The following is a 72,089-nucleotide window of genomic DNA, read 5'->3' on the forward strand; positions in this document are numbered from 1 at the left end:
TTAACGTAGAGAAAGGCGGCGAATTGGCACTGTTGTTAATTTTTTGTTAGATAGATAGATAGATAGATAGATAGATAGATAGATAGATAGATAGATAGATAGATAGATAGATAGATAGATAGATAGATAGATAGATAGATAGATAGATTCAAAACGCCTGAAGAAGGCGAAGAATGCTAATCGCAATAAAAAGCAGCGGCGTAGAGGGCCCACATACTCAAAGCCTTTAAATGACCCTACCCTTGCTGCTCAGCCACATAGCGTCGTGTGGTTCAAAAAGCGAGCGAACTTTACCTGTCGCGTATCACTTTGCTGGGGGAAAGAAAGTTGGGCATTGGGTGTGACTAGTCCGGTACTTCCTTTGTGGGAAAATGTTTGCCGTTTAAAAAAAATTGAAAGCGAGCGCACAATAAACGCCTTTTATTCGTTTTTTTTTAAATCAAAGGATACTGTGTGCCATTGGTATGAAGCGATATTGAGTCGTCGACACCAGAAAGCCTCAGCTACTCCGTGTAGCGAAGCTCTACGCGTTTTGACTACTTTCTTTTGCTTTTTCGATGTTTATAATCATAAGGACTCAAATTGTTTCATCGCAAGAGCAGGCATTAGTTTGGAGGTTACATGGACAGCGCCAATCACGGGAATTGCCGTAGTCAACGACATACTTCGGTATGGTGACTCACAGGTTGCACTTTCCTGCATCAGCAACCGTAGTGGTGAATTGAAACCATTGAAAAAAAATTACACTGGATAAGCTTTAATGACCCAGCGACAAATACACCTTAATAACTGTTGCAATCCAACCGCCTTATAAGAATATTCTATCGCAAAAGCTATTACGTCCCTATGTCCAATAATTGTTATATGTGAGTTACGCGAAAAAGAAAAGCAAGATGAAGTGTACACATTTTAAACCGAATGAAAATAACTTTCACTGTTTGACCGAAAAGCGCTATTTCGTAAGCGTTGTTACTTCAAGCTGAGACGAGAGTGTTGGATGTAAGAGACTCTCTTAGCTATAATCGTTGCAGTCGGCTTGTTTAAAGATTAAATTATGGGGTTTTACGTGCCAAAACCACCATGTGATTATGAGGCACGCCGTAGTGGAGGACTCCGGATTTATTTTGACCACCTGGGGTTTCTTAACGTGCACCCTAATCCAATTACACGGGCGTTTTCTGCATTTCGCCCCCATCGAAATGCGGCCGCCGTGGCCGGCATTCGATCCCAGCGACCTCGTGTTTAGCAGCTCAACACCATAACCACTAAGCAACCACGGCGGGTTCGACCCTTTCCCGCGGGCCGGAATTGAGACGAGAGTAAAGTGAAGCGCGCCTCGCCTGACATGCTGTCGGAACAGGAATCGCGCTTTCGCCGGCATACCGCGCCACATTTTACTCTTCAAACTGAGCCACAGCAGCGATGTCCAACAATTATAACCAATAATGCGACCTGGAAACATTCTAGTAAGCGGGTTGTTTACGATACAACAGTTGCTAAAACGGTGCCGGCGCTTGTAATTGTTATGGCCGATATATATTCTAATAACCGGTATTTTTATAAACCGGTGGAACAGTACCCACTGCTGTGGTTCAGTGACTGCGGCGTTTTTTGTGTTGAGCGCGACGTCACAGGTTGAATTCCCGGCATCCGTGCAGAATGAGAAAGCGCATGCCTGCAAAGTTTTCGGTGAATGTAACTAGGCACTGTCTGGTAGTAACCATTCCACAGAGTAGACCTCGTAGACCTTCGTCTCTCGGCAAAGACGTCAACCATACGCGGTCTCTCGTAGCCGCTGTGCTCCTAGGACGCTGAGAATCACCAAATACTAAATAACTTCTACAATCTGACAATCAACATATCGTTGGCTCGCGAACCTACCAGAGTAATCGTAATTTTTTTTCCTTTCTTTCTTTATTCCTTTATTGTTCTTTGTTGCACTACAATTGGTTAAAGTATCTGCCCGTCAAGTGCAGTCATTAATTGGAACACAAAATGGATTCATTTAGGACCATATTCATGACAACGAAGTATAATTCGAAAAAGGACATTTTTTATGCGCTTTGGTGCGGATGATTCAGCCCAAAGCGGTATCCGTGTCGTTGAATGACCGCGCCAGGCCCTGCTTCGTGCGATCGGGAGCAAGGCGGGCGCCGGTAATGATCGCGTAGGCGAACACGATTGCGATGGCGACAACCAGCACGATCAAGATGAGGACCAAAGGCCGGGGCGCCTTGCTCACGAAGGAGCGCCATCTGTCGCTGGCCTTCAGCTCGCCGGACTTGCTCTGCATGGCCACGCTGTCGCCTGCCGAATAAAAAATTGCGACAGCGCCACTGATTTGATCGAAGGCGCTAACAGACCGTACAATAAAGGGTCCCATAATACATACGCAAGTAGAAATACCGCTCAAGTGGGTGACAAATCAAGTTTTCTTCAATATTCGACCAAGCCAAACATAGCAAGATTGAGAAAATGGCCACTTAATAATGTCAACAAGATATTTTTAACGTACCTACATTATTCACTTGAAAACCTTAAAATTCTACATGTCATAGCCTTCTCTTGTACAAGATATTTAAGAATGCAGCAATGTTTATCAGAAAGAGAATTTACCTTAATTAGGTTGTTCAGGTGAAAGTTTTACAATTCTTTATTAACATGTGGTAACGGAACTATCGTCTTCAAAGTGCACTAAAATATCTCATGACCACAAGCATTGAATTTTTCATGACACTTTTTTTACCTTTTCTTCGGATTCATTTAGGCTCACCTCCAGCACTGGTGATATCTCGTACACAGCATAAACGCAAACTTGAAATACTGCCGGATATTCAGCGAACAAAATAGGCAGACTCGCCGTTCATAGCACGCCAAAGATGACTCCGCCCCATCTGACAAAATTCGTTCGGGTTTCGAAACGACCCACCTGGTCTTAGAGAGGTAAATACGTTATAACCTATCTGCCTCTCTAACACAGGCGACGGAATTCATTAAAGAACTTTAATTATTACTGCAGATGTATGCCTCAGAAGCATGCTAATCCACATAGAAATGACGAGAAATGATACGCACAGCGACCGTCACACACAGACAAAATACACAAAAAGCAGTCCAGGATGAAACATACAAACTGCTTAAAGTACCTCAGTCCGATGCCACAGGAACGTCAAACGCGCCTTCGTTGCGAGGATCTCACTGGAGGAGTCAATCTATGAACCAAGTGTGCGTTTAGTAGCTCAATACATAGTGGCACTTGAGTATATTTAGTGCGGACATTAGGACAGTTCCTACAACACTGAATAGGCTACAAGTTCAGATTAAATATGTCATATGTCTCTCGCACACGGAACATCGGGCCGGGAGGCAGTCTTAGTCTTAAGTATATTCACATTTAGCTTAACGTAGTGCAGGTACAAACATGCACGATTGCGCGTTGAAAGTATACGTGCAATTGGGCTGGATATATATATAGTCGGATATATATAGATATGTTTCGCATGCCATGTTTTTTTCAAGGCTGGGGGGCCTGCGAAACTAGCACATCGGATCGTAATTGGGAATAGGCAGGTACTTCTCCTCTGAGCTGCTCACGACCGAACATTGTAATAACCACGCAAAACAAAACACCACTGCTGGTTCGTCAATCCTAGAGAAAGGCGTGTTTCTTCATCTAATGGCCTCTACATGCATGCTGACTTAATATTATCATTTGGAACGAGTACTGAGCACTCCAAACGGTGTCTGAACCCTAAGCACGTTTGTCGGCCACGCAGATCTACTCACCTTGTTTCGCGGCCAGTCGCTGATTGTCACCAGGAGTCGCAGTGTGCCAGAGGCTTCGCCGTAAAGGTATGCTGCCTTCCGATTGCGTCGGCAGCAGCGTGGTGGTGTCCGGCGACCACTCAGCGCCAGTGTACATGGTCACCTGCTGTTGTTCGTCCTTGAGCGACGACTGGTCCAGCAGGTCGTGATAGCAAACGTTCATCATATCCAGGATATGGTCTCTCATCACCGCACCGCTTTCTAGTTCCGAGAGCTCCTCGTCCATGATTGCTGGCTTCGTCTGAGAAGCGGAGCGATCTGTCTTCCTCTTCTTCTTTGCCTCGCTTCCGTGGCACCACGGCTAAATTTGGCGTGGCGGTGGCTCCCAAATGACATTTGTATATACTGTTAGACCACTTCTCATGGCGTAACGGGGCGGGTAAAGAGACGAGTTATACAGGACCATTTCCAGACTTTCTTGAAATGTATCAAGCATTTTTTATTGCAGTCAACGAACACGTGTGGATCAAGGCTCTTACCGTGAACTGTAGTTCGAGGCAAAATTATGTACACAAATACATAAAATATTCATCTACTTTAAGAAACAGCGTGCTGCTGGCTCGTGCAGAAGCTCGACGTGGAAGTTGTAAATAGTCCGAGATCGAAGTTCCTCAATATAAAGGAAATGGAACCAATTCAAGCTCACCGTATTCGGGTAGCCAGTGGCTGAAGATCAGCTCTTTGAAGATATCCCAAACATTAATTGGGCGAAATAAAAATTGTCTTCATACTAAAAAAATTACAAATATTCACTTTTATAACTAGCTCTATTACGATCAGTTTTTTTTCCAAACTATATGAATATATTCAAACAAAATTCGCCAGAACCCATCTCACAATGACTGTCAATGGTGTTGCATTTATTAGTACTCCGATACAACGCATTCCACCGTCGAAAAAAGTTGTTTATGAGGCCTGTACGTACTGCAGAGGGACTCCTCTTTCGCACTTCCATAAGAACACTCAGCGCCATCCAGCGCCGCCACCACGACGCCTGCGCGTGGCCTCCAAAATGCATGGCGCACTGGTGTGTGTGAACGCATACAAACGCGTCATGGGCATCCGGGCTCCTCTCTACCGCTTCCCGCCCTCGTGTGCGCCGAGCAGCGATTGCCGGCTCATCGTCGCATGCTTTCACTCGCACATACAGCGTACGGCGACGATTTTATCGCCCGTGTACTTTATACGGAACCTCACGGCGACGACGACGGCGATGGCAGGAATTCAGACTAGAATGTCCATATAATTGCTATCGCAACTAGAAGGACACGCTGGATCCTCGTGCGGTGATTGCAGTTGGTCAGCAGAACTTTATTGTGCATGATGTCGGTGCAAACGTGGCAGTGTAGGGAGTAAATGCAGGCGTTACGACGCATCTCGCACAGTCCGAGCCGTTGAAAACATTCTCTTTATGGAAACGCAGATCCAAAATAAAAACTTTTGAATCTAAACTGTTTGAGTTAGCGAAGTAGCAGCAGTAACTTCCATTCTTTTACGGCGAAGTTGTATACGGCTAGGTTCTGGCGGATCGCGTCCACGGTCAAAATTACGCGTAGAACAACAATTAGAAAAAAGTGGGCCGATCCTGGTGATGTGCAGAAAGGGTCCAAGCACAATGGCACATACCCCTGTGAACTAGCGAAGCTGAGCCTGGCTAAGTCTATCTAAGCATGGTTGGGACTTCCTTAAGCTTATTCAGTCATCGATAGCCAATTGATAGTCAATCAATACCTAATCGATAATCTATCAATAATCAATAAATTCCGTAAAATGCTGGGGATAACTTTGTAGTGCTTAGCCTTGCCCAAATGCGTGGCCAATATCTTGCGATAGCCAATCAATAACTAATCGATAATCGACAAATAATCAATAAATTCGGGGTAATGCTGGGCATGACTTGGTAGTGCTTAGCCTATCCGAAATACGTGGCCAATACCTTGCGATAGGCAATCAATAGCCAAACAATAGCTAAGCAATAATCGATCAATAATTAATCAATTCCGGAAATATGCTGGGGATGACTTGGTAGTGCTTAGCCTAGCCCAAAAGCCAGGACTAGCTAGGTGCCCATCAGCTGCCCTGTCTCTTTAGCATTGTGCCTCCAGTGCAAGCTACGCTAATATTTTTGGATTCCGCAGTCATCTCTCCACTCAAGACGTAATGTTACAGCTCTCCGAAGAGGTACTGCACCCCAGGAACGCTAAGCGCCCCAGGGCCATCTTAGCTCTAGATCTTACCAAGGCTTTCGACAACGTTCACCATTCGGCCATTATGAACGCTCTGTCGAGTCTTAAAGTAGAGGAACGCACGCACTTCTACGTAGCGGCCTTTTTCCGCAACCGAACGGCAGAACTGACATTCGGTTCACGCACCTCGCCAACCTTCCAACTAGGCAGCAGAGGTACACATCCGGGCTCAGTTCTCCCTTCATTGCTTTTCAACATTACACTCATAGCCATGGTGCAAGCCCTCACAATTATTCCCACCTCTCCCATTCATTTTATGCAGATGACATTACACTTTGGACATTCACAGGAGTTAAGTTTCTTCTCCTTCAAGTCTTCCAGGCAGACGATTCTTCAAAGAGTCCTCGTAGCCGTCCGGTGACACTTTTCACTCAGGGAGGCCAACTTAGGAATACATCGGTTTATTGTAGGACAAAGTAGCATACATCGACCTAGCGGCGGCCGATTATCGGCTCGCTCGCCTCTCCTCTCATCTTTACACACTCTTTTAAATACCCTTGCGAATTGGGGTGGTACCCTTATTTTAGGTCTCATCGCTCACATTCTACCAATCAGTTCTTTTAGATGTAGGCGGGATCATCAACAATACACACTGTGCCCGCCCCCGTTTTCCAGGCCAGTTTTTGGAACACACAGACCAACATTATTTAAACGAACGCCACATGGCCCTCTTGCTCGAGGTTCACATGTCTCGGTGCAGTTGGCCCGGTGCAATGGCATGCACCGCGAAAACGTAAATCGCCCCGCGAGCCACTAACACTGGACATGCCGCAGAATCGGACTTGAGCGCGATGTCGCCGCCAGGTCTCCCGTTACATACGTATGCTCGACGGCGTATACTGTGTTTCTCCCACACAGCAACGAGAATGCGGCCACCCCCGGCAGTGCCTGTGTTTTTGCTAGCCCCCGAGAACGCGCCTATATGCCGCTGAGTGGCATGCGCGCGGTGAGGCGGCTGCTTGGCCTCTCGTTACGTACGCTTCTCCGTTAGATGTCCGTTTATCTTGAGCACCGCAGTGGAAGTGCGCTATCCCCAGTGGTCTCTGTCTCGAAAAGCAACGCTGTTCTAAAAACCCTAACGACGTTGGCTGTGAAAGAATAAACAACCTGTGCGAATGTCATGCATGTGGCCCCCGAGTTCCAACGTGGGTGGCGTTTAATGCATGCAAGGCTGATTGTATCAGCCAATTTAAGTACTGGTAATGTCGGCGAAATGGAGGAAACCCTCCAGGCGGTGGCGGACATCATCGTGGCGCACTCCGCGGCGTTGGGCCTCGCCTGCTCACCGACTGAATCAGATCTAGTGCTCTTACACCCTCCAAGGTGTCGCAAAGGCACGGGTCCTCCTCCCAATATTCGAATCAACATCGACGATTAACAATTGCCCGAGGTTGATAAAATGCGTATACTGGGCATCATTATTCAGAACAACGGCAAGAATACTGCCACCATTACTAAGCTCACCAACACAGTCCACCAGACCATTAGAATGATCCGACAAATCGAGAACCGCCACCGATGGATGCGGGAACATGACCTCCGACGCCTTACACAAGCCTTCGTAATCAGTATATAGAGTGGTATACACTCCCTACCATATATGTTTATTTCCAAGGCGGAGGAAGAAAAAGTAAATGCACTAATCAGGCAAGCCTACAAAACGGCCATCAATCTCCCTAGGTACACGTCGAATGCCCGTCTCCTACTCGTGGGGGTTCACAACACCCTAGTTGAGCTCATCGAACCCCATCGTACAGCACAACTTGAACGCCTATCATCCACCACTACGGGACGGCACATTCTCCCCGCCCTAGGCCTCAACCGTACAAACTCCCTCAGACTCGTGCACTCCACACCGGAAGCAATTCAATCCCATTTAACAATCCATCCACTTCCCAAGAACGTCCATCCAGTCCACCACTCAGCTCGGCGAGAAGCCAGAGCCACGGCGCTACACAAACACTGTCAGGAAAATAGCAGTGCAGGCTATGTGGACACCGCAGAATATGCCAATCATCAAGCCTATGCCCTGAGCATGGTTTCCAACACACTCCACCCTATAGGTTCTGGTTGGATCAAAGCTCCATCCTCCCTAGAATCGCCTTGGCAATCTCCTCAACTACTGACACACAAATTTTTAGTGATTCAAAAACAGCAATCCGGAATTTTGCACAAGGCAGGGTTCACACACCTGCTTTGAAAATTCTCCATTCTATTCAACCCCCAACCAGATCAATTCAACTCCTATGGGCACCTGTTCATGCGGGCAACCCTGGGACTAAAGCAGCCCACAACACAGCACGAGCGCACGTCAACCGAGCAGGGCCAGATACGTACACACCCAGGCAGTGCACGCGAACGCTGGGTTACCTATAACGAAATTTCTCTACACTATAGGGAGCACCGGCTCCAGTATCCACTCCACCCCCCCTCCCCCAAATCCCTCTCTAAACTCGAGCAGGTGGCCTGGCGCCAGCTCCAATCCCGTACCTGCCTATCCCGCAGCAGGCATTTGCGTGTGCAGACGACGATATGCGATTCAGACGAGGTGCGCAATCAACGCGCTCCCGAGCCTCAGCCAGTATGGTGGCGCCATCTAATTAAGGTGCCTGCAAATGCGGCGCGCCCGACATGCAAGTTGCAGTTGTAAGGCTTGATCGGGCTCAGCAGACTGCTGTGCAGAGAGCATTACAAGCCGCAGCTTGCCATCGACGCCGGGCGGACAGTTCAGATCATTCTCGTCAAAACGAGGTGAACAGACTTCCGCCAAGACCCTGTTGTGCGTGGTGCCTAAATTGGAGCTACTCTCTTAAGCTGGTGGAGCCGCTCCAACAGCTTACGCTGTGATTGTGCTGCATGTGCCGCACAGGCCTGCGACTTTTTTAAGAATTCAAAGACACCTCCACTCTGTTCATCGCTTTCTTCTTGCCCCCCGAGGCACTTTTCTCCTAATCATGTTCTTCGTTGACTTTATAGAGAAGAGGAGGAGCGGTGTCATGGAATGCTTCACCAGCCTCGACGCACTAACGTATTATGATAGTCAAACAAGCGAGTAGTTTATACATGCCCGCCAAAATGAAATAGACACTAGCAGTACTTCCGAAGTAAACTGCTGACGTCTATTGCGGAGTTTCATGATGGTGGCCCAAATTATCGTTGACATGCTGTCGTAGTTGGCATGACAACGTAATGACGACGACAACAACAATGGCGTGACGATAACGATGTGACGACGGAGATAATGATGGATGTTACAATGACGGCCGCATTTCTAGGACACTATGATGGCAATTGAATCACGACAGCGTGACGACGATGGCATGACAACGATTCCGTAGCTGCTCTGTCTTCTCCGCTTGTTTATCTAACCTAGGCCGCATACACCGCTGACCATTTGCATTAAGATCATGCAGGCTCCAGCCACTGTGGGAGTCAGTTTAAGCGCAGCTGTGCTTCGCCAGCAGTACGGAACAGCGCGTCTCGAAGAGATACTCGCAACGGACTTTGGCAACAAACAGGCCCCGAAACCGCAAATAAATTTGGCAAAGAAACATGACAATGGTTTGAACGTAGCATAGCGCCATATATATATATATATATATATATATATATATATATATATATATATGATCGACCACCACATCTAAACCTTCAGGTACCATAAAGCAGTCCCGCGACAGCACACACGACAGCATATGCCACCAGCAGTTCTTTTAAAACTCAGTCAATTCAAAACAGCAGACGCAACTGTCTACGACATGGCTCAGGTTATAGCGACAAGATGTCGGCACAGCCATTGGTCTGCATATGACGGCAGAGCATCACTCTGTGCGACGTTATGACGCTGTGAAGCAAGAAAACTATTATGTCGGAACACTAAAAGAACACGACCTCAAACACTTTGGAAACACACTTTAGTTTTTGTCTTCTGCTATTTACTAGCATAAGAAACGGATTAATTATACAAACCTGTGTCTTCTCCCGGGCATGTAAACCAGGTAAGGAATAAAAATCAGGCAGTTTATTAATGACCAAATCGAAAGCTTCCGCAGTATATTAATCGGCATTGGTGCCACTTTATAAGTCAGTTGCTTTTGTGTACCGACGGTACAGCTCGCATGGGTCTTTGGCCATAGCAGAACCGTATGGACAGAAGAAGCTGACGGTGAACGGTGCATATTGGGAGAGGGCTCCATTCACCCTGCATTGGATCAGAAGCGAGAAAACTGTTATTCACTGGTTCAGAGACCAGCGTAACTTCCGGTAACATCTTGTAATACGCCAGGTGATGCCATCGTCATAAAGCATTCATTTAAACCATGGCAGCCTGGCAGCAGTAAAATTATATTCTCGTACTTACAACTTCATAGGCCGCAATTACACATTCAACAGCAGCACGTCGCATTATTATTCTTACTGGTTTTCATGTCAACAACTGTACTATGTAGAGGCAGAAATGAGCATCACATCACATAATCATTCTTAGCATTATAGCACGTATGTAAACGAGCATGGTGTACTAGAGGTAGACGCATAACCTTAATGCCAAAAGCGAAGATGACTTGAGCTAGTTAAGTCGCTCTTAGCGAATTCAGACAAACGGCACATGTATCGCGTCAAGGAGGCGAAAACAATGGGATGCCCAGTCCTTTATCTCATCCACTTACACGTGATATGCATTCTCTAAAAACACACGCACGCAAACTCCTTTCGGGCGCTGTCAAGAGAAGGTTGATGCGCTAGGTGTAAGCCCATCGAATTGAAGTGATGAACTAAAAAAGTGTGATGCACTAGCAGTCACACAGCTACGCATTTGTAAAATTTCATTTGTTCTTTCGCCTGTTTCCATGTTTGTCGTTTGTGGCCAGACATTCCTTGCTGATAGACAGGCACCTATGCCAAGGGCTTGTGCTGGTGCGCGAGAGAGGAAGATGCCAGTCGCCTCTCACGCTGGCGTTTCTGCCGCTGGAGGCAAGACGTATATGACGAACCGACTTATATATATATAGCCACCTCTATTACTGCTGTAGACGTGCTGGTTAACGAGCCTGTTCTTTGTGGAAATACGCAATGAAGCAACAAACACAGCCTTAATATCATCACCGCAACACATATACGCTGTCAAGCACATCATTCACTTAATATAACGAACAGCTTTCTAGAAGCACTCGGTTATATTACCTAACATCCGCCATGAATCATCGATAGTTTCCACGCATTTTTTTATATGCCTATTTGGTCGGGATATGTGTGACTGTGTTTGTCTAGTCCTGTCCATACCCTGTGCTTTAGTACATTATCAGCATTTTATTAGAGCTATTTAAGACACATATGTGAATCATTGTGGTTGTGTATTGGAGTTTTAAAATGTTTCAGAGAATTATGCTACTCTGTTTGCTGATCAGTGTGCACCATGGTCTAATAAAATGAATAGGTACAGAAAGAACTGACCTGGTTTGTGAAGGAAGGGCTGAGCTTCTTGGCTTTCCGGCAGTGGTTGGTGTATGGCTCGCAGGATGACTGCAAGGCAGACGAAGCATTCAGCGAAAGCAAATACATATGAAGGGAGGCATAGAGTGCAATATTTTATTCTGATTATATCATCATTTATATATCGCTGTCAATGTGGCGAGAAAATGTCATTGTTCTTTTAAAGAAATCGTGTAGATATTGAGTTTCAGAGCAAATACAAACGCAGCATATTTCCATGAAAAATGAGCATATCAGTGATGGTCAGTTTGCCCTGCCAAGGTATCAGCTATGAATTAAGACGCGTTACTTACGCACATCTACCCCAGCAATTGTTTGGAACATGTCAACCGCAGAAACATTCAGGTTGACTTCGAGTACGTTCAATCATCACCGATACATTCAAGACTGCCCTCGAATTTTGTATCGTTACCTCATACAAGCTGCAAAAGTGCGAACGCAGGCCTGCGTAATTACGATAAGGGTCAATTACAATTGCTGTCACCGGCACGACACTCAATAATGCTGTTAGAGCCTCCCAACCTTTTTTTTTTTATTTTGTGTAGCGTCTTTCAACAAGCCCTGGGACTCTGAAGTGCAACTCGGAAAATAAATATATAGGACTCTATGTGGCCTTTTTTCCTACAATTTGTCCTCAGCCTTGCCCACTCCTTGTCAACATACTAGGTTTATTTTGCATGCTAGCATGTTTGACTCTGCACCTTAAATTGCACACTTGAAATCGCTACCTTGCCAGCACATCAATGCATTATGCTGCGCTGCCTGATATGTTGATCCCTTTATATTCCAAAGTTAGTTGTAAAACACAAATCATGCCCTCTATTTACGCATTTCCTGCGAGTTGCGGAATTACACACCAGTAGTGTCCGTATTTTAACTGTCATATACTACCCAATAATAAGTTGTCTTTACTTAACACTGCAGACAAATGCGAGCGTAGCAGCGCTATTGGCATCACTCAATTGCGACGCTGAAGTCAACTAGAGCCCAGAAAACTACAATTGAAACAGCTTCGTTAGGTCTATCGGCCCTCACAAAAGCACTGGCAGAAAAATAAACACATGAATCTCTCATGTTCCTGTTCCGCGAGGACAATGTCGCGACGCAAGGACATTTCCAACTCTTTGTGCTTGCATGAAGCGTCAGAAGATGGCACTACCTATGCTACTGCTGCTGTGAATGTAGGGCTACCTCTGTTTCGGTATTCTGTAAACTTTCATACGTTTGCGAACAGACCACACCTATCTGGTAATTGCTGCAGAGCTTTCTAAAAGCGTCGACTGCTATAACGCGTAGCACGTAGCTGAGTTTTGATACTAAAGCTGTTGCCTTGTATCCGGACCCTGAAGAAGTCATTATAGGATTTCATACTTAAAGCAATCATCTTCGCAAAGGTACCTAGTCCAATTCACATTTCTTTACGCCCCTTTTCCTCTCACAATTCCATGTTGGTTTTCGGACTAATGCCAGCGTGCCATAACGTCTTTATCAAAGCTATTGGGTGTTTCGCGCTCGCTCATGTATATTGTAAACGGCGCGTACTTATTGCGATCTGCGTATGAAGCGGAACACCAAAGTGACCGCACCTCAGCGTAGAAGAAGAATGCCACGTGCTCGGCAACGTAAGGGGCGAATCCACGCATGACAAGGTGGGGATCGGCGGCTGCGCTTTGGCTCAGGTTAAGGAAAAGCTGTTGGAAAAAGGAAAGAGGTAGAGAGTTAAATCTGGGTTCTACAATCCTCATGCAGTTGCAGTAAGTTACTATCAATAACTTTTAGAAACTGCGAATCACAACAGTGAAATATTTGATCAAACAATGCTGTAGGCACTATTATAGTTCATGAAATATTCACAACCTAGTCCTCTGACAGAATGCCTGCTTTCGTGCTATTTGCTTCATGAAGCCACCGGTGTCTGTCGACCCTAAATTACTGGTCGTTAGAAGCAGCTGGTGTCAGAGGACCGACACACATTTATTTATTTATATGTTTGCTCTGTTAATATGCTCTCAATATTTTCCAGCTGATACTGATACAAACACTACATTCGTTATGGTGACATGACTGTTCAAAAGAATACATAATCCGGATAGGTGCGATCCAGGCAGTGTGGCTAACCTATTTGGTAAAACAGCTGGAGATAGTTGCAGGAAACATTTAAAAGAATGCATTTTTGTTAACACTGATAATAAAAGTAAGAGTACCCTGGTATCATTGCATCCCAATGTGATATCATAAGGGCAGTCTGGCTTGCCGCTAGTCCAGCCAACATGTACTGCTAACCTTTGTAAGACGCAAATGATGGTGCATTTTGCCGTTTTCATGAGTGTGAGCCCAGCAAGGTGATCGGAATGTCATTAAACAAATGATCCAGTCAAAGGTCATAGGTCATCCCACCTGATTTAAAGCTTAGTGGAAGTCGAAAATTAGAAGTTGTCATAGTAACCTGTCAAGCTAGAAAACACCGTTTGTTTCTCACGCCTGACACTTCAGTGTCTTAGGTTAAATTACCAGTCAGTTTCACCAAAAAAAAAACATGCTGTCAAGGAAAACCTAAACCATTTTAACGTAGTCACCACCTTGCAAGAGTAGACCGCATATTATGCTGAAAAATGGTTATGCACGAACGATCATGACGATGGTTTATGTTAGAAGTCACTCATGACACGCAAAACCCACTAGACAGCTAAGCTCGAGGCCGAATTGCATATCTCCAAAAGTGTAACTAGGTTCCTTCGTACCTGCATGTAAGGGGCCAGTGCCAGATGGTCGGCCATAATGTCTTCGTACATCCAGTGATTGATTCCTTCCATTCTCTGCAAAACACACCAAGCCCTTACTATTGCCTGCATCAATGCAGCTCTCAACCTTCAATGTACAGAAAATATCATGCAACGACTATGGCTATGGTGACAAACGCAATCTTGCTAATAAACACAAAAAACAAGTATTTACTGCTCAATAATAACTTCTGTGCTTTCGTTCTCTGAAAAAAAAACTTCAGCTGGAAATTCCTACCGTAAAACAAGCACCAGAGAGCACAGCCTAGAAGGTGATGGAAGCACATTGAGAGGAAGGACGGCGATGCACACATTCTCTGTGACAGCTGCGGTCGCTTACCGTAAAGCAAGAGTGCCCGAAATCTAAATGTATTGAAGTGTGCTCGCTCTGCGTGTGACTCAGCAAGGTTGCACTCAAGATTAGAAGTGTAAACATTCCTGACAGGGTGTTCAGATGGGATGGGCCTATCTGTGTCCTGTGCCGTAAGGTTAAAAAGCGGCTGTTGAACATTCGTAAGCTTCAGCTGGGTGCATAACTCAGATTGCCAATACAGCATGGGTGCCTCTCTACTAGTACATGTGTCGTTTCTTCGTAGCCTTAATTGCTGGCAGCGGCAATGGTGGGATGATAATGATGATAATTATTATTTAATTCTCATTTCAAACGATATGGGGGCATGTGCCGTTATACTCCAGCTTACCAATATTTTCTTATGCTACTTTATTGGCACTATACATTTCAATTTGCACTCCTATTGCCTAAAATATACGTATGGCTGCACTATCCTGTGGGTCATGCACTAATTTTATTCGACGTCAATCTACATGTTCCTGCAAGCTTATTCGCTACCAATTTTCAAATGACTCTTTCTTAGGGCCACCACGTTCAAAACCATGTATTATCACTAGGGTTTTGTCTCAATAGTATTTGCGAAAATGAAAGTACCGCAGCGCCATCTCGCCTGCGCAAGTCTGCTTGCAGTGAGTATAGACATGTACAATATTTGTCCTTCTAACAAGATATAACCATATAAAAACAACACGGCATGCACTGCGAGCAAAAACAGTTACTTGCAGTAAAGTCCCCATGAACACGACGTGTTCTGCATTTGTCAGATGGGAATGTAAGATCTTTAAACATTCATCATGTGATCATATGACTTATTTTTATGAAAGACGGTGGTTAACATCTCAGCTGAAAGTCCAAGAGAAAAGACCGATTTTGCAATGGGAACAAGTAATCGCATCGAAACACTACCTCGAGAAGAATAGGGATTGGATGCGCTATGTATGCACCCAAGGCGCAGTGTCGTCTTGCATTGAACATAGCCGTCTTATTAGGATCTGCAACAAGCATGAAAGAAAAGAGCGGTGTTTTTTTCCAACCGGTCATCACAACACTTTTGAAGCAAACATATGAAAAAGTTTAACAAACGCAAAAGCCGATAATCTGTGGTTATCAAACCAGTCACAGACAATGCTTTCCCGCCACTGTGGCTTAGCAGCTATGGTGTTCTTGCGCTGCTAAGCAAGAGGTCGCGAGATCAAATCCCGGCCGCGGTGGCCGCATTTCGATGGGAGCGAAATGCAAAATTACTGAGTAATATCTCCTGTGATCACAATAAACTGTAGAATTGAGAAGAAACAGAAACTATAATTCAAGGTGATTAACGGTATATTTTAAACTATAACTGAATAAATAGAACTACATTTGAAATGTAGTAACTTGAGATGAATAATCAGCGAAGAGACACTTAAGTAGTCATGCCTTAAAAACTTGTTGGTGACGGAGCTTCTCGCAGTAAACATCACGACTATAAATGCTAAGGTGTCAGCGGAAGCAAGTCGCAATGGTGGATAATTGTTACGACGATGTAAGGACTCACCCTGCGCATTAGCCAGAATCCTCGTGGTGGTCCGAACAAGGTCGGGTAATATCTTCACCACATAAAACTTTCTGAAATAAAATAACACCAACAATATAAACTGCTGATGTAGCCTTCCCTCAAGCAATACCTCTGTATTGCAGGGAAACAGGTTTAACTCAGCACGTCCTGAGCGCGTCATCTCTTACTAAACTGGCACAGATATTGGCCCTCTTTGCAGTGATCCCGTGGGCACTGCCATGTTTGATCACGTGGTGACACGTACATTGCTTGCCTCAGTTGCCTCCGTGTTTACAATGGATGTACGTGACGCCAGGTGCGGCTCCGGAAACTTCTGTTTCTGGAGACATCGTAGACGCTGACTGGGTGGACGACACACAGCTTGGGCCACAGTTTCAGAGGACATGTAAAAGCACTTTCGGAATTCATTAGGCTTTGTCCAAATGGCACGAGCAGTGTATATGGTACTCGTTCTAAAATCGAAACCTTCTACTTATGAACTGAATCAGGATCAGTGTATGTTGCTCTTCGTTCTTTATTCGGCAAATACTTTGAAGCATCGTCTTGTCACGTTTCTGACTCAGTGAAGTTCACCGGTGCGGTCACTATTAAATTATTTTCTGCCTAATCGCTCGTGCATCTGCTCAGTTGCAATATATTTATTTGTTCTTGCTGCACACAACGCTTGGAAGGTAGCTGTTCTGTACTTTGTAATAGCTTGTAGCAAAGATGTGTTACCGCTAGGAACTCGCTTACTCCTGTGGACCGTCACGAAACATTCAGCTTCAACCATTCGTGTGCTGTCGGTGTAGTCTTTACCCATGCTTTGGCACATTTATTCAAGTGTGAACCCATTCATATATTCCTAATACGTTAGCCATAGAGTGCGTAAGTTTGCGTGCAACACAGGCTGTCCGTGTGTAGCAACGGTCCGTGAACTTCCTAACACAAATTCATTCCATTCCTTAATATGCCAGTCACTATTTTTGCAGCCAACTACTGCTACACGTCTTCAATCCACTACTCCACATTTTGCAGCATGACCGTGCGTGAACGAAAACCCAGTTGCATTTCCGACAGCTGATCGCATAGAAACAGGGCAGCAGCGGTAATCGTTTTGTATTCGTGCACTTTCGCCGAGGCAGCGTGCGACGTGCCACCGAAAGCGCCATCTCGTTTTTTGAGAACAAACTGCCCCGCGAAAAGGGTCAATATACTTCTTGGGTCAGGGACAATGTAAACACACTTTCAAATATCGCCCATGCATGCACCACTATCTTCTATAAATCTTCTGAAGTACAGTTTCACTACTGCATACCATTCATTCTTAAACGGCAATAACCAAATAAATCTTGACATGGAACAGTGGATAAGCAGATGGTTTGAATTTGCAAAACGAAAGTTACCTTAACAGTGGAGTGGCTTGAAAGGCGAGTCCGAAGTAACTGAGCGGAATGACTGTAAAAAAGAGGTGCCATACACTTTAAAACAACGACGCTTCGTAGAAATGGGTGCCGCCTCGCAACATAGTAAAACCAATGTAACACCAATACCAGGAAATGAAACGAGAAGTTTAACACTCCATGATTCCGCAACACACAGCGCACTTCTGTAATGTGTAGCTGACACGATGTTTTAAATGGACAAGATGAAACTGTGTGTTACCTATTACATGTATTTTTTACGACCATACGTATATTTTGGAAAGGTTAGATTATCAAAATGACGGTGTGGTTTACCGCTAAGTGTAATACACTATGTTGCCTTCTAAATGAGATGACGTGCATCTCAAGACTATGAGATGCAGCTCCCAAAACTTTCAGAAACTTTTCTTTGCTTTTCAAGTTATAGCACGTCCACGTTCATTTTACAACATCTTCTAGTGGTCGTTATTTGTTAATTAAAGTTCTGAGCGCTTAAGCAACACATGGTAACTAGAATTGAGCTTTCTTTTTATTTTTACAGAATTATGCCAGCTATAGGCGAGACCGCCACTTACAGATAACGTTTGAATATTCGTCGTAGACAATGCTGTATTCAAAGCTGCTGGCAGGAGGATACCTGTTGAGCAGAAAGGGGCAGCAATGTTACATCTCACCTACCAATATGACACTGCTAAGGCATTTAGAGGCCAAGATTGAGCTGGAATCTGTAGCTCTCCGTCGGGACCATTTACAAGAAGAATACAGAGCAATGATGATAAACAAAAGTGACAATAGACGATTGCATTTGAAAGCCCTAGACCTTTCTTGGCGTCGTTTTGGTTTTGAGGAAACAAATTTTATTCTCTGCAACTGAACAAAAAGGAATGGTAAAATAAGAATAATCCGAATAGTACTTTTCAATAATTTGCCAGTCTTCTGGCACAAATTCCGTATTCTGCAGAAAGCTTATGCAGCTTCAAACTCCTAAATTGCAGTCCCAACTGTGTAAATGGTCAAAGCGGTGAACTGGGCTAGCTGGTACATCGTATGAATTGTGTGCAGGGTGAATGGCACGAGTAAAAAAAAAGGTCGATTTGATGCCATTTCTAAAACAATGAAATGCTTCATGTCGCAGGCTCAGTGATTTGCAGCACTAAGTGTACATAAAATACGTAACAAAAGTTGCTGCGCCAACCCCCCCCCCCCCCCTAGTTTTACAGGGTCGTTTAGGCTGGTTTTGTTTATTCCTTTTTTGGAATACACATAATATTTGAAACGTGTTGTGATTCGTACAGGAATAATCGAACCAGAATGAGTTAGGGTTAGGGTTATATGGCTGGAACACCGCACCACACGGCAGATGCCATCATGAGAGGCTTAAGGTCCGTTTTTACTTCTCGTTTTCGCTTACGATGCATTGCAAACTAAATACACCTGTGTTTTTACCCCGACCACACCAGGACGAGTCCGCCACAGCTAGGAGTGAAGGCTGCCATTGAGTGCTTACTTAAAATATCAGGCGCAATGGGACCGCGGTACAAAGTATGATGTAATCTCAGATGCGAACCGTGCGGTAACGGCAAAATCGGATCCCTTGTGTTGACACAAAAGCGGCATCGTCATAATCATCAAATGCTACTACTACTACAACTAAACCTTATTAAGTCCACTGGCAGAACAAAGGCCTCTGCTGCAATCTCACTTATAACTTATAAGCTATACCCTGTCTTGCATCTACAGAATCCAACCTATATGCCTTCATGTTTCGTGATCTCATCTCACAACGCCACCAACTGTCACTCACTTCTACTGGGTTTCGCATTCATTGGCACCCACTCTGTTACAAGTCTAAGAGGCCAGTTCTGCAAGTTACATGACCTGCTCAGCTAAAATTGTTCGTTGTATTCTCGACTGCAATTTGAGTATTGTGATACAAACTTATTAAATTTGCCCTCGAGCATTGAGCGAGGCGAACTCCACGCGTTTCACTCACTTTCGAAAGAAAGGGGTCGAGTTGCCGCTGAGATAGTACTTGTCCAGTCGCGCTTTGTAGGCCTCCGAGTACTGCCGCATAGGGTGGTGCCTGTAGAGATTCCTGTCATACTGGGGCGAAAGAAAACAGTGACATTGAAAAACAAGCTACCTGCAGTTCATATTTTCAATTACTGTTGACTTATTTATTTACAATTCATTTATTTATTTGTTATTGATTAAGTGAGTGAGTGAGTGAAAGTGATTTGTCAGATTTAACGAGCCAGAGCAACACTGCATATTATAAGGAACTCTGTACTAGAGGACTCCGGATTCAATTTTGACACTTGTTCTACCAAAGAACAGTAAAGAAAATGGTAGTAGTATATTAAGCTTCTGCAACAGCAAAATAACCACTCCTACCGCAAGACTCTGTAAAGCGGGAAAATTGTGAAAATGAATGACATGGAAATGCAACCCTAAAACCAGTTTACTGTGACGTCAAAGTAGTTGACTTTTTATCAGTGAAGACAGATTACACTGCCATCTACAGGAACCAATGACTAGACCTAGAGAATTCCGAGAACTTTCCATGCACCATGATGGCGTAAATGCGAGAAAACGCTATGAAATCCGTGATATCACACACATATTGGCTCCAAGGTGATGGCGCAAAATTCAACAAGAAGAGATCTGACCTTAATTGTTTCTACTAGTAATCAACCCTTTACACTCTCTCAATCATTAAATGAATGAAAATATCTCAAATACTCCACTAATATAAACATACTCAGTGTTCCTCTACACTGCGACTTAAATGTTCACCTAAATGTTGGTCACGTGCATTTTTTTTTCATTCGACCATATGGAAATGCAGGCGAAGAAGCCGCGAATCAAACACGTGATTTCCGACTCAGCAGCAGAACGCGATATCCACTCCTCTCGTATCGGGCCTTAAATAACTGTAAATACTTGTGCTAATCAAATATAAAACCCCGCCAGCATACTATACACAGCAGCCTAATGGCTGTTATTACTCCAGAATGTGATAAACCTGTCATTTCAGTAATAAACCAGTGGGGGACGCAGATTTCGATTGCCAGCAGATAGCAGAGGGGTAACCATGCACCAAGTTTCTTTAAGGGCACCGTTTCACTGCATACGACGGAATGGTTCAGTTTAAAGTTGTACTGAATGTTTTCCCCTTAAACATGTTACACAATAATTAAGCCTAGAAGGTGTGGTAGTAGCGGTACTCACTCCACATTCCACTTGGGTCAGGTCCTCATCGATTCCAAGAATTGCGTCGGAGAACATTATCTCAACTTTCAGGCCGTTAATCTGCAAAAATGGCGCATGTTTAAGAAAACCGTCACATGTAAATTTTACTTTTGCTCCTTCATAACCACCACAGTACTGCAACACTACACTTTCTGAGCTGCCGAGCTTACTTTATTGTATTGCTCCTAAATCAACCAGAAATTACATTTTTAGAACCACAGCAGTTTTCTCCTATGGGCTTTGCTCTGTGATGACAAAAATTAAGGCAATATTACACACAACGTTCTGACGTCACAGGCCACCCGATTTTTCAGGTTTACGCCAGTATCCCTTCAATGAAGATTTGCAGCCAGTATAAAGCACAATTTCCCGAAACGCTAAAGCAGACAAACGAAAGCAGGCTTTGAAGCATGCTACGCAATTTGTACACCTAAGATGAGCACATGTGGCGGGACGCGCACTGCTCTACATGCTTATTCTAAAATTCCTTCGCAGGTGTATGCAAACTGATAACATCAAAGACAATGATCATGAATGAGTGACTCTTCGGAAGTACCAAGCTTATGTTTGTTTGCTGTTCTTAGTGATGGTTCATCACCAACGTCCTGCTTCAGGGCTCCTGCACAAGTGGCGTTAATGAACAAGACCGTCAGCACCCAGCGCCGCAGCCGTGCAGACTTATAGCTGGCCTTCAACGTGGAGACGGTAAAATGCAACTTTAGAAGCAACTATTACCGATTACAATGTAAAATAATTTACAACCTTAAAAGTGAAGGGTGTAAATAAGGGTGAAAACATGCATCTAACATGTTGTTTGTTTGAGCGAGATGTACACAAGGTGAATTTTATATTAAATTCAATTATTACTGCATTTGAAAGCAAATTCTTGGCTCTGACACATGTTGCGTCGCATTTACATCGACCACGCCGTCGCACACCAGCCTTCACGACCACACGAGAGCCGTTGCGGATCACTTCTAAAAGCGATGCTGCAACACTTTTGGCTCATGACTTAGATGCACGTGTATCCTCATTGGGGCACCACCTGATCGCTGCCGAGTTCATCTCGACTCCGGTATCACAATATTGCAGAGTGCATTGAAACTGGGCACAATTTTCGAGAGCGCCTCACGTAAGTGTGGCTTACTCAGTAAAGTATAATTGCTACGTACAGAACCTGAACCTTAGGTATACGAGTAAGACAAAGTGTTGACATTTAACAGATTAATGAGATAATTCGGTATTTGCTCAATGTAAATTACAGACTACATTACAGAGTAAAATATTGGGGCCTTCCTAACCAAAAGCTACACCTAAACAGCTGCCAGGAGCAGAATTTTTTTCATGTGTAATAAAATCTACACAGGTCATTTTACCTCCCGCCTTCATTGAAATGCAGCAGCCATGGCTAGGCAGGCCAACCCGTAAATATAGCAACGGCAATGGGCATCATATAGCAGTTGAGACACGGTGGCACGGTGATTTGCAGTTTTGACGTCGGTAACTTAACCATAAATGTCTTCAACTCACGACGCTCTCCAGTTCCGAGGCCGCCTTGGACCCCAGCCAGGAGAGCCGCTTGGCGTACGATGCCAGGGTGTCCCGGAATTGCGGTATCCACCAGGAGAACTGCATGCATCAAAACAACGAAAAGTCGAAGAGGATGACGAACTCAGGAGGCACCTGTGCTTGCAGAGCATTTTCGGGTATTTTATTGCAAATTCAGAGGCTACTAAAAAGGTACTGTCATTCTGAGCGACAGGCTGACCAACAATCAGACAATTAAAAATTCTTCAAGCACAACACAATACGACTCAAAACACACACACACACAGGCACACACACTAATTCGAACCGTTAGTGCTGCCTTTCGCATGACAGATGCACCGAACAATGTTTTGTTTCCGGAACAACCTTGGTCAATTTTGTGCCAGCTGTGGCAATAGTGAAAAAAAGCGATAATTATTAAAGTGAGTCCGAGTCGGAACGTTACACCTGATTCAGATGTCATCATGAAGTCTATGCGAGAGAGTGACCTAAGATTTCTCTGCCATATAAATATCAACAGCATAAAGATCATTATACTGAAACACTCAAGAGAAAAGTATACCATGGAAAATTTCAGCAAAATAAAGAACAAATAGCATTTGTTTGACATGTTACCTGGCTGCGTCAGATCAAAAGAAAAATACCCTGGTATGTGGTAGCACTCGCTTTTTTTTTCAATTTTGATGCGAAATGGTCAAATGGCTCATTGAGGGGAAAAACTGGCGTCTGTAGTCTGTATCAGCAAAACGGCACCTAAATTCCCATTAGTTGTGACGTGGCGCACTTGCGGCTCCACGTCACAAGTGCACTTCGACGGAGCAGAGCGAGTGAAAGGGGTCACCTGCTGCCGCAGTACCGTGCCAAGTGTTGCATGAGGAGAGAGGGCATCGCCACGATGCCACGTCACCCTCACTCTTAGAAGTCGGCGCGCGGTCTGTATCTCTCTCTCTCTCACCCCCACTGGGCTTAGCTGCTGTGCGCGCCTCCCGGCCTTGGTGGCCGCTGCTGCTTCCTCGGTCTCTCGTCACGCAGGACGTCGGTGCCATGCGGCGTTGGCACCGGCCGCTGCTGCTGATGGCTGGCTCGGGCACCACATACAGCTATGGTGCATTACTAGCAGCGGAAAACTCGAAGGACCGCTCAGCGGCATTCAATTGGACATTTATGCTTTCGCATTCACCCGTCATAACAATTGCTTAGGTGTCCTACGGCATTTTTTTGTCCCAGATTCAGCTGTTTTCCAGAGGTGGCAAAAGTTGCGTTTTGGATTTCATCACCGACTACCACCATTTTTGTAGCTACATTTGGTGCGCAAAATTTGCAAGAATGGCCACCTGCAAGAATGCAACCACATCAAGATTGTACAAAGAGGGAGTTCTCAAGATTGCCCCTGACCTCCCTGACGAGGTCCTCACGAACGTTGGTTCCGGCGATGGCCTGCAGTAGCAGTGCCTCCACGCCTATCGGACACGTACGCTCGGCGAACCGCAGGCACAGCTGGGGCCTTGTCGGAAGGCTTCGGTCACGGTACGGCAACCGCGCAGCGTTACTCGACCGCGCGTGGCGCTCCGGAAAGAACACGCTCAGTTCGTCAGCCACGCACAGCGCCATGAAGTTGAGCACGTGTCGCCTGCGGTACCAGAGATGAGTCGCGTGAAAAAGGGTGGAATGCTGCCATAGATATTATCTATCAATAGACAGACGTAATGTGCATAATTGCCAACAAGTAGTACATTTTTATGCTTTTATTTATTTATACATTTATTTATTTATTTACTTTATCAAGGTGTTTATTGACAGGGTACGCACGGATTGAGAGGTTGAAATCAGTGTGGCAGTCGGAGCCGGCCCCATGTGTAAAGCGCTACTGATACGCCTGCCTGACTGACCGGCACTTCTTCGTTGTACTTGATACGCTGGAGATATGCCTGGCGAACCGGCACTTTTTCTTAGTTACACTTGTCCCTCGGAGAAAAAGACACCATCCTGACGATCTCAGCATATGGTAACATAGAGTGATCGTAAAAGGGCTTGAGCCGATCTACGTGAACAGATTCGCGACAGCGGTGGCACTGATCAGAAAACGGCCTACACAGGCTCTACGACATAATTCACGGGGGAAGTTTGTGCAATTACACGATAAAGTCCATGATATCTTGGGAGCAGCTTAGAAGAAAGGCGGGAGCTAAGGGTGGAACCCACAGCGTCCTATTTTTCTTCCGTTGACTTGGGATCAGGATACTGGAAAATTACTATGTACCCCTTGGACAAGGAGAACACAGCCTTCGTAACGCCCGACGGCCTCTTTACGTTCAATGTTATGCCTTTTGGCTTGTGCAAAGCTCTGGCGATATTCGAGAGGTTTGTGGATACAGTACTCCGCGGACTCAAATGGGAAATTTGTATGTGCTTTTTAGATGACGTGATTATTTATGGCAAGATATTTCGAGAGCGTAATCACCGCTTATCGATCGTGCTTGACTGCATACGGCGAGTGGGAGGGAGAGACCCACACCTTCATAACAGTATGAAATGCAACAAAGTGCTGGTCAGTCAGGTGCATCACCAGCGCTTTACACACGGGCCCAGTTCTGACTGCTGGTAGGGTTCTGACTGCCGCATCGAGTTCAGCCTCTCAACCCTTGCGTACCCTGTCAATAAACACCTTGGCATTTGGTGGAGGGCGCTGGGTACGATACGACTCCATCAACGCTGGAGATGCACCTGGCTAACTGGCACTCCTTCGTTAGACTTATTTACTTATCAATTTATTTATTGGTTTATTTACTATTTATGTGATCCGTAATTACTTCGTGGATAAATGAAGCGAACTATTGACTGATTGAAGAAATCATTTATTCGTTCATTATTAAATGATTCGCTGATCAGTCATTAGGTTAATGATAATTTCTTTTCTTTTTTTATTCATTCATTCAGTTATTCTTAGATGAATCAAGCACTTTATTGATTGAATGATTAGGGCAATATCAATATTTCCTAGATTTTGGGCGCAGAATGTACTGCTTTGTTGTGCTAGCAGACCGCAAACAATAGTCCGAAAAGATCATTATTTATTTATTTTTGCTAGTGCAAGGTGCAGCTTTAGATTGTTTTCCTGCTGCTTGCCCTGACGCACAGTGTATTTGAATAAAAGCATGGAGGCCCTCCTCAAGCGAATATAGCCGTAGTGCCGTTCCAATCTTGTCGTCCATGAGTCAACGCCTATAACTGTCTCTCTGATACATTCGTAACTTGTCAGATCTTGGGTTCATTTCTCGAGTAGCCCTTGTTCCGGACCAGAGTCAAGATATGCAGCATAAAGTTAAGCAGTACAATGCGCCTCTATTTATTCAACTGACTCAGTGTATGCGGAAATTCAAAGCTGCGCTACCCTGCCACATCACAAGAACATTTAGACTTTTCTCTGCTGCTGTGAACTTTAAACATTTGCTTGCAATGGTTGATAACACACGTATTCAGCATGCTTTTACCAAGGGGGGAAGAAGGGTAGCTTTTGGCTATAACCACCATCACGACAAGGGCACTTGTCTTCGTCTGGCCAAGTCCCTTCGACAGTACGTTGGCTACAGGATCAGAATTCGCTTGTTCCCCCAAATGGTCACCACCAAGTTTCTATCATCCTCTGAACGTTTTCTTTTCTTCGTAAAATTACGACAGAAGCTCAACGGATGCGCTACGTTAACGTGTAACTGGCCGCAATTTCAAGGAACAAGTTACTCACGGTTCATACTGGCCAATAAGCACAGCCACTTCCCGCACGTAGCGCATGTTTTCCACCATTACCAGCGAGTTCTGGTCGAAGCTGCGGGCCCCTCTGAGAACAGTGTCGAGAAAGCGCTCCCAGTTCCACTGCAATGTAACAGTGCTTGAGATCAGCCACGGGCCCCATCCTTAGGACATTATGTTCACTGTGCTGCCCATCTGCATGACCACGCGAATTTCGGCATCATAGAAACCCTGTGCCTGAGTGACGAGCGAACTGCCCTGTTCCGCATTAGGAACACTTTTGCAGCTGCAGCTCCTTAATTATCCAGAAGAAAGAGAACTGCAATAGAACTGGCATTGCGGTTTGGGATGGATTTTCCAGAGGTGCCCTTCAAAGGGTAAATGGTGCTGCCGGGCCGCGTGTTCGAGGTCACGTGGTGGCATTACTGAGACACAAAAAGAATAGTTTAAGTCAGAAATTTGGGCATGACGTTCATAATGAAGAACATAACAGCCTTCCCGTATGGTCATTTAAAACAACTGTTCAACCACAGCACGCGCCTCGAAATGTGCTAAATGAGCTACGGTTTTCAATGTCGCCGCGTCTTAGAACTTACGTAATGTATGGGCGGTAGATCTTTCACAGCAGCGCGCACGGGTTGGCTTGCGACAACTTCAGTCGTGGCAGTCGCCTGAGAAAAATGAAGAGCATTGGCGTGAATTTTGAGTCCACGATGTACGTGTACAAATATAGAGTTTGCTTACACAAAGGGTTATATGAGCTACTGGCATGTAGCATCGAACGAGAAGAGAACATGGGTTAAAATCCCCAGTGTTGGCACAGTTGTCCTGCCTTCCTCATGTCTTCTTTAAGTGCGATTACACACTGACTGACACTTGTCACTCTACGCTTTGATATTTCATGTGCATGCTATCAACTGCAATACTGGTAACGCATGTGCGGTTCCAATGACGACAGACAGCTACCGTGGTTCAACTAGCTAAGCTTGTTCAGTCTGCATAGTCGTAGCACGCATCCATAGGCGAAACAGCTATCTTTGACATGCTTCCAAAGCATATAGCACTTACCAGCAGTGGCTTTTGATTTGGGCAAAGAGCCAAATTACTTTTGTGGTTCAATGAAAACTTATCAGACTTAAAGAAACACTAATGAGAAAAATTATACGAGCTTTATAAGCAAATTACGCTTCTCAAATATAAAAACATGCCACTCTAACCAAGCAGGAGGCTTAAAGGGGCCCTGAGCCACTTTCTATCGAAGTGGAGAAATACATTTGAAGTGAAAATAGGCTATTTCAGAATCACTTTACCGCAACAGAAGTACTTCAATGCGTTCAGCAGAAGCAGAGTAATTGGCAATCAAACACGGCCTCCGATGTACTTCCCTTCCTCCTTCAAAGCCTTGAACTGCGAAGGCTACGGCGGAGTGGGGCAGGGCCACAACGCTCCACCTCCGTAACGTCACCGTGGCGCGCAGTTCAAATTTCATTTTGGACTTCCTATTTTGGTGCCTACGAAGCGCTAAACGTATACCAAACGCAGTTGTCATCAGGGAGCCGCACTGCGCTTAGCCACTGACTCATGGTGGCACCTCGCGGCAGCCGCTGTGTAGCCAACCGCAGCAGCCAATAGCAGCCGTGTATTGGAGTGTGCTTTATTACGAAATAAAGCACACAGAAAAGAGCGAGGCTCATGGGGTCTTTTGAAACGAGAGTGTTTTAGAGAAAGGTGACTTCACGTTCCGCTTGCGAGCTCCACGGATTGCGTGACGACAGCAGAACTTGGCTGAGATGTTAACAATAGCGTATACTACCCGTGAACTATGTTATTTCACCAAGCCCGAGGGTGGTTCAGGGCCCCATTAACAGGTCAGAACAGACGCAATAACGATAGGCCACTGGCGGCGCCACATTTAACTTTCCTCACCAGACTGCCTTGATGTCATTGATTTTGATCTCCTCTGCTTAAGCCTAGTTATATTTTTTTCCGGCAGAGATATTCTAAAATATCCGAAGCGTGCACTTAGCCGAGTTTCAATAAATTTTACTAAGCCACAACGGTACATATAGAGAAACGTATTTTGAAAAACCATGGCGTCACACTGACGTATCAATTGACGTATTGTATTAGAAAAACTAAATTTTTAATTTCATATTTTTCTTCCAATGATGACCACACTACCGTTGAATTACTGAAAATGTAATTTGTAAAGATTATTTATCAGTTTATACTTACTTGGTGCTTCTTTTTAGTGTCCGTTTCAAGTGTTGGCTTCGCATAGGTTGTTACGAACAAAAACTGGAGAGAGCACCTGGCTGCCCCAGATTTATCTCATTTACTGTTCAGAGACGTCACACCAGGGACTGCTTGCACGGATGATCGGAAATGTGGGTACATTTCCTTATTGGTAAAAGCATTGTAGAAGCAGCAGAATGCTGCCGCACAGTAAGTTGTCAAGCGGCATTTCAAACCATTATGACTTATAGAAGAAAGAGACATGTATTTCTCAATGAGCTGAATGTTTGCTCAAAAAACAAATAACCTGTAGTAGAATAAGCATGTGAAGAAAATAAGTACCAAGAGGGTGGTTACTTGCTAGGCCACATGAAATGTATGGGGAGGAGGCACAGCAAGCTGTAGAAAAAGTTTATTCCTTTGTTATTCGACAACTGACTATATTGGAGCTTGCTATCCCTCAAGGAAAGTTTTTCTAATCCTGCATAAGCCTATCCACAGGGAAGACGTTTAGCACCATTAGCCTCAGTACACGATTTGTTCGCACTTGTACGAGTAGCTACCGTTAGTCCAGTTTTCCTTACCCTCCCGATGTCCTTGAATATGCTGAGGGTAGCCTCCACGTCAGTCATTGTTTGCTGCCTGAGCGACGGCATCAGAGTCCTCAGCGTCCACCAGGTGCTGATGAGACGGTCCAGTTGCTTGCTCGCTTCGTACAACTCGAGACGGGGCACAAGGGGGCTACGCGTTGTCAGCTGCAGCAACCAGTGAATGCGATATATATTACATCTCAAAACGGTGAGTTGAAAGCTCTTACGATTTGTTCCCACAGTACACTCTAATCTTGGTAACCTATAAGTATACCTATATACACGAGTAACGAATAAAATAACGGTTACATCGTCCGTCCTTTTGATGTTTTCATTATATTGCTCACGTTAAGGGTTACAATGACAAAACTGAGTGCGAGGGGAGCTGTTTATTAGTTACTTTGATCTGCTGCCAGAATGTAACCTCTATATTGTAACCTATAGAATTTGAATTAACCTTTAACCGAGACCTCACATAAGTAACCTTTAACCTAGACACCCCGGCGCCCATGTCGGCGCGCGGGCGCCGGCATGTCTCGGTTACAAGGACCGACCGCCATATAGGCGCCCGCCACCATACCGGAGGGAGAGACAAAAATCCGACGGTAGGGAAGCGAGTTCGCGGCTCACGTTCCAGGCAGTTTATTTTAGGAGGCGTTTCCTGTGCATGTGTGTTTTGTTGCTGGTTTCGCGCCAATTTTGTCAGTGGCAATGGCAGTGACGAACCGGGACTTGTTTGAGATAGCGTGTGGCCGCTGCAAGGATTCATTTCGCGACTGTGAGAGCTACAGTGTCCTCAGTTCGACAAACATTCGCTGCGAATACTGTGACCACAGCCCCGGACCGCATGAAAGAACAGACGAACTTGGTAAGTGCTCTTGTATTGTGCTGGTTTGTCTGTGTTCAGTATATAATTAGGCTGCAGCTTTTCTTTCATCAGAGGAGAGGGAATTAAGTGAAAAAAAAGTAAGCAAAGCGGTAAGCAGCGCTTCTCGCGGAAACGCATCGGTGTTTCTGCCACGCTCAAAAGGAAGCTTTAAGGCCCGTCCACGTTACCGGCACGGCAACTCGCTGCGCGAGTTGTCGGCACATTTGCTTCTATATATCTTGCGATTCTTTGAGGGATCGGCCATTTGTACTTGCTGAATGTTGTCTTGTGTAGAGCGCGTTCATGAGGAGGCTGTTATTTGCAAGGAAGGTCCGGAAGCACCGGGCAAGAAAAAGTGCAGATTTATTTGTGTCGCCGGCACCCCGCGCAACTATTACAAATGAGGACGCTGCTTTTGAACTACAGGTTTGTTCCTTAACGTCTTTAATCAGCATTAGAAGCAACATCATGGCAAGTCTATTTAACTGAGCATGAAACCGTGCGAAACAACGGGACAACACGAGAACTCGGGCACGTGGTGCTGTTTCTTTGTGTTCTCTTCTGGCTGTCCCGTTTTGCGCTGTTTCGCGCTCAGATACGTACCAACTGGCCCGCTTACAATCCGTGTTGCAGTCTATTTCTTTGTATACATTCTGGCCAGGGAGGGGCGCTGCCATTTATGCAAATAATTAAATTCTTTCCAGGCCCTAAGCTCCTCAAGTATGACTGGTGCATCACTTGACATGGAAAGAATAAGAACCCTGCTCACGCTGACGCTCCCAGACCGCCGCAATAGACACAGTTTTGCTGGAAGCCAAGCCGAACTGATCACTGTCTCCACATCTGGATTCCAACGGTTGCTTATTTTTTGCCTTTTGACATATTATGTTAAGAACCTAGAATATCCATTTGCGTTTTGCCGAATGCTTGCTCTCGTGCATAAAGTTGTGCTACCAGGAGACAAGCTAGTGAAAGGACTGCCCATCTGAAGCGTCTCTTTGCGCTCTTACGCAAGACAAATGTAATCTAGGGAGAAGCTCTGTTCTCGCTGCTTTCCATGTTTTTCAGCAACTGTGAAGTGAACGATAAAACAACATATGTGATTTATTTCAATGCTGCTAGCTCGATAGGTGGGAGAGGCTTATCCCATAAGCAGCAATTTTTTTTTCACGTCATACATTGTTTACTTCTAGTCACAAGCAGTGCATTTACTTGCTCTAGTCATTTGTTCCCCTCACTTGTGGTGAAGGCTGGTTAATTTTGTTTTACTTGTGTATTTAGAGGCCTCAGAATTTCTTATAGACATAGGTTAAGCATTTAATTCGCCCACGTAGATGGGTCTGTTTTGCAAAAACTAATGCACTCTATTTCCCTTCATTGCTCAGTGCTAGCAGATCCGTATACAGGCCCGGGTGTCCCAGCTATCAACGCAGCACGATTTAAAAAAAAAGGAACGCCGTTACGCGAAGCAAACCAAGTGCGTATTGTTTCCAGTACAGTGGAGTAGCCGCCAGTATTTTTTCGTTATTGAGATCTAATTAGGTAATTGTAATTAATTACCTAACCCGAGAAGTACTGTCCTAATTATCAAAGTGTCAATGAGAAATGTGTAGAGTACCCTGAAAAACTACCGATACAACTTTCTGTTGCTCAATACGTGCTACATAAATGTGTTTTTCTGAGTGTGAAAGAAGGCCGCGAATACACGCAGAATTACCGCGTGACTGTCCGCTCGAGGCACTTTGCGTGTATTCGCGGGCTTCTTTCACACTCGGAAAAAGACTTATGTAGCACGTATTGAGCAACAGAAAGCTGTATCGGTAGTTTTTCATGGTGATCTACAATTTTCTCATTGATACTTTGATAATTAGGAGAGTACTTCACGAGTTAGATAAATGATTTTATTACCTAAATAAATCTCAGTAACGAAAAAATTACTGGCGACTACTCCACTGCACCAGAAACAATACCCACTAGTTTTGCTTCGCGTAACACCGTTCCTCTTTTTTTAAATCGTGCTGCGTGATAGCTGGGACACCCTGTATGTCTCTGCGCTTGTGCAGAAATCTAGTATTGCAGTTATCAAATAGCATAAATTGTGATATGTTTGTCATTTCACACAGTTGTGGTTCGATGACAGTATATGGGAGGTCTCATGGATCGTATTTTTTGTATTATATCTTGTTGAACAAAATACTTCTAATAAAGAATTTCGTACTTGAGAGTACTCCAACTTATTTCTCGAGAACATTCACAGAATATTAAACGGAACAGCTTATTACAAAGGCTCAGGCGCATAGTTAGGAAATGAAATACTGACATTGCCTTCAAGAACATTTAAACAACTCATTGTCACCATATTATAGCCAGCAGCGCTTTGTAGTATGCTTTTGCTCGCCTGAACTTAATTACGTATTATAGCTAACCTACATTGCTCATGAAGATGTTGCTTCCCCATGTGTTTTTCTTCATTGAGTGTGTACTTCAAGTAATTTTGTGCCTTTGGAAAATGAATAGTGGCTTTTGTGCACAAGTAATATTCTAGGAACTGGAGACATTTTTGGCTTCCACATATTTTGGAGGGACACTAACTCAGAGGCACTATATTTTTGAAACCTACAGCTGAGTTATAAGGGCGGTCAAGCAGGGACTATGCCCCAAAGACTATGTTAAATTTAGGGGTTACTTCAGCAATTTATTCAGACGTCTTTATTGCGATTGCGCTATATTTTTATAGCTAACCTATAAATATATCACCACGGCATGATTCAAAACTTTCTGCATCTTCAATGGGGCCAACAATGTGATGCCTGTCAGTTGCCTCTGATTTCTTTTCACCACAGATTGTCATGCAGAAGTTTGAATTATGGGGCTGAAATAAAAATGTTTGCGTCAATACTAATTCGAGCGAGTTATGTGCTCTCTTCAAAGCTTTAATGAAATGCATTGACAGTGGAAGTCTCTTCTTTAGTCCCACAATTTAAACATAACATCTGAGGAGATCTAAGCATCAAAATCTGAGGTGAAACATATCAGTCAACCGGCAGGCATGACAATATCGGCCCAGTTCGAGATGCAAATACTTTGCAGTGGAACATTGGAAATTTTCTAGGTTGGCTATAAAAATAGAATGCAATCAAAAAGAAAAATATCCCTATAAGTTGCTGAAGTAACCCCTAAATTTAACACGTCCTTTGGAGGTTACATTTGCTTTAGAAAATAGAAGACTACAGCGTAACCTCTAAAGCTACATCTTTTTTAAGAGTAGCAATGTACCTTTTATTTTATATTGGTTACAATGTACCTTATATTTTGTATTAGTTACAATGTACCTTATAATATATTAGTTACAATGTACCTTATAAATGTGAATTTGTGCACCTATACTAAGGGTTACGCAGCTAAGGGTGTATGTAAACTTATCCGTACATCAGCAGTGGTGGCCGCAACCAAACGCATGTTAGATCTTTAGTGACTGCTCATATAAATACCAGAACAAAAAGGTTATTTTCTATCTGAATGCGCAAAAAAAAGAAAACGAGAATAGCATTTCTTACTAAAAAAATATTATGCTGAATCTTTTTCTGCAATTGGAGAAAACTGCAAATGGGCTTCACCACAAGCTATCTGTGGCTTCATTTGGAATTTGAACAGCCAGCTCTTGTGATATGTGTACTCTGTACTCAATCATTATACTCAATACCGAAACTCGGCAAAAAAAGAAATTCTGCTATGTTGCATGTCGAGTTTGTAGACAATACATACTCATCAGTGAAGTGCGATAGTTAATTTTGCCGAGATAACATCTTCAACCATTTACATGCAATACGCATTCTACAATAACTCTGAAAGCTTCTATCGCACGCCTGCAAATGACCTATGCTGACATCAGGGTTCCGTTCAAGAGAGTCAGTGTCTTAAGCACGGCGGCATGAATGCTGACGCAGTGATTATAGATGGATTGTCTTATAACTGCTATCGCGATAAAGCGAAAAGAAGCCTGTCGCTGCGTCCACAACAAAGGTGTATTATGGCTCATCTTGCCAAAGTAACGACCTGAGCTCTTTACATGCGAAATCAGTTTAGAGTTAATCTGAAAACAAGCACGCATGAACACGATGGGTACAGGCATCAGGTTTCTATCAAAACAGTTGATCTCTTGAGCAATGTGTACAGTTACAAATCTTGATCTGGTATATGTCAGTTATATACGGAGTGTTTTCGCAAAGGCTGCCAGAAATTCCTGATAAACAGATAGCTCAAGATAGAAATGGGATTTTTAGACACCGCTTTACTGAGAATGTCGAGCGTCAGAAAACACAGATTTTTTCATTTTCTTGGTAATTATTTAAATAAAACATTTCATTTATTCAATTAGCACAGTTACATGGCTACACAGATTGCAAGCATTGTAGCTACTGATGAGGTTATCTCATATGAGTTTTCAATACGCATGAAAAGTACTTCTATAGGCCTTGCAGCACAAGAACTTTTTGCACTGTTTCGGTGCAAAATACAAACTGGGAGCTTGCAGAGCGCAGGAAGCCCGTAGGCACAAGAAACGTCGCCTGTTGACTGCGGACGTCTCCCGGTCGGCACCACGAAAGCCGAATGATCTCTTTTTATATCGACATGGCGATTACAGCTTGGTGGCAGGAGCGCACTTCCCCCACACGTCATTGATGCAGCAAAATGAAGCTTAGTACACTAGCTTTTTGGTCACGCCTGCCTGGAGTTTTTCTTGGCAACACATGACATGAGGCTTTTTCTTTTGACAGCACAGCTGTTTAAGCCGGCCGATAGTTCGTCTGTTGTCTTCCGAAAAAATGTGGGCTGATCCTGGCGGCAGTGCAGAAAGGGTCCAAGCGCAATGGCACATACCCATGTGAACTAGCGAAGCTGAGCCTGGATAAGTCTAGCTGAGCATGGTTGGGACTACTTAAGCTTACTCACTCATCGATAGCCAATCGATAGCCAATCAATAGCTAAATAATAATCGATCAATAATCAATAACTTCAGGAAAATAATGGTGATGCTCGCCTAGCTCAAATTCGTGGCCAATACCTTGCATACCAATCAATAGCTAATCGATAATCAACAAATAATCTATAAATTCCGGGAAATGCTGGGGATGACTTGGTAGTGCTTCGCCTAGCCCAAATACGTGGCCAATACCTTGCGATAGCCAATAGATAGCTAATCGATAATCAATTAATACTCAATAAATTTTGCAAAATGCTGGGATGACTTGGTAGTGCTTAGCCTAGCCCAAATACGATGCTAATACCTTACGATAGCCAATCAATAGCTAATCACTCATCGATCAATAATCAATAAATTGCAGTAAATGATGGGGATGACTTAGGTAGCGCTTAGCCTAGCCCAAAAGCCAGGACTAGCTAGGCGCCCATCAGCTCTGCTGTCTCTTTAGCATTGCACCTCCAGTGCAAACTACGCTTTTTTTTCGACAAAAGATAGAACCATTTATAGTTAAGTTTTCTAGCGTTTTAATGACTGTATACCGAGCTATGATATTCACACTTAATTTGCACGATCAATGACTGAGCCTTTAAGACACAAAGAAATTAGTAAAAAACAGTATGAGGCCTTACAACATGCGAACGAGGCTGTTAGCCGAAAACTTACACAAAGGACCCAAGGAAAAATTGTTACTTGTGCCTTAAAGTTTTGAAAAATGTCTACAAAAGTCAACAGATGAATACGCAACGCCGAGCACCTCAAGCTACAGGCAAGCAAGCAACAAAGTATGACATAATAAATCACAATTTCATTTGCAAAAATTCACACGGCTACTTTACGTAGCTCCTTTTTACCCATTACACTAAAAATTATACAGCCTTCCTTTCACCAGTGTATCGTAAACGGGACGTTGGTCTCGCAAGCTATTGAGTTAACTTTGGTCTAGAATCATCATTATTAGTATTCCATCTTCTACAAATCTTACTGACATGAATTATTTATTAACTTTATAAACAGGCTGATTATAACTGCTATCGGTGGAGCAAAGAAAATTGGTAACAAATGGTGTGGCAGCTTCAGCTATCCCTCTCATAGACAGGATTTGCTGCATTTTTTCCATAATATGCGCCAAAAAAATACGCAGAACTTCTGCAGAGTTCTTATAAAATAAGACTTAACTAAATTGGTTTGTCCAATGCAACACCATTCCAAGACAAGCACTTCTTTTTTCAGCAAATCTGTATATGGCTAGGTTCTGAAAATTTTTGCGTCCGTCTATCGAGTCGCATCGACAGAGAAATGTTCCACATGGGCCGATCCAAAATAATAATAAATTGGGCAGCCTCGAAAGGACGTGTAGGTTTTAAAGCTGGAACAAGAATAGAGAATTGGGCGAGTTTGAGTTCATGCACCATCTAGCAGAATGAATGCACACATATAATCATTTGTAGTCGTATCTTGTCTGTGTTAATTCGTTACGCTGCTAAGTGATTAATTTGATTCAATTCGTCAACTCTATTCCAGCAGCTGTGTCGTTTCTTGTCCGCGAACATGCCTTGCGTCGCTACGTTGTGAACATAATACCTGCACCTAATTAACTACTACTCCAGTGTGCTACACATATGACTGTTTTAACTAATAAAACTAAATGAATGGAAACGCTCAGAGTTACAACTAGCTAACCAGAACTTCCTGGTACTCTGCATGGGCAGTCGGGAAGCTGGAGGTGGAAGAAGGGCGCAACGTCCAGGAGTCTCAGGGAGAGTGCGACCGCCTCGTCCAGCCTCCAGGTCCGGTTGGCGTGCTCCTTAGCGAACGGAAAGCCGCCAAGACCCACGGACTCCAGGACGAACAGGAATGACTCACGGGTGCGAGCTGACGTCTCTGCATCATTACACACCGTGGCAGACCTTACAAAAACATTGCTAAATTCCATAAAATTTCTGTGACCTTGTTAAGTTTGCAAACTATGGCGAAGTTTTGTGCACATCTAAGAAGACTTCGTTCAGGCGTCAATAATAATTTAATGTTGTATGTTTATTGACATGCTTCAGTCTTGTTTTCGCTTGCTCCTTCCTTTGCTATCCAGTAAATATCTTGGACATAAAGAGTAAAATACAAAAGTTTACCTAAATGCTGTTCTCAGAGTCATTTATGAAGTTTTTTTGTGTGCCCGAAATGCCTATGAAGAACAAAGAGAGATTTCCAGATTATGACGTACCGTACCGCTATAGACGTTATAAGATGAAGTAGACAAACTAACGAAGGAAGTTCATTGAATATCAGTGAATAAGTAGAAGTCCAACTAAACAAATGCACACTGCAATTTTGCGCACAAGGTCATACAATTGACACTCAAAACAATGAATCAAATGGTGCTGTATTGTTATGAACCAGGAAACCCAGCTTCTCCATTGCCATCAGGAAAATTTAGCACGGCACTGCTTATTACGCTAAGAGAGAGGAGATAGATCAAGCGCTACAGAGCAAAATATTTTGCGTAATATTGCTCTAAGCACAATGAGCACACATTGTTAGCACCATGAACGGTCTCGTCAGTTTGGAAGTTTCTTGCCTTGAAGGGCGGAAAAAAATTATGCTGAAGCCGGCTACCCATTGCGAGAATCAATGTTATGCAAATTTCGCTGGTAGCTGGTTAGGTAGCCTCATTTAGGGTTGCGCGAAGTGTTACTAGAGGGTGCAACATGTCCGTGTAGGTCAGAGAAATGTTAATGACGCGAGCATGTGTGTAATGGCAACGACCAAATGACACGACCACAGTGGCATGATGTCGACAGAGACTGCACGAAGACGACAATGACGGTGACGACGATAGCATGATGCAGAACTATGCAATAAAGAAAAGTTATCGACTCCCCCCAAGCTATCCGGAAAACTGGGGCCGGCGTAGCTGCACAGTGACACACGCACCAATTACCTCAAAGCGTGGCTCAAGGAAAGAAGAGTGGTTTATATATATCCCTTACGTAATGTCATGTCTGGACTAGTATGAAAAATGCCATATTAAAAATTGGGCATATATGGCCATATCTGCCCAATTTTTAATATCCCCATATCATCATCATCAGCCTGTATTTATGTCCACTGCAGGACGAAGGCCTCTCGCTGGTATCTCCAATTACCCCTGACGCGCACTAGATGATTCTAACTTGCGCCTGCAAATTTCCCAACTTCATCGCCCCACCTAGTTTTCTGCCGACCTCGACTGCGCTTCCCTTCTCTTGGTATCCATTCTGTAACTGGATGGATGACCCACCGGTTATCCATCCTATGCATTACATGGCCTTCCCAGCTCCATTTCTTTCTCCTAATGTCAATTAGAATATCGGCTATCCCCGTTTGCTCTATGATCTACACCACTCTCTTCCTGTCCTGTAACGTTAGGCCTAACATTTTTCGTTCCATCGCTCTTTGTGCAGTGCTTAACTTATGTGGACCCCTTATATGCTATATATGGCCATATCTGCCCAATTTTTAATATGCCCATATACGGGACCCTTATATGCTATATATGGCCGTATCTGCCAAATTTTTATATGTCCATATACGGCTCTATGGACAGGTTCTAATGTGCAGTGTGATCGTAAGCTCCTCGAGCTTTTGTGACCGTCTCATTATTTTTGCTTGCAGCGCCATTGAAACTTTTCCGTGCTTACAGTGCTCAGCTATCAGAGAATACGTACAAGTAGTACTCTTGTATTCTCTGATCTCATTTCACTTGCAGCACTTGGGGGCTGGAAATTTTTGGCTAGTGCTGCAAACGCTGGATGAATGAATAAAAGTATGTGAAAGTGTTTGTCCTTTTTTGCGTAAACATAGCTTGCTTTTGGAATCAGTGTTTCATGGGTGTGCAAGTTGTATTTTCATTAGTACAAATCAATACTGCATCATCTTTGCAGCACAGATTCTACAGAGGGCTAATGTTTACACCAAATGTGCAACTCAGCCGATTATAAATAAAAACGAACATCCGGCGTGCATTCCTTAATGGTCCACGGTTTGTCATACGGCTGTCTGGCGGACATTAAGCAATGAAAACATAACGTTTGCCTAGGAAAAATTCCAATAATAATTTCTGTTGGTCTTATATGAAATATATAGGTCCCAATAAGAAAACCTACAGGTCCAATAGCAGAATGTACAGGTCCCATAGCAAAGTGTAGAGGTCCCATAAGGATTATTGCCGGTCACGTATCAGGGCAATGCAGTGTTCTATAAGGCAAATTAAATGTTTTATGGGTCCCAATTGAAGCAATAGAAGTACTGATATAAACTTGTATTGGACAAATAAAATGTTTTACAAGTCTCAATAGATATAATAGAAGTAGTGATCATGATATAAACTTGCATTGGTAGCATTGCTTGGCAAGAAGTCGACCAAGCAAACGCGCCAAACATCGCGAATAAAGGCAGAAAATTCGTCGCTTTAATAAATGGTTTATGCGTTCCAAGCTGTTTATTTGTTCTATTGAGGATATTTAGGTGCCGTTTGTTATTTCACTGCGTAATTTCGTAGAGACCATAGCTGGCCGCCAGCACACCCTGTAGGGGTAGAATAGTTGGGGCTATATCTAGGCCACATTCGGATTCGTTGTACAAGTGCTGCTGTTGCCTTGCCAAAACAGTCGACGTTTGGGAGGGTTCACGTTGAAAGATTCACTTTAGAATAAACAGTTATTGCACCTCTGTGAGAAACCACTTCCGTACACAGTACACCAATACAGGATATCAGCTATATTAGGGTGTCGGGTCTATCGTTTGATAATCCAATAAGATGAAACCTATAGAAATCAATAAAATATTTCTACTATATTTTTTCCTAGAGTACTTCCGGCGTCCATGGAACATCCGTACATCCGATGCAGACATCCGCGGGACACCCTTAGGACTGCCAATTTGTATGCGCCTTGTAGTCCTGCGGATGTCCGCCGTACATCCTTCGCCGATCTGCGGACGTCCTACGGTTAACCAAATATCCAGAAGCCGTGGTCCAGTGGACGTCCAGAGGAGCTCAAATGCCCATTGGTTATTGCACTGCGCGGTAATGACTGATCATATAGTTTGCGTTATAGTGACTTAAATGGATTTATTGATTATTTATTTGTATCCTACGAGGTCACAAGACACTATTTCGGGCCAGCGCTACCTACATCACACAAGCACAAGCTCCCCAAGCGCGTGTACACTTGGCTACGTAGCCGTGAATGAGCGCCCTGAGTCACGGATGCTCGTGGCGGCGCGCGACGACGCCAAGCCCTAATTGATTTGTTTGTATTTTGTTGTTCTGCATTAATTCGTGTTTTCTTTTCTACAAACAAGTACGAGCGGAAATGTTTTGTAATATACCAGTGTAATAAACTTCCCTCAAAAGCAGATTAGAGCCAATGACATCGCACTGAAGGTTAATAGCGAAATGATGATTACAAAAAGCAGGCGCCATGGATGTATCTACGTGTTTAGAAGGATTTGAAGGGGCTCACTCTTAGTGAGCATCCTTCATACAGAGGAACGGGGCGGTGTTGGTGCTACATCTGGCTTCAGCTTTGTGTTTAGGCATTGGTTCGATTATTTCTGTTGTAATCGTGCGATCCACGGTGTGTAATTTGGGCTGATGGCCATTCTGCATAATGTACAACTTAAATTTAGATGGTATGTGTGCTAGCTGGGTACGCTCATAAAGGCCTTAATTCAGTCGTGTATGGATACATGTGGTCATCTGCGCGCTCTTATATGGCAATGCAGATACGACAGCAGATATATGAAATATGACTTGCCATTCAAAGTTAGGCATACCTATAAATCCTTATATGACAATGTAAGGTGCTTGCTTGCAATCATATATGGCAGTAGAAGGCCCGTTTGTACCCTTACATGGCGTTATAAAGCCTTACTTGCAATCATACATGGTAGTATAAGACTTTATCTGGACCCTTATATGGCAGTATAGGGCCTTATCTGGACCCTTATATGGCAGTATAAGTCCTTACTCTGATCCTTATATGGCAGTGTGAGGCATTATTTGCACACTTATATGTCCAAATAAGGCCATATATGAAACATATAAGGGCCATATCTGACATTTTCGTAAGTTAAGGTTCATTCGCGTGTTCCGTACATGCGCCTATGTCTAGAACGCTCGGTTGCTGCGCTGGCGTACCATAGTTCAGATATCACCACCGGACACATCTTCACATTAAAGAGGACCCAAATAAGGAGAGACAGTAACCTTCCTACCGTAAATGTGCATATAACACTGCTGCGCGCATCCATGAGCCTACACCAACTCGGACGATTTTCTGTCCTACGGCATGCCTGCGGTACCGCGGCTGAAGCTAGTCCCGCAATTTCGTTCACGTTTTCTATTAGGTGGCAGATAGACAACATAAATATTTATTTTTACAACGCGTATAACTTGAAACGAGACGTAATGTTAATAAGCCATCTATTGTTATTGTATTTTCATTTTTGTTTGCTCTTACGACTTTGTTTTTTGTGCATACGAGACCGTCGCACGTTTTTAGCTATGCTCAAAAGCAAAATGGCGTCCGCATCTTCTGATGAGCTTGGATGAGCGCTCATCCCTTACTGGCCCGCCGCGGGCAGCTTTTTCAAAGTCTGATGACCAATTTCTGCAACAAGTGACCCTCGAAGCATACGCAATAAATTGTGTGCAACGTTTACATGGAAACCACCTGAAACGATCCGTAACTCACAGCCAACTCACAGCCAGCCTGGACTACTTCTCGTAGGAATACATGGGCAGGAGCGCCGCCGTGGTAGCGTTCGCTTCATAGCCAAGAAAAGTATATATCGGTAATCACTCACGGGTAGAGGAGCAGTTGTGCACAAAGCTAGTCACTTCAGCCAGAGCGGTGTCCATGATCCGCATGTTCTTCGCATCTTCTGCGTGCCGAGACAAAAAGACGATCTTAGAAAAAACCTGACGCCCTACATGAAGATAAACATAATACGTTTTCTCCTACAAAGATTTCCTCATTCCTTTTATTATTCTTGTTACCATTAACGAGGAAATCTCGCTGATATTGTTGTTTCAGATGGTGGGCAACCTCTTTTACTTGCTTCACATTTTTACCGAATTCCATGTTGAAATTCAGCTTGACACTTTTCAGAAAATTTTGGGGAGAATTCATGTTCTTGACAGCGAAGAAGCTGCCAAAATTGTCCGCACCAACTGAGACCAAGAAGTCATGGGAGGAAGGGGACTTTGCAATTTCGTAAGTACACTGGAGCTTTTTTTTTCACCAATACAAAACGATTTATTTATTTATTTATTTATTTAGTTATTTATTTATTTATTTATTTATTTATTTATTTATTTATTTATTTATTTATTTATTTATTCACTTACTTATTTACGCTTGCATCCTATGTAGTTACAAAAAGAAACCGTAGAGAAGCGGTACCCATGTACGTTCGCACATAATTAAGGAATACTCACCAGTACAAACAAAACAATAATTTCGCTTTGTTTTATATGTTCCTCGATTTTTACGTTACTATCACTAACCTTCACCAGAGAACCCTACATTTACGTAGCCCGGTTAAAGACCCACGAAAAAGCAAACGAGTTCCCTGCATCACTGATGAATGATATAAATGTAGCAATATTCTAACTCTGTTTTCAGAACGATTGCGCCAGTAATGCTGTGACGGGGGTTGTGGGTGAAACTTCATGGCTATAGACGCCTTGCTTAAATGCGTAACTAGAGATATGTTAGTGTAAGGACGGGTTATCGCGCTTAAGTTCATCTGTTCTCTTGTCGCTGACCCATCCCTTAATACACCTTTAAGCGCTACGTCTTGTCCATTATGCGACTTGTGACTCGGATGCTAAGTCGCAGATATTACTGCGAAAATTTTCTCTGCAGGTGGTCGCGTTTGCAGGATAGTTGACCTTCGAGAAATTACGATGAAATACCTCGGACGTAGCGCAGTGCCGAACGGTACAGGTACGCGACGCTGGCATGCTTGTAAGGCAACCACTGCGGGTACGTCCGGTTCAGCAGGTCCTCGGTGCACACAAAGCTGTAGAAATCACTGCACGGTGGCACCTGCCAGCTGAACAGTCCCTGAGGCTTGGCCTTAAAGTACAAGGCTGTAACGGCATTATGGGGCAGAACGTTACCACAGATATTGCTTTTATAAACTATGGGTTGGGCTGCTAATAGAAAAAAAAAGAAAAACGAAAAAAAACAAGCGACCAGAAAAAAGAAGTTGATCAGGAAATATCACTAACGAGTATCAACTTAGCTCCTATGTTATGCGTTAATTTTGTGTACAAGGCAGATTACCTGCGAAATAGAGATCGTGCGATACCCATCATTGATGAAGGTTAGTCTCGAAGCAGGACTTTATTTATTTATTTACTACATGGCTATTCTCATGTCGTACAGTGCGATCCAAAGTTAAATAGAATTCCGAAGCAGCAATGAAGTCAATCTAACTGGAATGTTTTCATGCTTTTATCGAAAAAGAAAACTGGCAATATAATCAATTGGGATTAAATATACAAATGTACATCACTGTGCGGACTTTTTTGTTATATCTTAGCAATAGTCAACGGCAGTACACTAACTACATGTTTTATTTAACAGTTGATCATACAGCACTACAGCCTTAGCTAATTTTAACGTACCCACTAGAGGCCCTTTGCGTGCGTCTTCAGTCTACTGCACCGGATACTACAGTTCACGAAATACATGAAAAGTTGGACGTGCGATAATGATAATTGTGATGATGTTTATTATCATTTATGGCAGTCTCTAAAATATGGAAGGTGACAAATAATCACCTAGCCTATGTTAGCTATTTCAGTTGCACCGTATAGTAATCAAGCATTAAATTTCAGCCTTATATCGTGAAATATCCGTGTCTCTGAACATACAGTTCGCATCTCACCGCATTTTTCCGCCGCCATGCCGACAACGCCATCTTGTGTCGACGATAACTATGATTGTAATTTGAACATACTCAATGATGGTGCAAAGGTGTCGGCCGCGACAATTGTTAGCATATGGTGCATATCTTTTTTTCTAATCCTGCGGCATGAGACAGTCATACAGCTGCGATACAGGCACGCAACTCAAAACTTCTTTTAGTGTGGTGTCAATAGAACAAGAAATGAAAAATAAGGTGAAGGAATTTCTACTTCGGCTTCGCGTATATCGCCGCAACTGCCACCAACCAACAAAATGTATTACCGGTATGCGGTACTACATTACCAACTGCCAGGAAAAGTTGGTAAAAATCTAGTAAAAATGTAGTACGTTTTACTGCCTTCGATAACTAAGACTTAGTAGCGCGGCCTTTGTTAAGTGATTACAACATTTTGCGCGTGGTTACTAACTTTTTAATACCTAATTACTAACGCAAGAGATCCGCGGATGAACGGAAGTCAACTTAGTAAAAAGCACTACCTCGATTTACCCGTGTTCTGTTATGCTGTGTGGTAAACATTAATGCGACATGTATATAAAATTTAGGTCCTCTATTTAAGTTCCCATATTGAAGTTGCAATAATAGTTATGCGTTACCTCTTGGTGCACATATGTGCAAACAGTACGTTACACAAATGTGGGTTCATATGGTTGTTTATTTATCCAAATGAATAGGTGCTCAGCAGTACAACCTGTGGCCATAAATGTTAGGGGTATATATATAGACAATGTTCTTCACGGAAACAAGTCGCATAATTCATTGTTCATTGTATCCTGCAATACGCTGTTCTCCTTTATCGTTTGTTCCTCTCTGTATCGTGCCGTTTTTTGCACGCATCTTAATGTTCCTACCAAACATGACTCTTATGCGCCATTTTTTGGTGATGTCACAAAACTGGCTAAATTGTGTGTAAATGGGGCTCTCGTATTTTTTTTTTGTTTACAGGGTTGTTATATGCTTTTAAAAGAGAAGCGACTTAATTATGTTTGGCCTGTAAAAGAGCCGGCTGTAAAGAAGACAGGCTCCAATATAACTTATTTGGATAGCAAATGCTACTATACCGGTACCACTATTATTTATGGTTCGTAAACTGTCACTACTTGTGCACATCGCATGCAGGAGCTTCTCTGGGCAGCGAATGCTACTACCTGTGCCGTGACTACCTTCTGTTATTATGATCTTAGTAAACTTTGTAGCACGCCGTTACCACCGCTCATACAGATACTCTGGCAGGAGCTTTTTTTTTCTTTTCCAGTGTATGTCTAAAACTACTGAATGGCACGCAAGCTTCCAGTATTCCGTTTACTAGCTGTCCAATGGCTTTCTCAAAGCAGAAAGCCGCTTATTGTATCTGCATTAGAGTCCGTTGTCCTATATATTGGACGAATACGATTACGTTGACCACAACGTTGCATGATGGCTGAACTGTTTAGGTGCGAAGAGGAAAATGAATCCGTAACCGTGGGTGTCGTCGCACAGCCAGGCTACGGCTCCCCTCAAGTCACTCAAGTCAACTTACACTCAGGCAGGCAGGGCTTGTCTACGCACTCTGGCGGAATGCTGCTGCTGCTGATGGCGGTCATGGTGGTGACGCCAAGCTCGTCCTCTTGGCCACCATGTGCTGGGGATAATTAGCTCAGTCAAATAGCAAATAAACGAATGATCGTAGCGAAGTTCACAAACATTCATATTAAGCGGACACGAACAAGAAATTATGCAATGCTAAAGAGACAGTCTGCATGGTTGTTCACCTGCTGCTAGTTTTTTTATTGCGCAACGCACATCAATATATAATACTGACACAATCAGTTGACACACGCGGGGATGAGTCGGTCTCTTAAAAACACTCCTTATTTCGATGAAACTGCTAATCAAATTTGAATAATTCTTCTTCTTAGGTCGACGGACATGTGACTCCTATATGCTGTGAACTATTCCATCAAATGCTTCAGTAATACTGCTCATCAAATCTGAATTTTTGTTAGATCGGCGAATGCGATTCGGAAATTTGCGAACGATTTCGTCGAATGCGCGCGACGCTTGAAATACTTGGGAAAAGTAGGATCGCGGTGGTATACCGCTATTTATTTTCCTATTCGAGGAGGGCTTTGTTCAGCGTACAAAAATACATATAAATAGGCAAAACCTCGCATTGTGATGCAACTTCAGTGAGATATTGCAGTAAGACTCATTTTCACCTTTTAAACAACATAGGCGTCTTGTGCTTCGGCTTCTATAGCATGTGTCAGATATGATAAGATGATATACTATTATTACCCGCCCTTTATTGGCCTTTTACGTGCAGGTTCATGCAGAGTTTCTATCATGAAAATAAAAGGTATCGCTAGAGGCGTAGTTTATATCTCTTGATCTTTCATTTCTACAACCTACAGATTTTACGTAACATGAATCAGTAATCATCGATAACCTACTCGGCCGACTATTATGCCAAGGTGCATCGGCACTGCAAGTCTTAAGAAAAGCTAACAAACGGCATCCTTACCGGTGAACTTTCTTCCTCGAATTCGTACCTGGGGGTCTGAAATTATAAAAAAAATGAACAGTACTAAAGAACAAAAAATCTAATTAAGTAAAATGAGCCAGTTTAGACTAGAGGCCTACAAATAGGTAATTAGGTCATCGAACAAACAAAAGCACCTTTATCCATAATGCCTTCTCGCCACTTTAATTTTGCCACTATTTCAGCAAAGCCAGACACTGCTATGCGGCTTAGCAGGAATTAAAAATAAATATCGTTATTTGCTTCTGTTTCGAGTGAATGTATATATAGGAAACTCGGGTCAGCGACATTTTTGAGCACATTGTTGACAGCTACAAGTGCACCACTACACTGCACACCGCAGTTCATACGGCTGACGGACTACAAGGGCTGTAGCGGTACAGGTATCGAGGTGAAAACTTATGTCTTGGTAAAACCTTTTTCACGGAAATTGAAAAACACATAAGGCTAAGAGACAAGCAACTTGCAGTATGTTGCACCAACTTGCCCAAACAGAAGTACTCCTCAGACAATGAAACGAGGTCAAGCGTGGGGAAGATGAAAGGTTGCCTTCTTTTGAAACGTAGAATTTATATGTAAAAACTTCCATTGGCTACGTTGTCTGATGCAAATAACAAACAATCTAAGAGTTTGGGTACCTCGTGCTGTGTCTATAGCTTCCATTGTCATTGTTTTTTTTGTTTTTTTTTTTTTTTGCGGTGTAAATCGTGAATGCCTCGGTTCACCTTATTCTTGTTGCTAATCAAAGTTAGAAAGTTGTTCTGCTTCATTTCGTGTGATTGATTTATATTTATTATTTATTACCATGTTTAATTGTTCCTTGTGCACATAGTTCTGTTTTAAGTTAGCACCGACTTCGGTGTAGTCCTGAAAAAAAATTGTTTATGTTTTTTAATGTGTGTTATCTCTTTGGATGTGCGCTATAATTAGAGAGTACTTGAATAAGAAAATGATAGTATACAAGTGTCTTACTATAAAGTGAAGCGGTAGTTGGTGAGTGCAACGAAAGAACGCGTTCAATTATTATTCTCGAACGCTGATCGTATATTTTTCCTGGCACAAGGTTTCTTGAAATGCGCCCACACAGACAGATAAAGAGCGGTTTGCGTACGGGGTGAGCTGAGAAGCACGGGAAACAAGATGGCGCACACGAGCAAGAGGGCGAAGGTGGCGAGGAGGATGATGGCAGCACAGAGACCCACGTGTGAAAGGCGGAACCTGCAAACGAACGCGAATGGCAATAGGGCATTGTTGTTCAACTATACTGAATTGGGATGACGTGCACCCGCTTTGCGCAAACATCAGCCCACGGCAAACAGAAGCAACGGTCACACACACACAAAAAAAAACGCTGTAGGCTTTCATGTGAATAAAATTGCCACACAACACGCCACACACACACGCACACAGATACCTACATACATGCACACAGAAAGAAATTGCCATGACTACGCTGCCATGACTTCGTTGAAAACATATGTTGTTGCAATCGTGTCGTCAACATGCATGCTTTACTTCAGGTCATCTATTTCTTTTAAACGAAAAGGTTCCCATGCAAAGCGCCCATGTATGGCATCGGCAGCCGCATTGGCGCCGCCATGACACATCGATTTGATGCTTGCCGTATGATAAAACGCCCGTCCAACGTAAGCTCAAACACAAACAGTCTCTTTCTCTCTCACACACACACACATCACACAAGAAAAATTGTAAATTCACAATCTTGGAATGATAAATAAATTACGGCGATCCAATGCATATCTTGTAATATTCCAGGTGTCTTGCTATCGCTGCACCAAATTTTTAAAAAGTTGCCTGCGGTAATAGCACAACTATACTCCTTGAGCTAAATTACTCGGTGAGGCGGAGAGAAATCAAACTGCCTAATTGAATAATTATTATAATTTCACTAATTACTTCTTAAATTTATTACGTTACGGCACTTGTTGCAATTTACGAATTGTAGCCGATGATTTCGCAAGGTGTTTCCACATGGAAAAAATTTTCACAACCACATAAATTTCGAGGTATAAATTTTTCAACTGTCCGACGAATACATTCGTTCAAGTTACTTTTGCGCTTCAATGTATCAAACAGCTTTTTCTTAAAATAGTAAGTGGAACAACAGTTGACTTTTACCTCAAGTTTGACGGCCCGTATTTCGAAACCGGTACCATCTTCAGAATTTTGTCCAAGTTGATATGGCTTGGAAACTAACTAGCTACAATTCGCATATTTCAATATGTCTCTTAATCATTCAGTAAAAGCCTAATCAGGCAATTCATTAATTGTTCAATTCCACATTTCGTTGCTGGGGAAAGTAATGCCCGTCTTATCGAGTAATTTAGTTCAAGGGTTAGAATTGTTAGACTCTCCATGGTCCTTTTTGTTTAATTTCTTTGCATCCAATTCGCTGTCTCTGTTTCTCTCACTTTCTTTCTGATGACTCCTGGTTGTCTATTTACACTTTAAATTAGCCTGTACTTGACTGCCAACTTTCTTGACCTCTTCCTCCATTCTGGGTCCATGCTTTTCAGGTACACATACTTGTGCAGTTAAGCCGCCCATTTATTTTAATTCGTGTTCCTATGTCTTTCTTCAAAACTAATTTTGCTCTGCGCTTCCCTGACTTCAAACGAGGCCGAACCATGTCCCACTGCACTGCCTCATTTGTGGTTTTCCCGTGGGCTCCCAAAGCCAACCGGCCTACCGATCTTTGCTTAATTTCCAACCCCGACAAGATCTCCGATTTTCAGCATAGAATGTCATTTGGCGAACGTTTGCGCTGGCACCGTTACTCCTTTCCAAATTCCATGCCCCACCTCATATTTATTGTGGCCCCTAAGTGCTCTATGTTTCATTATTGCTGCATTCCGCTACCCCTTTATTTTCAGATTATCTTGGTGGGTGCTTGAGTAAGTCTTTCCTTCGTTTATGTATACGGCAAGGTATTTATATGGCTTGACTAAGGGTATGATTTGCTGTTGAATGGACACCACGTAATTACTCGTGTCTTCATTAAATATCACTATTTCCAGATTTCTCTGTGCTAAACTTAAGGCCTAGATTGTCGCTGCGTTGCCAAACATATTCGTCAAGTGTCTGTAAATCTCTTGCATTGTCCGCTAGTAGCACTATGCCATCCACATACATCATTCCGGGGATCTTCTGTTGCATCATTTGCCCATTACGAATGTGTGATAAATCAAACGCTAATCCACTGTTTTCCAGTCGTCTTTCTGTGCCCTTAACGTAATGCTTACTAATTTGGCAATGTCATGCGCTAGCAGCAAACTTACGAAGTGCCAAAGAGCGTAACTTACATGTAGAAGTGTGGAATCCCGCCCTCCAAGCTCGGAGAACCTACGATGAAAAGGGAAAAAGCGGACAAACGGAATATACAAGGGCGGCATTCCAGCTACCGAGGGAATCTGCATTTTCACATACAATAAATATTGTATTTTTTGACACAGTAGTTCATTCTGCTCAATGCGTCTTCTTTCTCTTTCATTTTGTTTACTTGTGATGGCCCGCAGTTCCATCTTTTTTTATTGTGATCTCAAATGCTAATCAGCTAGTTTATTTATAGTTTTGTTCATTGCTAACCATCCAAAATGGATGATTTCACCGTCATTTTAGCTGATAAGAAAATTCCAAGTGTAAATAATGGGTCAGATCTTCTCTGACGGTATTCGATAGAGCAACTTTCACGCAAGCTGTTACATTCCCGAGAAAACATCAGTGAAACAATACGTGCAGGGGTCGCAAAACGACAAAACGATGACGCAACTAGCAGTTCTTCGCGCGCGAATGTCGCCACGTAAGTGTATTGTCAACACCTGTCTCGTTTTCTGTTTTCCTCAACTGTGCAGGCACTCAAATCTCTAGCACATCTCTCCTGAGCACCAGAAGTGAGCAAGGCACGCAGCACAATTATTTAGTCCAGATCCTAGAATGCGGCAAAAGTGCAACAGCAGCGGTTAGCGAAAAGAACAGGGTTGTTACTGCACGTTATGCAACCACAATCTCCGTAGGGGATCATCTAGACAAGCTGTATAAAGCATGACGTCAAGAGGATGAGGCGTCGCTGCCGTCGCATACCATGTGGGCAAAAAAAAAACATTTCAAATAAACACACTGCGGCAAGCTAGATTAACAGACGTAGCCAAGGCTACAAAATTTACTTTGCAGATACTGCTGCTGGTCGAAGTGGATAACTGCGTTAGAGAGAAATGTCAATGCACTCGACTGCTTTTTCGTCCCTTACCACTGCCTGTTTTCAAAACATGTAGCTTGTCTATGACCTACTCAGTTTAGATGCACGCTTGTTGTTACGCCAAGGTTTGTGGCCCTCAGCTAGGCACTGCAGGGCCACCACGATCTTTTGTGTAAGCATGCACATGAGTCGACCATGCCGCCGAGAAGTGTGGAAGCTCACGGACGGCAAACCAAGGGCACAAATAATGTGTTCTACAAGCCATTCAGCCTGTTATGAGTCCATCTTCAACAGCACCAATTACAAGAAGGACGAACAAAGGGAACACATGACATGTGGTGAGTTCTGTTTGCTCGCCCCTGTTGTAAGTGGTGTGGTTAAAGGTGGACCATTACCAACTTGTCCCGTTTGCAACAACAAGTTTGGTATGGGTGGACCATGACAGAAAACAACAAAGTTCGCATGAATGGCGTCAATAAATGGTGAGTAAATAATAATACATTTTGGGGTTTTACGTGCCATAACCACGATGTGATTACGAGGCATAATGCAGTGAGGGAATCCAGATATATTTTGACTGCTTGTGGTTCTTTAACGTGGACCCAATGACTGACTACATGATGGCTGGTGAGCAACAGCAGACTTACCCGCAGGTGGTCGTCCATGCCGAAAGTAGATAGGATGCGGTTCCGAAATCTGGCCCCTCTGACTGTCGTCGTTTACAGCAGAAGTTCTGCGCTTTGAGCCGGCTCTCATTCTGGCCTGCATTTAGCAACAACGGCATCCATCAAGCTTTGATTCCAGCTCCGAACGCCTACAAGAAGCACTAACCAACTTTCTGTCGAGCGAAAAACAACCTTTGTGTTCTTTTTCACATGACACGATACTCGAAAAACATAGAGCTGAACAGAGATGTAAGAATCACAGGCACCTATTCGTCTCTTCCTAGTATTGTGCTCACACGTAGCCAGCGAAATTATTGGTATGGATTGCATGAAACTATGTAAATCAATGATGCTGCTGGGCTGAGAGGGTAATTCTGGCGAACCAGATAACCGAGAAAGTATTCACCCACAAAAATTATTTCTGCATATTATATTCAACGCACAGGGCAAGGGAGACCAAACTCGTCGCACTTACTTTGTCTTCCGAGTGAATAGTTAAATTCAGGCCTTTCTCAATCAAGCGAACAGAGGCGAACGGCTGCGCAGCGTCTTCTTCATTGTCGTTTCCGAGGCATGCGTGGTTATCCGAACACAGCAAAAAAGAAAGAAAGAAAACAGGGTGATGAAGAAGTTTGCAAACAACTACATTGAAAGCAATAAATTACATTTTTTATAAATACAGGGTCATGGGAATAGTGGCGTGAAGCGCAGGGTACATAGTAACAGCTCTGACATGAATGGGCGTTTTTTGAAGTGTTTATGTGAGATGTGAGACCCCCCTCTCCTTGAAGCCCTGCTATCTGAATATAATTTAGCATAGTTTTACAAATTTACTTTCCGCAGTGGACGATGGTTGCGAAGCAACGTAAAATATTGGAGCGTTATTTGGTGGTTTCGGTGATGTTCCAGAGCAGTTGTGCGGGGAAACCGCGACCACATTGCTGACTATCCTTGCAAGAATTGATTTCGCCACTCTACAAACTGTCGAAATACTTATCTCAGTCTGTTGTGCTTTTTGTATCAAACCTATAGTAAGCCTGCAACAAATGCCATGAACGAATATAAATACATCGGTTGACTTGTACCCGTTACCCAATCAGATGTACTGTTAGTAGAGCCAATCAATCCATCAATCAATCAATCAGTTTATTTCAAATTCAAATAGTGGAGGGTCCCGGAAGTAGAAGCTCTAGAGAGCTTGACAACGCTTCCTAGACCATGTACAGTTCAGCAGCTACGTACATTTTAAAGGACATTTCACACTTCATCAAAGTACCCGTTCAGCACCACAGTACATTAGCAGCAGCATTACGTATCTGCCTTGTGTACAAAACGTCTGTAAACGTCAGTCGGCAAAATGTATGGCACCAAAGGTTCCCGGGCTAGTCATATAGGCAATAAGAGGGTATGCATTGACGTAATCGTGGCCGCCATATTGTTGTAAACTCAGCATGTCGAAACACGACGCGCTATTTCGATTGGGTTATCCCGAGCAGCACAGTGTAAACTGTGAATATGAATACGAAATGGTGCATGTACCGTCACGTAAACTCTATATATACAACTCGTCTCTTGGTTAGGTTGGTCGGCCATGTAAGTTCTCATGGTGGATAAGAAACGTATGATATTAAATGGGCCAAATAGAATTGTACTGTATAGATAATTTCTGTTTAACGCGGAAAGGCAACAAGAGGGCTGTAAGAAACACCGTAGTGTGGTTCGAGATTGCTTTCGACCACCTGAGCTTTTCTTTTTTAATTGAGCCGTAAGAAGGATGTACGGGATTTTTTACATTCTGTTGAGGATTTAAACAAATGAAGTACGATCTTTGCAAGACAGGATGGAAAAACGTTGCCACCAGGACTATACTAGTCGCATCTTACTAATCCCATCTTAGTCTTTATGAGAAACAATGTGTTTTCCTTGCCTTTTATTTCGACTTTGGCCCGACAGCATGTGGCCTCGACGGACTACGTACATAGAAGTCGGCGTAGCAAAAGCGCCAAACTTCTAAATTTCTCACAACAGATTCTCAATTTACTCTATGACAACAAAGATGAAATCGCCATGCTCTCCAGGGATGACCACGATGGCGTCGAAGTCACTCGTCAACGTGATCTAGAAACAGAGTTACACACATGCATTATCTGATAAATGTATCATAAAAGCAATCTAATTAATTGAAGTACTTCCCAATAGTGCTGCTGCGTTGAGTTTCCGAGTGTAATGTTCCTGCTTATCAGATCGCAACAACGCAAAACGACAAAACCGGCCATATCGCGATCTGTCAGCTCAGTTTTATTTGCGGAGTTCTCAACAAAGTTGTGTTTCACGAACATTGCGTTGAGCGTTCTTTCTCAATGACATCCCTTTTCAGCACGATAACACCACTTTGCCGAGCGATGAGAGTGCTTTTCCGAACGGAACCATGGTGTTGACACTACATTTATTCATTGGGTTCGTAGGCGAACTCCACCTCACACTCTGGGGGAATGTCGTAGTCGTCGTCCGCCGGGTACCGGATGCGCGTTGCATATTAGTCGTCGTCGTCGTCCGTGGGCTTCGGCGACGGCGTCGCGGGTCCCCGACAACGCTAAAGGCAGAGCGAACGGCTGCAGGTCGCGGTGCTCTCTCCGCTGCCACTCGCTTTGCCATCTAGTGAATCACCCGCGAGGCAGAGCTGAACCACTTGCACAGGCTACATGATATTCATCACGGTCGCCTGTTGCAACGGTGGCACAGTGTCTAGCGCGATCGGCTTCGGAGCGGTAGCAGAAGCGGTGGGGCATCTTTTTTTTTTCTTTTTAGTTAGATGAAGATGCCGTAATCAGTGTGCCATTGTTCTGCCATGGCTTTCCGCCGCGGCTCTCTGATGACGGCGGGGTCGCACAATGAGTCAAGTAATGCTCTCGCATTAAAGTACAGCATCGGATTTCTTTCACAAGGTAACTTCGAGTTTCACATGCGCATCAACCGACATAGTGTACTGTCTAGAGTGTGCCACTTGTTACAAACACCACATAGGTGAGACTGGACAACAAATTCATACAGGACTCAACGGTCATCGCGCAGATACAAAGCACAATTTATCTAAAGCATTAGCCAGTCACTTCAATGACACAGCCACATATTCAATGACACACAGCCATATATTCGACGAAGCGAGACTCTATATATACTACAAACAAATTTCCATCCACCGCGTGAGAAGAAGGATACATAATCATACCTCGCACACAACTTTAAATGTCTACACCTGATGGGAATCAATTTGGCACGTGGCAACTTAAAATCGCCAAAGGCTGTATTTCAACTACTCAAATTTGTGTATCATTAACAAAACCACAAAAACACGTTATGCCACCAGCTAACCTCAATTCTTAAGCTCACTTATTCGTCGTTTTCCAGCTCTTCCGTGCCCCTACCCTATCACTCAATGTAATATTTTTTCTGCCCACGCTAATACGAATATATAAACCATACGAACCCTTCTCCCGCCCGCCACGTACACCTGTCCCCTCCCGCTTCTTCTGCCGTTTTCTTTTATTTCCTTCTTTTTTCTTTGTATGCCATTCTTTAAGCCTACACCGTAACCCGTTCCACATCCCGAGGGTGAGCATATCGATTTTAGCTCCTCCACCACACAGGGTCATGCCACGTTTTTACAGCGTGGTATATGGCTAGCAAACATTGCGTTCTACCAGTGCTAACATATGACGCAGAAACTTGGAGGTTACCATAGAACATCGAGAACAAGCTAAGGACCGCACAAAGAGCGATGGAACGAAAAATGTTAGGCCTAACGTTAAGAGATAGGAAGAGAGCAGTGCGGATCAGAGAGAAAACGGGGATAGCCGATATTCTAGTCGATATTAAGAGGCAAAAATGGAGCTGGGCAGGCCATGCAATGCGTCGGATGAATAAACAGTGGATCATTAGAGTTACAGAATGGATACCAAGAGAAGGGAAGCGCAGTCGAGGACGACAGACAACTAGGTGGGGTGATGAAGTTAGGAAATTTGCAGGCGCAAGTTGAATCAGCTAGCGCAAGACAGGGGTAATTGGAGATCGCAGGGGGAGGCCTTCGTCCTGCAGTGGACATAAATATAGGCTGATGATGATAATGATGATGATATGGCTAGCCGATCCGTCCATCTGTCGCCTGTTTGCAGAAACTGTCATCATCAGCAATGGCTCGAACGTCGTCGTCGTCTTCCACAGCTGGCTCTGTTGCCGCTCATTATTCCAGCGTAGAATTTCACTTCTCTTCTGTCGTCGTAATGAGGAGGCCACGTTTATGGCGGTATGAGCCATTGCTTAAGGGGGTATAAGCCATTCATTGTCTTACCGTGACGGACAGATTTAATTTTGAGGCAATTTTGAAAAATCGCAAGAGGCAATGTGACAACGGCGGACTGCGGGCATACCGTCGGTGACGTAGTTTTCTCCGTCGCAGCCGAACGTGTGTGTGTGTGTAACGTAAGAAATAATTGAGATAGACTTTAATGTACCCTCGGTATTAACCCAGTGAAAAACACCGGGCCGCACGTTTCAGCTTCGCTGGTTAACCATCTTCTTTTTGGGGTTTTACGTGCCAAAACCAGTTCTGATTATGAGGCACGCCGTAGTGGAGGGCTCCTGATTAATTGTGACCACCTGGGGTTCTTTAACGTGCACTACAACGCAATCGCTGGTTAATCATCGGTAGGAATGCTTGGGTGGGGATCTTTTTTTTTGTATACCGCCGCGACGACGCCTGCGCCGATCTACAAAGGTTAAGGCCCCTTTAAAGACCAACCTGCAGCCATTCACGGTGTCGGCTTCCCAGCACTCCATTTCTTTCCCACAGTCTCCATGTCGCCATGATACCTTCGAAAATTTCCCGGCGCACTGCTTCTAGACCACCGAGGTCGTTCTTTCAACTCAAATGTCCTTTGGGTTGCTCCCGCGCTTGCCGGCTGACCGAGCCATTCTTGTAAAACAACATACGCACGCCGCCTACGAAACCTACGGTTTCTGTCCAGTTCTCTGAAGGCTTTCCATCCTCTCTCTCGTCCAACGCACACTCCCCCCCCCCCCCCCCCCGCCCTGTTTTCTCTGTTCCTTTCTTCGTTTTTTCGTCCTGCCGACTCCCCGTCTTTCAAAACCATCGCGGATGACAAGGCCGCCTTTGACAAAGATAGGTCCTCCTATCCAAACGTTGGCCACCCTTTCTGAGGCACGCCTGTTCATGTAATTTCTGTATCACATTGTCCTTGTTACTGGAAGTCCGCTTGTCTGAACGTTGGTTCGATGGTGAGATATCTCTTGCTCAACCACGGATGGATAAAATTACCCACCGCGAGCTAATAAAGTTATCAAACAAGTTTATCAACAACATCAACAAAAAGAATTGCGTAGATCAAACATATTGGAAAGAAGCGAAGTTTTCGTGCAGTAATTAAAGAAACACCATGCAAATGAATACAGGGTGTTTCAGCGAACATTTTCAAAATTTTTAAGAAAGTGCCTGTGGCAGATAGCACAATTCTAGTTAATGAGCTGGTCTACTCGAAGAAGCGGACATTACTTGTACAAAAAATTCAAATGCATAATCAACTAATTAACAAAAATTCCCTAAGTACGTTGTTAACTAATTACACCATGGTCCATATTGCAATTTACAAATTCTAGCGGTGGAGTTCACAAGGCGGATCCACTTGCAACGAATTCCCAGGATGGCACCAGTTTCGAGATAATTATTCCCGAACTCTGCGGTGAAATGCAATGGCGTTCCAGTTACTTTCTTAACAAAACTTCGGTTTGTGCATTGAAGCACAAACATAGCTGGAGTCAATCCTTTCTCTAGGATTGACAGATCAGCAGTGGTGTCTTGTTTTGGGTGGTTATCACAATGTGTGGTCGTGAGCAGCTCAGAGCAGAAGTATCTGCTTATCACTTACGATCCGATGGGCGAGTTTGAACATGTGTTTTATTTTCTTTCTCTCCTTACTTTGTACGCCTCACTTTCTTTCCTTTCTTGCTTTCTACATCTCCCGTGGCGTTTACAAACACTTGCCCTGCGTCAAAAGGGATCAGGACCACTTACTTACTAAGATTGTCTACAGTGGAGCAGCTGTTCTTGCCCAGAAATCGCTTCACTGACGTAATTTATTGGGCATCCTCTCGCCGAGCACCGAGTCTGGATTTATTACAGAAAGTGGCTGGGGTTAAGGGTGTGAATAATGCGCGTCTTTCAACCGACGTAACCACTACGAGGCTCCGTTGGTCAAGTTTTACTTCATTCCAGAAAGTCACCGAGGCTCGAAAGGCGCTTCTGTTGAAAAACACCGAAGTGAAGGCGTGTAATACGCTGGCGTGTATAGCTTTTATGCGATCGTCGGTCGGCCGAGAAGAGATGAACTCTCCCTTCTTACAGGCGTAATATTTCTTCAAAAATTAAAATATGCAACATTAAAGCGGCTCTATATATAGCACGTGGCGTTTAAGCAGAAAGTGTTTGCTTCAAAACTACGTGTCTGTTGCGAGTGCAAGTGTTAATAAGACGGTTACGAAAAGCCGACGGAACTGTGACTACAACACAACCCCCCCCCCTTCCTCCCTCTCCCCGAAAAAAGAGAAGTGCACCGGAGTGGCCATTCTCCCTCTAAAAAAAAAAAAGAAACACCCCTGTGAACTAGCGAAGCTGAGAAGCTCAGTCAGTCATCGATAGCCAATCGATAGCCGATCAATAGCTAACTGATATTCGATCAATAATCAATAAATTCCGGAAAATGCTGGGGATGATTTGGTAGGGCTCAGCATAGCCCAAAAGTCCAGGACTAGCTAGGTGCCCATCAGCTTCGCTGTCTCTTTAACATTGCGCCTACCAGTGCAAGCTACACTAATTTTTTTTTTCTGCGAAACGTAAAAGTATTCCAAAAGCGTCTCTTTCTGATGGAATGACAGTCACCATTACCATAATCAATGTATAAATAATAGGAACATTTCAAAGCGTTCCGCTAAATATATTACACTAAGGATGGTACTCCTATGCTCTCACTGTAAACTGGCCTCTAAATGAAGGCGAATTTGGAAGCTTAAAAAGGAAAATCACCTCACTCTCTAACCAATGCGCAAGCTATACAGCGTCAAAGCGGAATGGAGTTTCACGATACAGTGAACGAAATGGCCGGGAGGCTCACCTGCAATTTTTGAAATGAGTTTCCAGGAAGACAGCGCAATGACAAAAAACAAAACAAAAAAAAAACGATTCTGCACTTTCTGCGCACAGTGGGAATCAATGTAGGCGAAGCTTTCTGACATTTTTTTTTTCATTTTTTTAAATATTGACGATATCTGGTGGTGATGGCGGCATACGACAATCGTGATGTGATGGTAAATGTTACCTTGCGCGCACCAGCTTTGTTTGTCTACGTAGTACACAGCAGAGCACAGAGCGAGACGTGTTTGCTCGAGCCGATGCTGTGTGCCATTGTTTGCCGCTGTGTGAATTACGTTAGCACTGTAATTCCCTCACATGACGCATCGCCTCGTGTCTGAAAGTGTTGATTTGCTGGAAAGCCACTTCCGCATTGTCGTCTAGGCTCTGCGGTGCTTTAATGCGGCTTTGCGTCTGCACGCCCTGCGTCAGTTGTCCGAATGGACCAACCTTGTACGGTGGTTATTTTTTCAGAAATAACATAAACGTGGCGTACCGTACCTTGAAATAAAATGCTACAGTTTGTCCGCAACTGCTGCCATATCGAGTATTATTGTTTTTTTTTAATTGACTATACCCCAAACGAAGCATGTTTTCTGACGGCGCCTTTCTCTTCTCCCGCGATCCTCCCATATACAAGCAAGCTGCCACGCGCGAAGAGTAGCAACACTGTTATTCACCCGTTTTGCCACGGCGTTGGTTTGGTTTGGTTTCCCTTTTCTTATGGCGCGTCGTTACGCATTCTCTTCCTCCTCTTTCTACCATTCTATCTCCCCTCTGAGCTGTTGCGCGTGAGTACAAAGGTAAGCGCTGCAGCTTCTGCAGTGCTTTTGCGGGGGGCTCACGCGTAATTACAGCAGTCTAGAGGGCATTGTTGCAACAGCCAGGAAGTTCCAGAGGGCATCGTGGCGCAGTTTTCATTTGAAAGACCTCATAAACCCTACTCCCGCACCTCGGCCATATGTACATTGTACACGTTCACAACGCCCCCCCCCCCCCCCCCCCCCCCCTACCCGACGCAGCGTGTGAGACAGCAGCAATAGCAGTGGAAAAGTTGAAGGGAAGCGGCAAAAAACATGCTACGCTTTAAAAGCAGCCACGGCAGATAAGACAATGTGGAGTTTTAGATCTTCCGTGCGCGAACCGCCGGACTTACAAAAGAACGCAAAAGGTATAACAAAAGAAGGCAAGCCTCGCGTGGCGCTTTGCGAACGCAACGGTCCCTTTGGGAACCCAAACCCGTTTGCATACGCAAAATGTAAAATAGGAGGCATGTGCTCTTGCAATGCCTTTCAAAGGGTCTCTTCTTTTCCCGAGGGCAATATACAGGGTGTCTGAACTGTCGTGCACCAAGATTTAACAATATGCAAATGCCACGTAGTTGGACAGAACCAAGGTAATGTTTGCCGTAGCTTGGAGATACTCAGATTATCTTTTGCATTACGCCTAATTACATAATTAGTCTTAATTAATTATTCAACGTCTAAATTATTATAATTAGATGGAAAATAAGTGTAATGAGAAAATTGTAGGGCAACATGAAGAACTCCCGATACAGCTTTCTGTTGCTCAATACGTGCTACATAAGAGTGTGTTTCCTAGCGTGAAAGAAGCCCGCGAATACACGCAAGGTGCCCCGAGCGGCCAGTCGTGCCTCAATTTTGCTTGTAATCGCGGGCTGCTTTCACGCTCGGAGAAATACTTTTATGTAGCACGTATTGAGCAACAGAAAGCTGTATCGGGAGCTTTTCATGTTGCTCCACAATTTTCTCATTGACATTTTTCATCTAATTATAATATTTGAGAAGTTGATTATTTCATTAAGACTGATTATGTAATTAGGCGTAATGCAAAGATAATCTGAGAATCTCCAAGCGACGGCAAACAACATTAGCTTGGTTCTGTCCAGGTACGTGGCATTTGCATATTTTTAAATCTCGGTGCATGATAGCTAGGATACCCTGTATACACACTACAGGCAGGCCCCCTAGAAAATGCAGTTTAAAATATGTAAACTGAATGGAGCCACAGGCATGCCCCGGCTATGGTGTCTAAGACCTAGATAAAACCTCAACCATAATTTTTTCCGTCAGACTTATTTGATTTCACTAATTTCTTAGACGTGTGATTTGACTGGAATAATTTACCTTTCAGATACAATAAACGTACCTGAAAAGGTGGAAGGCTGTATGTCGCAAGCGATTTTTTTTATTTGTTCGAACTAAAAAAAGGTAAAAAATTGAGAAGGATAGAGAAATAAGAAAGGGGAATGTCGCGCAGTCCACGATCAAGACGAGGTAGAAGACACTTAATTCTAGACTTAACCTGAAATACCATTTCGCTGTTTTTAAACCCTCTTGCTTTTTTTATGGTCTTAATGTCGTACTGCTCATCATTACTGTTTTTCTATTTGGGTAAATATGAAGCGACGTACACGTGAGTAAGATTTCATCATTTGATGCACGTTCTCATAACGTGCTCAGACTGTGTACACTAGTGTGTTTTGAAAGTATTGCTTGAGAAGGCTTACCTTTCATTGCTTTGACACACAGCATCGTGTGATCATAAATTCTTTTCCATTCTCGCCGGTATCATCTTTTAAGATGAACTGACCATAACAGGAATGCATGGAACAGCGTGTGTGAACTGAAGCGCCAGCAACCTTACGCAAACATGCAACGAAATATATTGTGATGCGCGTCAATTAATTGGGGCATTCGATCATGCTCGACGTACGAACACATTGAATCATGCTTGAAATCACGCGCCTGCTTTGAAACGAAAACCAGCAAACTTGTCATTAAAGACGCTAAGGAAGACTCATAATACACATCCTAGTATTCTGTTGGCTCGACTTTCGCATTGCATCGTGTTTCGGCAGGTGCGTACTGACGCTTGAAAGTTTCCATAGCGCTATTCAACATTTCTTTGGAAGCGAAAGAAAACGTAAATAGGCAGCGGCTCCCACAGAAGATTCAGCGGTCTCCCGCACACTAGTGGCCCCTGGTGCATTCCTTTGCAACCTGCGCTGTTCTACTTCTTAGCACCACCAAAGGAGGCGAAACCGTATACGAGGGGTGTCGTGAGCAGTAAACGAAGAAGCACCGTCTTTTGTCAGGGGCTGAAATGATCTGAATGAATTTTTCTAACTTGAAAAACAAAAGTAAATTTTAGTGAAATTTTTGAGTAACTACTTCATTAGGTTCTCAGCCACTTAACGGAAATTCATCAATAGTGGAAAGAAAGTTTGAAAGATTCATAAGTTATTCTTGCAATTCTGGCTCAGAAGAGGCATCTTTGCCTGTCTGGGTATGAAGAATAGGCTAATTTTATATATTATATGTCGCTGCGACACCTATATCCACACTTTAGAACCTAGGTATTGTCATGCTCTTCGAGCTTGCTGTAAACTCATACATATATATGACCACCTTGTAGTGGTTTTCTGACGTTGCAAAGTTGTTGCTGCAATTTTTTTTCTAAAATCGATCCGAATTTCGCAAGGTAATTGTAAAACAAAACTGGGCAGCTATTTTGTAGCGATCCCTTTAAAGCAATAATGCCTTTCCGCGCTTATCGCGCTTTGTCAGTGGTCAGAGCGACGGTCCGCTCACGATATCAACGTTGATAACGCGAGCGTACCATCGCTCTGACCACTGACAAAGCGCGATAAGCGCGAAAAGGCATTATGACATTAAAGGCATCGCTAAAGAATACGGGCCCTGAAGACCTAAATGAAAACTTACTTGCTGACAGTCACTGCAGTTACCTTTCTCCTTTGGATGTAAGAAACGTCATTCACATCACATCAAATTCGAAGTTTTCCAGTGAGCTCATGAAAGGAAATAAATTAGCACGCACAAGACAAAGAGTGCAATAAAGACGACAGGACGAGTACTGAGGTACGTTGCACATCTCGGGCTTATTAGGCTACGAGCTGAACTTTCCTCTTAGTGCTTTGCGTGTTCGGCCATCGGAAAACTATTTACCGCCCCACCAACGACAGAGTATCCTGCATATAGGTGATCACTCTGTGCCAATATAAAGGGAAATACTTTGACTGTGTTCAACGAGTGATGCCCGTGAACATTTAAGTTATAGCTTCACTCACAGCTATTCTAGTCTCGAAAGATCCCCTCGTGGAACATATTTTTTTTATTCCTGAGCAGGAGCACGGACATATCGCCGATTTTACCGGAAAATCAGGCGCTCTGATTCCTTCCGACATACCGTGTTCGTGTGTGCTGCGTAAGCTGCTAAATTAACCCTTTTTTGACAGCGATTGCACGCGATTGCTTTTCCACCAGTGTGTCTAGATGTTCAGAAGGCTGACTGAGGTCATTCCTAGCAGTAATATTGAAAGAAAGACATAGTTTGAGTACACGAAGTGCATTGGCACTATTCTTGTGCTTAGCGCGAACAAGTAGGTCATTCGCTCGAACTAGGTGTTTCGGCATACGTGACTGCAAGCACCGTCCTATCATCATCATCGTCGTCATCATAATCTATGGCATAATAATATGTATAATAATAATAATAATAGTAATAATAATTTTATGTCCACTGCAGGACGGAGGCCCCAGCGGTCTCAAATTATCCGTCTTGCTCTGGCGGATTACAACTTGTGCCTGGAAATGCCACAATTCCATCGCCTCAGATAATTTTCTGCCGTCCTCGACTACGCTTCCCGTCCATTGGCACCGATTCCGTAACTACGATGGTCCACCGGTTATCTGCTCCACCCATCACATGGCCTGCCCAGCTCCATTTCTTTTTCTCTTAATGTCAACTAGAATATCGGCTATTCCCGTCTGCTCTCTGATCCACACCACTCTCTTCCTGCCTCTTAACGTTGCGTTCTATCGTCGTTCTATTTGTCGTTCTATCGAGCTTTGCGCGGTCCTTAACTTATTCTCGAGTTTCTTCGTTAACCTCCAAGTATCCGCCCCATCTGTTAGCACCGGTAGAATGCAATGATCGTGCCCTTTTGTTTTCAATGACAGCGGCAAGCTCCCAGTCAGGATTAGATAATGCCTGCCGTATGCACTCCAACCCAATTTTATTATTCTGCAATTTCCTTCACATGGACAGGGTCACCTGTGAGTAATTGACCTAGATAAACGTACTTCCTTTACAGACCCTACAGGCTGAGTGGCGATGCTGAATTCTTGTTCTCTTGCCAGGCTGTTGAGCATTGTCTTTGTCTTCTGCATATTAACCTTCAATCCCACTTACACTTTCTCGGTTAAGGTCCTCAATCATTTGTTGTAATTCGTCCCCATTGTTGCTGAATAAGACAATGTCATCTGCAAACCGAAGGTTGCTGAGATATTCGCGATTGATGCTCACTCCCAAGCCGTCCTAATCTAATGGCTTTAATACTTCATCTAAGCATGCAGTGAATAGGATAGAAGAGATTGTGTCTCCTGACCTGACCACCTTCTTGATAGGTTATTTTCTGCTTTCTTGTAGAGAACCAAGGTAGCTGTGGAATCCTTGTAGATATTTCCCGAGTTATTCACGTATGCCTCATGTACTCCTTCATTACGCAATGCCTATATGACTGCTGGTATCTCTACTGAATCGAGTGTCCTTTCATATTCTATCAAATATACACACGGAGGTTGGTTGTATTCCACGTATTTCTCAATTACCTCATTATTGACATCGATGTGATACATTGTAGAATATCCCTTCCTGGAGCCAGCCTGCTCTCTTGGTTAATTGAAGTTAAGTGTTGCCCTGATTTTATTAGAAATTATCTGGGTGAATATTTTATAGAATACTGAAATCAAGGTAGCGGGCCTATAATTCTTCAATTCTTTAACGCCTTAGTTATTATGAAGGAGTATAATGTTGGCGTTCTTCCAGCTCTCTGGTACACTTGAAGTTGTGAGGCATTGCGCGTAAAGGGCCGCAAGCTTATCAAACATATATCTCCTCCATGTATGATTAAATCGACTGTCATTCATCTTCTCCTGTCGCTTTTCTCCGGGAGCTGTCTTGCAAGGGCCTTCTAACTTAATCGTTAGCTATAGAAGGAGCCTGTGTATCCTGCTCATGACTGCTTCCAATGAAAGCTGCGTGGCTTTTCTGGGTACTGTACAGGTCGGTATAAAATTCTTCGGCTGTTTTACTACACCATTGAAATTGCTGATGATGTCAGCCTGCTTATCTTGCACTGCATACATCTTGCCCTGTCCTATGCCAAGTTTTCGTCTCATTGATTTTATGCTGCGGCCATATTTTACTGCTTCCTCGATCTTTCCGACATAATAATTTCGAATTTCTCTTACTTTTTTGTTGTTTATCAGGTTTGAAAATTTGATTTCTTGAGTTTGACATTTTCATGCTTCGTGTTTTGTTTTTAGGTCATTCGTTACTTGGGAGTGCTTAGCTACTGGTTGCCTTGGAACCTGCCACTTCAATTGCTGCTTCTGAATCAGCCTAGTTATTGTTTCACTCATTACCTCTATGTTGTCTTCATCTTCCTGTTCTAAAGCTGCATACTTGTTTCCGAGCGCCATCCTGAATTCGTCTTTTTTTACCCTTCCTGCTTCTAGGTTGGCCTGTTTTTCTATACTAATTTTGCTATTTCTCTCTTCAAATTCAGAGCAACCCTAGTCCTAACTAACCTCTGACCACTGCCCTTTGCCCTGCTTAACACTTCTACATCCTACACTATGCTGGGATTGGCAGAGAGTGTGAAATCTATTTCATTCCTTATTTTTTTAATTAGGGCTTTTCCAGGTCCACTTCCTGTTGCTGCGCTTTCTGAAGAAGGTATTGATTATTCGGATCCTATTATTTTCCGCGAATTCTACCAACATCTCTCTTCTAGTGTTCCTAGAATCAATGCCGTAGTTACCAATTGCTTTTTCCCCAGCCTGCTTTCCCCCATTTTTGGATTGAAGTCGCCCATGACAACAGTATAGTGAGTTAGCACCTTTCTCATTGCTAATTCAACATCTCCATCAAACTATTCTACTTCTTCATCACCAGGACTGCAGGTCGGAGCGTAGGCTTGTACTACCTTCAATCTGTATCTCCTATTTATCTTTATATTTACTTCCAATTTAACCATCCGAGTGCCATATCGAAGGAGCTCCTAACGATACTACCTATGCTATTTTTTTTCTACGCGGAAGCAGGGCACTTTCAGTCCTGACACGCCTCTTTTTGGAATCTGCTGTGTCGGCATTTCTTCCTTCGCTCCCACCTCTGTAAGGGGACAGGGTCCGTCAATAGTTTGCTAAGACTAGGAAAAACACTATATTTCGGCATTATTTTCCACTGGCTCACTTATGCTTCTGAAGCCGTTATTGGAGCGGCGTTTTAGTGATTCGCGTTTAGTTGAAAGCTAGCACAAACGACATTGTTTCTTTGTGCGTTGCTAAGCGTTAGCTACGATACCGAAGTACAATCAGCTACCCCCTATCCTTTGCGTTGTTGAACTTCACAGTGATGTTCGCTGGTGCGGTCGGCGTGAATTGTCAGAAGATAGCCAGCAACGAAACCAACGTCGGAGCAGTGATACAAACCTATATAGCAAGGCGCAGCCGGACGCCAGAGTCGGTGGAGCCGGCGCAGCATACAGGAACATGGTTCAGATACAGCGGAGAGTATAAAAGCACAAGGCTCGGATATAACGAAGTGTATTAAAATACTCGCACCGAATATAGCGACGCATTTGCAAAGTCTTATGTTGATTTCGGGCAAACGAGACCCCAGTGCTCCCAAAGGTATGAGAGCTCCCTTAAACAGCTTTGCTGTGTTTGATGTATGAGTTGCTTGAATTTGCATACATATGCAACTGTGTTTTTTGTGTGTGTATGTGTGCATGCGTGGCATATCTGTATTCATTATCGCAGTAATAGAGGCCAATTATTGTCTGTCCAGATAGCACAAGCTTTTGGGCCAGTTGGTGCGTGATGAACTTGAAAAAAAAAAGGGGGAGGGGGGGGGGTACCAGCGAATACACAAGGGCGCGTACACGAGGAAAAGGCTTTAGACACGGACGGACGCTGGACTTTCAACTGTCCAGCGTCTGTCGATGTGCATATTCGCTTTATACCCCCCCCCCCCCCCTTTTCAAGAGTTCATCCTTGTCAGTCCAACTGGCCTGCGAGTCTCTCCAGTCGAGCAAACCTCACTCTGCTCACTCACGCGGAAATTCCTGAGAAGGCACGCGAGCAGGGTGATGATTGCTCTCCAGGAACAAGTTTAAGACAAGGAGGGCATCCGAGCAACCCGGGAAGACGCACGCCGTCACGAGGCTTCAGCACGCCTACACGTGCACGGCATCGTCATGCCGAAGCCAGCGCACCACCGCCGCCGACCCCATCGTCAACATTGCTGTCATTATCATCATCATCAACATCATCAAAAAAAAGAGATGGAAGCTCGGCGCTGAGCGCCATTTGATTCCCGGTCAGCGCGACCGAACTTCTATGGGACAAAATGCAAAAAACGTTCGTGCACTCGGACTTAGGTACACGTACGTTAAAGAACCCCGGGTGTTGGAAACTAATCCATAGCACTGTACTGCAGCGTCTATCATAGCCCCAGTGTATCATTGTTACGTTAAACCAAACAAAATCAATCAATCAATCAGTCAATCAATCAGTAAATCATTTAATCCTATTTATCATTTATAATTAAATAATAATCAATTGATCAATCAGCTAATTAAAGCCTTCAATTTTTCTTTTCAGCTTTAGGCCCTATAAGTGGATGCACCAATCCATTAATTATTCAACATATTTCCAAATATCTTCTAGGTAACAAGATCTACACATCTCTGCATCGTTAGCCGTGAATCTCGAATTGCTGGAACCGGCATGAGCGCCTAAGGGACTCCTCGCATTAACCGCTTAAGCAAAGAAGAAAAATTACACGCCAGCCAGTTGGGAAATGAATTGCAAAGTAGAATGCATGAAGAAGCGGTCTTCGGCCGTTGTCGTAATAAATGGCCGCGAAATTGAATTACGCCACGGTGAGGACTCTCAATATTACCGACCCGTTCTTCTAGGTCCCATTCGCTCGCCTTCAATTTACCTGTAGAAAAAAAAAAGAAATACAAGAAAATGAAGGCAAAGAATAATTAAAGAACACATCGAAAAAAAGACGCGCTAGCGACAACAAGGGATTTTCTACTCCTCTCTCATCGTAACCTAAGGCTCAAGTTGCCGAGCTCGAATGAATAAAAGGAATGACGTTTAAATGCCTCTTATAAATGAATACCTGCCGAATACCGCCGAATCTCCTATAAGATAAGAATCCGATTCCAGTAAAACACGTTGTGGGGCCAGTTGGTGCATAGCTTTCTAAAGATGAAGCGCCAACAGTGACAGCACACTAAGAAAAAAAAAAGACAGGACAAGGCGCTGTCCTGTCTTTGTTCCTTCTTAGTGTGCTGTCACTGTTGGTGCTTCATCTTTAGAAAGAATCCGATTATTATACCAAGAGCAGCTTTCGATGAACTATCAATGGTAAGTCAAATAGCTTGTACATAATACGCGCTAAAAAGAACGCTTGCTCTTTTTTTTTGTAGAATGACGTGACCCGCCGCTGTTGCTTAGTGGCTATAGTGTTGGGCTGCTCAGCACGAGGTCGCGGGATCGAATCCCAGCCACGGCGGCCTCATTTCGATGTGGGCGAAATGCGAAAACACCCGTGTACTTAGATTTAGGTTCACCTTAAAGAACCCCAGGCGGTCCAAATTATTCCGGAGTCCGCCACTACGGCATGCCTCATAATCAGATTGTGGTTTTGGTACGTAAAACCCTATAACGCAATTTTTAGGATGACGTGGAATCAACTCGTTATCAACAGCTTATATTTATGTCCATTGCCGAATGAATGCATCGCCTAGCGACTTCCAGTTATCCCTGTTTTGCGCCAGCCGATTCCACATTGTATCATGATGAAAATTTATTAATTTTTTTCCGCTAAATATTGTTTCTTGGTCCAAGTTTTCTTCTTTTATGATGACATTTCCCGACCAGACGGGATTATGTCAAACACTGGATCTCACATTGTACCATATGGCTGAAAATGTTCATATATCATCACACGAGCCCTTTACTGTGTTTCGATTACCTTATATGTCATTCTTTTATTCCACTGCATGCTTATCCGTTCTGGAAATTGCTTAGCCTGCTTAACTACGCTTTTGTTTTTGTTTTGTTGGAGACATGGGCCTCTCAACGTGGAATGGCCCATACTCTTGATCTGAACTAGAGCACAGCCAACACAGGCTTATGCACAAGGAATAGTTCGGCGTTAGAGCTTATTAAATATACCCGGGCGCACCTATATCAAACATAAACGAAGTTTTGTGATCGGTTCATCGTATATAAATTTCTTATCTACAGTGGAGAAAGGAAGCAAGAAACAAAATTCGGTAATTGAAGATAAGAGTACGCGTAGTGGGCAGTAATTCTTGCCGGTGCCAGGAACTATTTTCCAGTGTCGCTGAGAATGACGTTCTTGATGCGCCAGAATGTGCAGACCTGCTCCAGTTCACTTTCACGTATGGCTTTATTGCTTTGTCAGCGGACGTTCCGCGTTCGAGATGTTCAATGTCCGGTTCGCCGTCCATACTATCTTACTTACTGTTCATGTTCATACTGCCGTTTTCTTTTTTTTTTTTTGCTTGCGTTAATGTTGCGGCTAATCATTTCGACAAACATTTCTGCATTCCGAGAAACACTTAAGCCCCATAGCGTGTTAATAGCCAGACGTCGTGCAAGAAGGAAATTTCGGGTGAGAAAATTCTGAACGAAAGCTGGCTTATTATATGCGGGAACATACGGTAGCAGAAAATACCTCGAGTAATCACCTTGATACGCAAGCGATAAGGGTATTTTACTTGATCGCATTTTTTCGCCCCTTATACGTTTGTCTTCTAAAAAAAATTCTTTCCGGCTTTTTCTACGGGTGTCTGAAACATATAACCTCTGTCTCGTTTGAATTTCCGCGCACCATATGTACCCGCGAGAAATTTTGTAACAAAAGACGCAGCGAAGCAAATTGTCGCTGCCCCGGGGCCTACTTGTTCCCTCCGTAATTAGTAGAGCGCCGTAATGAATGTGCGCGTGGTTTTAGACGAACTGCTGACGTTCTTTTCCCGTTTCTCATGGAAAGAATGTACGCGCGAAAGCGAGAATGAATAGATAAAGTGAGAAAGATAGGAAGTGAAATGGAAAGATATATAGCGAGATATAAATATCGGTTGAGAGAGACGGAGAAATAGACGGAGATAAAGGCAGGGAGAGACAGAGATGGACGGCAAGACAGTGAGACAGGGAGTGTGAATAGACGATAGATGAATAGATGATTGAATCGGAGAGAGAGTGTGAGGTCGAAAGAAATAGATCGAGACAAAGAGATAGAGAACGATAAAGAAAGTATATGAGAAAGACGAGAAAGAAAAATCGATACAATTTATAAAGAACTCGCGAGAGAGATAGGTCGATAAAGAGAGGCAGGTTCTTTAACGAAGAATGAAGCGATCATTATGGCGGTACGCCTACCGTACTACTGCGTCTGAGAACAATGAGAGATGAAGCGACTGAATACGTCTGGTGTACTACTGCCGTAGCCTTGCAAGTGTGGTTCCTTTATTTATAATCTTGGTTCTCGGCAGAGGGCCAGGGTCTGTTTGCGAGGCAACGGGAGGAAAGAATGTCATTCGGAGAAATGGGAGCAGTGAGAACAACTAGTAGAATGACCAAACAAGGACGTAGGAACAAAGGTTATATGAACTAATTTAGGAGTTGTTTCGGTGGTTCTTATCGCATTTGTGATGTATTATCTGCCGACACATGGCACTGCAACTAGTCGACGAGCGCTAAACACGATAATAATATGGCTGAAATGTGTACCACCTTCACTCCGTTTCAGCCAGAAACAACATCTACAACGCCTAGCACCACAATATAGCACCGTCATCCTGCAGTAACGTCTGGCGAATTCGCGCCGAATTATAGGTTTTAAAGCTGCTCCATCTTCTTGGAGTTGGTTGGATAATGTAGTTGCCACTGAAGAATATAATTTTCACAGGTATCGCCGTAAGCAGGACATATACATTTAAAACTATTGCTGCTAAAAACCAAATAATTCATACGGTTATCTAAGAGATCAGATATAGATTTGGTTTTACAGGTGTTGCTTCAAAACGATCTAGGACACCTTCGGTGAAGCAGAAGTGATTTTATAGTGCTGTACAACAGCCAGATTTCTTTGGAAGCTGACAGCGTGAAGAACAACAGTAGATCTTTTTCACATCTGTAAAGAAAGACGTGGTGTTTTCGTAGAAAGACCAGATCTTTTTACACCAGTTGCTCCGAAAAATGCCAGATCTTTTTGCAACCAACGCAAAGATAATATATTTTTTAACTGGTTTCACAGCTAACATCCGCAAAAAATATCTGGTAAAAAAAAAGAGCACGCCTCTTACTGCGATCAAAAGAAGACATTACCCTTTTTTTTCTTTTTCAGGGTGACCAAATGATAGCGAAATATTTTTTTTTTTGCGCACCTATCGGAAATGCGCGGCTGCGCCTTGCGATGAAAATTATGGGGTTTTACGTGTCAAAACCAGCTCTGATTATGAGGCACGCCGTAGTGGGGGACTCCGGAATAATGTGGACCACCTGGGGTTCTTTAACGTGCACCTAAATCTAAGTACACGATTATTTTTCGCCCCCATCGAAATGCGGTCGCCGTGGCCGGGATTCGATCCCGCGACCTCTTGCTTAGCAGCCCAACACGATAGCCACTAAACAACCACGGCAGGTAGCTGCCTTGCGATTGTCTTCGAAGTTGTAGGAGAAGACAGGAACTGTGTTGCTGTCGGGAATGGCGTTAAATCTCTGTCGCCGGCTGTGCACATCACTTACTACGCCATCATGACGGCCAAATGTTGCAAGGTCACTTGATCTTGGATTTAATACCTGATACTTTCAAATGCTCTCTGCGAAAAGGCCCCACCGTTGCCCGCGTATTGAGGAGAAAAGGACATCGCCACTGTTCTTGGGGAACAGTCCCATTTCTTTTATCGGAAACATTGCGAGCCATTTGTACATTTAAATATGGAAGTGTTTATATAACAAACGAGGATATCAGAACGGCTTGACGTGGATGTATTGTTTACAGGCATAAATTTTATGTTGAAACGCAGGCTTCGCGTACAAGATAAAAGGCAGGGATTGTAGCAATTGATACTGTTGTTGTGTCCTACAGAAAATGGTATACAAGCGCAATGAGAATTTCCCGCAGTGTACTCATAGGTAACGGAATGTAGACCTGTACGTTCTTGAACTGATGCAGTCGTTGAGACAGAAAAAAATAAATGAATCCGGAAGTACATGGTCAGGCGGCATAAATAATATGGGAAAATTGGAAAACAGAATAAATGGAAATGTTTTTTTTTTCCTGCTCTCACGATGTTCACAATGTTAGGAGCGATGAATGAGAAGGGCATTGGCCATAAGTATGTTTAAAGTACAGCACGGCATACCTGACGCAGAAAATAAAACAAGCAAAAGAAAGTAAATGATACAAAAGCTAGCACTGCAAATGAATGAATGAATAAATGAATGAATGAACACATAAGGAAGCTTACGTTTC

At 43.6% G+C, this 72,089-nt stretch overlaps 3 protein-coding genes across 3 annotated transcripts; all 3 read right to left on the bottom strand.

Moving 5' to 3' along the window:
• Positions 1–2,077: 2,077 nt before the first annotated feature.
• On the bottom strand, positions 2,078–4,057 carry LOC125940442 (uncharacterized). Its single transcript, XM_049656652.1, has 2 exons — positions 3,787–4,057; positions 2,078–2,307 (listed from the first exon to the last, which is right to left on the bottom strand). Exons 1-2 carry the CDS (start codon positions 4,049–4,051, stop codon positions 2,078–2,080), a joined length of 495 nt encoding a protein of 164 aa, XP_049512609.1. The 5' UTR covers positions 4,052–4,057.
• A 6,085-nt stretch (positions 4,058–10,142) lies between these two features.
• On the bottom strand, positions 10,143–29,089 carry LOC119463847 (uncharacterized). Its single transcript, XM_049655405.1, has 15 exons — positions 29,018–29,089; positions 26,795–26,869; positions 26,194–26,321; positions 23,847–24,081; positions 22,434–22,532; positions 20,883–20,963; positions 19,645–19,754; positions 18,227–18,288; positions 17,634–17,685; positions 16,228–16,298; positions 15,600–15,685; positions 14,303–14,377; positions 13,148–13,252; positions 11,523–11,591; positions 10,143–10,272 (listed from the first exon to the last, which is right to left on the bottom strand). The coding sequence occupies exons 1-15, from the start codon at positions 29,087–29,089 to the stop codon at positions 10,156–10,158; spliced, it is 1,437 nt and encodes a 478-aa protein (XP_049511362.1). The 3' UTR covers positions 10,143–10,155.
• LOC125939892 (uncharacterized) lies at positions 29,024–51,831 on the bottom strand. The gene is made up of 9 exons (XM_049655406.1): positions 51,729–51,831; positions 51,236–51,350; positions 49,696–49,735; positions 47,484–47,590; positions 45,371–45,472; positions 42,833–43,075; positions 41,719–41,796; positions 36,556–36,679; positions 29,024–29,188 (listed from the first exon to the last, which is right to left on the bottom strand). The coding sequence occupies exons 2-9, from the start codon at positions 51,342–51,344 to the stop codon at positions 29,185–29,187; spliced, it is 807 nt and encodes a 268-aa protein (XP_049511363.1). The 5' UTR covers positions 51,345–51,350; positions 51,729–51,831; the 3' UTR covers positions 29,024–29,184.
• Positions 51,832–72,089: the final 20,258 nt, after the last annotated feature.

Source organism: Dermacentor silvarum, chromosome 9 (genome assembly GCF_013339745.2).
Source record: "Dermacentor silvarum isolate Dsil-2018 chromosome 9, BIME_Dsil_1.4, whole genome shotgun sequence".
NCBI classification, from domain to species: Eukaryota; Metazoa; Arthropoda; class Arachnida; order Ixodida; family Ixodidae; genus Dermacentor; species Dermacentor silvarum.

What these genes read in the sequence shown, in the direction of transcription:
- LOC125940442 (XM_049656652.1), bottom strand. Translation starts at nt 4,051, where the DNA reads ATGGACGAGGAGCTCTCGGAACTAGAAAGCGGTGCGGTGATGAGAGAC. An exon ending in GCGACTGGCCGCGAAACAAG is followed by an intron (nt 2,308 to 3,786) that starts GTGAGTAGATCT and finishes TTTATTCGGCAG; the next exon opens with GCGACAGCGTGGCCATGCAG.
- LOC125939892 (XM_049655406.1), bottom strand. Translation starts at nt 51,344, where the DNA reads ATGAGAGCCGGCTCAAAGCGCAGAACTTCTGCTGTAAACGACGACAGT. An exon ending in GCATGGACGACCACCTGCGG is followed by an intron (nt 49,736 to 51,235) that starts GTAAGTCTGCTG and finishes TTTTCATCGTAG; the next exon opens with GTTCTCCGAGCTTGGAGGGC. An exon ending in GGCACTGCGCTACGTCCGAG is followed by an intron (nt 41,797 to 42,832) that starts GTATTTCATCGT and finishes CTCGGCACGCAG; the next exon opens with AAGATGCGAAGAACATGCGG.
- LOC119463847 (XM_049655405.1), bottom strand. Translation starts at nt 29,089, where the DNA reads ATGCCGTCGCTCAGGCAGCAAACAATGACTGACGTGGAGGCTACCCTC. An exon ending in CGAATATTCAAACGTTATCT is followed by an intron (nt 17,686 to 18,226) that starts GTAAGTGGCGGT and finishes TCTTTTTTACAG; the next exon opens with TCATTCCGCTCAGTTACTTC. An exon ending in CATTCTTCTTCTACGCTGAG is followed by an intron (nt 11,592 to 13,147) that starts GTGCGGTCACTT and finishes TCTGCCTTGCAG; the next exon opens with TCATCCTGCGAGCCATACAC.